Genomic DNA, 69,336 nt, shown 5'->3' with positions numbered 1-69,336 from the left:
ATCCAGAGGGACCTGGACCAGCTCCAGAAGGGCCCCGTGGGAATCTGCTGAGGTTCAACAAGGCCAGGGACTGCACTTGGCTTGGGACAACCCCTGGGATCAATCCAGGCTGGGATGAGCAGATGGAGCAGCCCTGGGAGAGATGGACCTGGACCTGCCCCAGCCCAGAGCCCCCCGTGCCCTGGGCTGAGCCCCAGCTGGGGATCAGGAGAGGGATTGGGATTGTGTCCCTGTGCCCCCAGAGGTGAGAGCCCACCTGCAGAGCTGCCCCAGCCCTGTCCCAGCCCAGGGAGGAGCTGGAGCTGCTGCAGAGAGCCCAGAGGAGGCTCCAGGATGAGCAGAGGGATGGAGCAGCTCTGCTGGCAGGAAAGGCTGGCACAGCTGGCATTGTTCACCTGCACAGGAGAAGCTTTGGGCTGAGCTCAGTGTGGCCTTGCAGGGCCTTGGATGGAGCCCCAGGAAACCTGGAGAGAGACAATTTCCAGGGGATGCAGGGACAGGAGCCAGGGAATGGCTCCCACTGCCAGAGGGCAGGGCTGGATGGGAGATTGGGAATTGGGAATTGTTCCCTGGCAGGGTGGGCAGGGGCTGGGATGGAATTCCCAGAGCAGCTGGGGCTGCCCCTGGATCCCTGGCAGTGCCCAAGGCCAGGCTGGACACTGGGGCTGGAGCAGCCTGGGACAGTGAGAGGTGTCCCTGCCATGGTTTATGCTGGAATGGGATGATCTTTAAGGTCCCTTCCAACCCAAGCCAGCCTGGGATTCTGTGACTTAACACTGGGGATCACAGGTTGAGCCCAAGTTTTTCTCCAGGGAATTCTCCTTTGGCAGCCCACCAGCTCTGTCTCTTCTGTCTCCCACCACTTCTATGGAATCCTCTGAATCCTTCCCCCTCAGGGAATTCCCCAGGGCATTGCCCTGGAAGAATTTACCATAGAGTTTTCCCCACTTGGGTGGACAGAAAGGACTTCCCCAAGGAGTCTTGCACAACACCATGATCCATCCCAGTTCCTTTTCCTGTATGTTCCAACTTCCCCTGGTTTCTCCTTTCCCTGTTCCCTCACTGGTTGTGGTATCCCTGGTGGCCAGCCCCATCTTCCCTGCAGGGCAGTGCCCTTTGCCCGGCCCCTCGTGCCATCCCCTGCTTAACCCTTGTGCACAGCACATGGTCTCACCTTTCATCCCTGGTTTCCCTTCAGCCTGTTGAAATAAACCTCTCCGGAACTGACCCTGCGAAAGGCCCTTCTGCCTCTCTTGGCTGAGCTAGCTGTGGTGAGCGTGGTGTGTGGGTGTTACAGATGCATATTATAATGTTGGCTTTTCACAGATATTCAAGTGCATTCTGTATGTGTGGTGTTAAAGTAACTTTGTTATAAAGAGATGGTTTTTTATTTCTGTTGGTGATTAAGCTCAGTGCAATAGCTGGTATCGGTGTGCTTGTGTTAAAATGCCTGCTGGGATGGGATAACACCCAATGGACACGGGATGAGGGCACCTGTACAGATGTGCCAGCCATCAGCACTCCCTGTCTGAAGGCAGTGTGAGCCAGGGCCCAGAACTGGAGGTGACGATAAAAAAGGACTAAAAGCACACCCAAGGAATACACATGCTCTAAAAAAGTGGACCCAAGAAGAAGATAAGCTAAACAATTCTTGGAACATGTAAACTAGTCTGGGGAGCAGTTCACTGTGCATAAGGGTCTATGGATGTGCAAAGGGCTGATGTCGTGGAAAGGTATTTAAGGGGTGTCCCCGAAGGTAACGGGGTGCTCTTGGCTGAGTAATAACCTTTGCTCTGTGGTCCTTGTCTCCCACTGTCCTTTACTGAACTTTTTGCATTTTCACAGGAGGGTGGTTTTCACAGGTGGCTCGACTGCCTTGCCTGAATGCCTCCCCAAGCAGCTTTTCCACAGGAGATAGCTAATAGATGCTATTGGGGATTATAGGTAGCAGCACTCACCATCCAAACCCCACTCTGCCACACACTTCCATGCTCATCCTTCTCCGGGTTTCCCTGCAAACACCAGCCCTGGCTGCAGCCCCAGGAGCTGCCCCCTCTCCTATCAGGAGGATCTCTCCCATTGTTCCCAACAATGGATCCTAAGCTCCATTTCCTTTTCCCCTGTGACCTGCAGCTCCAGCGGCAGCAGGGATTTGTCAGGGCAGCATGGATTCAGCAGCTGTTGTGCACGTGAACCTCCAGCCTCTGCTCTTTATCCAGGCAGGTTCAGGGACTTCCAGGACTTTTTGTCCTGGCAGGGTTTTCTCAAGGCCTTATTTTCTGCTTCCCACCCAACAGTGCCAAAGGGAGCTGGGAAAAGGGTGCAAACAGGAATCTCACACCGACCCTGCAGGCAGATCCTTCCCATTCCACCTCTGGGACTCCACCCAGCAGCCCCATCCCCAGGGACTTGGGGCTGGGTCGGACCCTGAGGGGTAAACCATCAAATCCTCCCCGTATTTTCATTTTTCGCCTTAATATGCAAATGTTGTGGTGCAGGAATAGGAAAACAGCGCGGACATCACTCAGGGACCCTCTGGGGTGTACCCAGGGTGGGGTTGACACCCAAAATCCACCCTCTGTTCTCCTTCCATTTCTGGCTTTCCCCAAAAAAAGGGAGATCTCTCTCTTTACCACCAGCCCAGCTGTTTTTCCATCCAAGTCCTGACCTGGAGAAAGGGATTGTGACAGAATAAAAGGCATTTTGAATAAAAGTAAGAAGCTGAGAAACACCCTGGTTCATGCCAGAGCTCCAGGAGCCTTTGGACACGGCTCACAGGGATGCCCAGGATGGGATTGTTGGGGGTCTGCGCAGGGCCAGGGTTTGGCTTCAATCCCTGTGGGTCCCTTCCAGCACAGGATAGTCCATGATTTGATCCTGATCCCAATCCCAGAGTTGCTGCACAGCTGAGTGCACAACACAGGCAAGAGAAACAGAGTCTTTATTTAATTAAAAATTAATTAATCTAACCTCTGCACATTAAACAGCCTCTCCTGGACATTTCCATGTGCGTTTTGCTCCTCATTTCCACTCTCTGAAGTCACTGAAATGAAGAAATCACCAGGGAGCTCTGAAGGATTCTTATTTTCTCCAGCTCTGGGCAGGTTTCCTCTGCCCTCCTGAATTTCCTTCAGTGGGAATTAACACAGGCAGAGCATTCCCTGCTCCAGCCTCTCCTCTTTATTTATACACTGGCATTATTTAGGGGTTTGCAGAGAATTGATTTGCCTGTGGGATTTTCAAAAGGGAGAAAAGAGCTGTCCCAGCCTGCTGTGTTTATCAGATGGCTTTGTGGGTTTATTCCATACATTTAATGGGTTTTTTTCCATTAAATTTCCAATTCCAGGAGGAGGATAAGGCTGAACCTCCTGCAGGGACCACACCAGTGTATCCCAGTTGGTCACCAGTTGCATCTGGGGAAACCCAGTAAATCCCAGGGCAGGTGGCTCAGATAAACCCATTTTACCTGGAAATCTTCAGGAGAGGGGCGAGAAGAACCCAGGAATTCCAGTGCCAGGGACAACAGGGGACAGCCCAGCCCCGGCCTGGCCCAGTGATACCCAGATCTCTTCCCAGATCCCAAATACCCCTGCTCTGCTGGGGCCTCCTGGTTCCATTTCTAGCACCTTCTGGGCAGGTCCCATCCAGCTGTTCCCAGTCCCCGTGGATTCAGAAATGCCCAACCGCCCATGGATGGGGTGGGACGAGATGGTCCTGGAGGTCCCTTCCAGCTCACACCTTTGGGATTCTGTGGTGGTTTTTGGGAGCTCCAGGTGGATTTGGAGGAGCTCATCACAGCAGAAGGGCCACCACAGCTGTGGTGACAGGGCAGAGCTTTTCCCACCCTGTGCCCTCCTCTTCCACCTCCTCTGATCCCTGGTGCTTCCCAGCAGTGAAACACAAGAGGTACAGAGCTCTTAGAGAAGTTCCACGGGTATTTTCAGCTTTTATCAGCACTTTTGCCAGTCCTTAATGGCAAAGTTTGTTCAGTTTCCCTGCTCAGCTCTCGTCCTCCTGCGGGGACAGCAGGGTGCAGCCACCTCTCGTCCCCTGGTGTCCCCAGCAGCCACCACTGCTGGCTTGGCTGTCCCAACGTGATGTTGTCCTGGCCATGGGCTCCTTAATGTGCAGCCTGTGGTGGAAACAGGATGTGAAGCACAGGATGGGAGTGGCAGCTGCCTCCATTCTGGCCTGAGGTGACACGGCTGCGCTCGTGCGCCTGGAGCCCAGCCCAAAACGTGAGCACGAGGCCACAGAAATGGGGATTTGATGATTTGATTTTTTTTTTTTTTTCTGTTTGCTCTCCAGGCATAATTCAAGGGTGATATGCAGAGTTCTGCTGCCAGGGCTGAGTCAGGAGCGGCAGAAACTGGATGTGGCTCTGAGCCAGGCCCTGACGTGGATCCCACACGTGACAGGGAGCAGGGATGGGGCTGGGATGGAGCTGGGATTGGACTGGGATGGGGCTGAGATTGGACTGGGATAGGGCTGGGATGGGGCAGGGTTGGGGCTGGGATGGGGCTGGGATGGGACTGGAATGGACTGGGATAGGGCTGGGATGGGGCTGGGATGGACTGGGATAGGGCTGGGATGGGGCTGTGATGGGGCACGGGCTGGAGCTCGTTCTGTGGGACAGGACAGGTCCTGACATCCTCCCGGTGATGTGGGATTTTTTTGGGATTTGCAGAGAATTGATTTGCCTGTGGGATTTTCAAAAGGGAGAAAAGAGCTGTCCCAGCCTGCTGTGTTTATCAGATGGGTTTGTGGGTTTATTCCATACATTTAATGGGGTTTTTTTTCCATTAAATTCCCAATTTCAGGAGGAGGATGAGGCTGCACGTCCTGCAGAGACCACACCAGTGTATCCCAGTTGGTCACCAGTTGCATCTGGGGAAACCCAGTAAATCCCAGGGCAGGTGGCTCAGATGAACCCATTTTACCTGGAAATCTTCAGGAGAGGGGCGAGAGGAACCCAGGAATTCCAGTGCCAGGGACAACAGGGGACAGTCCAGCCCCGGCCTGGCCCAGTGATACCCAGATCTCTTCCCAGATTCCAAATATCCCTGCTCTGCTGGGGCCTCCTGATTCCATTTCTAGCACCTTCTGGGCAGGTCCCATCCAGCTGTTCCCAGTCCCCGTGGATTCAGAAATGCCCAACCGCCCATGGGGTCACAGCAGCATCAGAAAATGGAATTTTGTGGCAAAGGGAGAGTCTGAGAATGGCAGGAAAGCAGCAAAATCTGTGGAGGTCTGCCCTGGGGAGTCCTGTCCCAGTGGAGTGGTGAGAAAGCTGAATGCATTCACAGCCAATCATGATGGAAAAAAAAGCTGGAAAAGCTTGGGGGAAAAAGGAACAAAGAAAGAAAGAAACCGAACTGCCTGTGACTTTTATCATCAGAATCCCTCACTGTACATGTCCAATAACATCTCTTTTACCCTCTGGCTCACACAAACTCTTTTCTTTCATGGGATGTGTTCCTGTGCAAGGAGTTTTCCAAAGTTCTCTTCTTGCTGAGGAGGAATATTGGGAATATCTAGAGCTCCTGTAGGAAAAAGCAGCTCAGGAGTGCAGACAGCCCTGAGCTGTGCCAGCACCCAGCTGTTCCCTGGAGCCGGATTAGGCTGAGGGAGTGTTTTCTACAAATCCTGGAGGATTCAGAGGAGCTTCTCCTCACACCTACACTGAGTGGGGGGAGAGACACACAGCTCACAGAGAGACAGGCTGGGGACCAGAAAGCTGGGAATGGGATCCATGAGGGGTCTGACCTGCACTGGGACCACCCACGGAATCCTGGAACGCTTTGGGTTGGAAGGGACATTAAAGATAATTTATTTCCAACCCTGCTGCCGCAGGCAGGGACATCCCAGGGTGCTCCAAGCCCTGGCCAAGCTGGAATCTCCTGGGAAGCCAAGAGGGCTCAGCCATCACTGAGACCACGGAGGAGGACAGGACGGATCCTCCCCCTGCCCAAGCAGGGTCCTGGGAAGGGATTTTCCATGCAAAAACATCTCTGGGCTTCAACAAATCTCCCCCAGCTCTTGCATAACTCTCTACAGCCCCAAAATATCCCCCTGGAAGTGTCCAAGGCCAGCTTGGACAGGGCTTGGAGCAGACTGGGATAGGGAATGGTGTCCCTGCCCATGGGATTGGGCTGATGCTTACAGCTTCTGCCTCCAGGACATTTTGGAGGAGGAGGAGGAATGTTGGGGAAGGGTCACCCCTCAGCATCCCAGCCTTGGGAACGGCTCATTCCTGCAGCAAACACCTGCCACGGCATGACCCAGATTCTCTGGGAGGAGTCGCAGGGCTAACGTGCAGGGATCCACCTGTGGCCGAGCCCTCAGGCCGCTGGCCCCGGTGACCGGTGACCGCTGCGGGCTCCTCACGTGAGCGGTGTCACATCCACGGTGTCACATCCAGACATTCCTGCATCCCATTTCCTCCGGCCCAGCGGCCCTGGCTCAACAGGAAATGTCAGACACGATCCAGCTTGTGTGTCCCGGGGCTGGGAGCGTGGAAAACAAGTTGGGAGGAAAGTGGGGCTGGGAAATGCTCCAGGCTGGAGCTCATCCGGGCGCCTCCTCCGTGGCTCCGTGGATCCTCCACTCCTGCCTCATTCCGGCCTTTTGGGATTTCAAAGGGCTTTGGTCATGTCCTGCCCGTGCTTCCAGGTGTCCTTGCTCCTGGAAGAGGGGACACAGAGATCAGGTCAATTCCCACCAACCCCAGCCAGGGTTTCGATGCTCTAAAATCCAATATTTGGGCAAAAATAGTCCTAAGTTTTTTTCTAATTTAGACATGGGGGAACTGAGAGCTGTTTTAAAAGCTTTTATTCTATTTTTACTTTTATGAGAAGGGTGAGATAATATCGATGTTGTAATTTATGCTATTACAATCAGAAGTTAACTATTTTTTTAATTACAACACACTATAAGTGGTTTTTTGTTTATTAGCTTTTGTTATATTATGCTGTAAATGTTTTAAAGCTAATTATTTAAAATTACTCTTTTTGAGTCTTACTACAATGTATCTTTCATAGTTTTATTTCTTTAAAGTATTTAGTTTTGTTTGTAAGGCTATCTTTTGAAAATAGTTTTTAGTTTAATTTTTCTTTCAACAATGTTTTTCTTATTTATGGTATTTCTTTGTTAGCATTTTTTACCTTAACGTTTGTATATAGATGTATATTATGTGAGTTTTTTGTTAGGCTTTCAGCACAAAATAGGACTAAAACAGCCTTGCTTGATTCTTTCCTTGCCTGGTGTGTTTAAAAAAAAAAAAGGAATTTCAGGAATAAGGGAACCAAATCCTCAGCTGTGCCCTGCCCTGCGTCCCATAAAACTGATGGGAACTTCCCAGCTGATTTGCCACCACTGGGAGACTGCCAGGTTTATTTCTTGTTATTCCTGCTTCAAACCCATTCCCTCATTCCTCTGCAGAAGCCCAGGGCTGTGGCTGGAGGAGGGATGGGGACATCCTTGAGCAGGGGTCACTCGGGATGGCTCGGGAGACACGCCTGTGTCCCCAGTTTTTGCCTCCAGGTTTGTTCCTCACCAAAGCCCCATTTCCTGAGCCACAGCTTCTGAAAGAGCCATTAAATCCTCAGGGCGTTTTGTGAGGGATAAAACAAAGAGAAGGCAGCTTTCTTACAGCTTCACTGAAATCCAAGGAAATCTGGGGGAACTTCCACACCCCTCCGGATCATCAGCAGAGGGGCTGAGGAAGATGAAGGAAAACTGAAATGGAAGGAAATCTGTGAACCCCCCCACCCCCACCCCAAGGATCCCCTGATGGGGAGACTCCTAAAAATTCTGTGCCAGAATTGAGAGATGGATGGGACTTTGGGTTTTTTGGTCTTCAGGGTTGATGTTTAGTTTTTCTCTTATCAATAGTTCAGCACGCTGTCTGCATCTCAGTGTACGAAGAGAAAGGCACCAAAAGTCACCAGACACACAGGTTCAAGGTCTTTTAAAGCTATTTTGTCCCATTAACTCTTAGAAGGTATTTTATTTCCATCTTTCTACCAATAACTAATTATTCGTCTGCTCATGTAACACCTGCATTTTGGTTCTTGCTAACCAATCACTCTGTGCCACCAACACTGCAGAAAATGGAGCAGATGAAGAACAAGAAGGAGATCAGACAATGCCCCAAATCCTCCATCTTGTCTCCTATCCACCTCCATCCTGAAACCCCACAACTGGAAGTTTTTCACCCTGTGATAAACTATCCTGTATCTATTTCACACATTTGCAGATTCCAATCCATCCCAAAGTCTTGGAAGCTTTCTCCATGGACAAAGATTAAAAGCAGCATTCTCCCGGGGGTCAGGACTCCTCAGGACAGACAGAGAAATATCCCTTTGCCCTGGGTTCCAACAGAAATGTTCCTCATTCCACACTTCCCAGAATTCCCACCCTCCCCCTGTAAATCCTCCACCACCCCAGCTCCCTCACTCTCAGCCCTGGCAATGGCAGCTGGATGCTCCTCTCTGTTGGAACCCTGGCTGCTGAGAATTCCAGACTTTCTGTGCTGCCAGGCCCTGACCCCCAGGAGAACACTGCACTGACCTGAGGCCCTGGAGAAGCTTCCAAAATGGAATGACAGAACTGGGATTGTGGGGTGGAGTTTGAACAGCAGTGTGTGATATCACAGGGTGGGAAACTCAGAGTTTAAGGGTTTAGGATGCAGCAATAGATATAAAGCAGGATGGAGGTTTTAGGGTGGAGGCTGCTCCTTCTCCTCCACCTCCTTCTCCATGGGTTTGGGTGGTTTTGTGGAATTGGATAAAAAAGTCCCCATTGCGGGCACGGGTGGTTGGGTATTGGGTTAAAAGTGAAAATAATTGAGGTGTCATTTCTTAATTGGACAGCTGATCCATAAACGGCCTTGGAGAGAGAGAGATGGGCTCCATTTTTAGTTTGTTGGAGTGAAGTGCTGCAGAGCTCAGGGTTTGTGAGACTGTGACAGAGACAAGAGCTGATAAACATCTGAGTCCCAACCAGAAATACCCTCTCACACATTTCATCCCGACCTTAGCAGAAAAAAACCCAAAAACTCCACACCTCTGGTGGATGTGGGATCCCCGCTGTGCTGCCCTGCTGAGGACAAGGAGGAATCCTACACCTTTTTCCTAGGAATGCCTGGGGAGGAGTCCATCCTCCTGCCCTTTTCAGGTCACCAGTTAGAGGCTGACACTAATCACAGTTGTTAATTAGCAATCAAGCTCCTCTCCAGGGCAGGTTGGACTCATGGATTCTGTGTCTCTCCCAGAGAATTGGGAAAATTCCCAATGAAACAACCCCCCCAAACCTCTCATCCCCACCATGTTGTGCAGGTGATGGAGGGCCAGCACTCCCAAGGGAGTGTTATCCACGTTTATCCTTCTGCATTTCCATTGGAGTTGGTTTCCAAGGCAAAAGAACCATCAAATACAGGGAAGAGTTCAAAACTCTCATTTCAGAGAGGACCTGGAGGGGCTGGAGCGTGGCCAGGGCAGGGAACAGAGCTGGGAAGGGGCTGGAGAATTCCTGAGGGAGCTGGGAAGGGGCTGAGCCTGGAGAAAAGGAGGCTCAGGGGAGACCCTGTGGCTCTGCACAGCTCCTGCCAGGAGGGGCAGGGAAAGGAGGAGAGGAAATGGCCTCGGATTGCACCAGGAGAAGTTCACATCAGAAATTAGAAATAATTTTTGTCCCCGGCAGAGTGGTCAAGCCTTGGGCTGAGCTGCCCAGGGAGGTTTGGAGTCACTGGAATTGTCCCAGAGGAGTCTGGATGTGGCCCTGGGGACAGGGTTTGGGTGATGCTGGTGGGGCTGGGGTGGCACTGGGTGATCCTGAAGGTCCCTTCCCACCCTGGTGATTTTAGGATCCTGTGGAACCAGGTGGATTTTCTATGTCCACGCTCCAGCTCTGAGAACCAGAGCTGTGGGTTTGGCTCTTGGGAATGGTTTAAACCCCTCACCACCACTTTTTGCCCCAAAATCTGGGATTTAGCTGTACACAGCTCCCTCAGCCTGGCAGCACCGGGGTTATCCAGGAATGAGGAGGTTTCCCAGGCCTCTCCTTTCCCCTGGAGCCCTCAGGTCTCCTCTCCTCCAAACAGCAGCTCCTGCTTCTGATTTTCTCCCCATTTCTGCATTTGTTAGCCAAAGGTGGAGCTCACTCAGGAGCTGCTGAGACTTTTAAAGCTCTGTGTGTTCTCCAGAGGAGATTGGACGTGTGGAAAAAAAGGAGCTGAGTCCCACAGGCAGATTTAGGAACACGTCTGAGCACAAATTTAATGTCTGCTGCCGCATCCAGGCTGCCGTGGGACCCGGCTCTCCCTCCTGCTTCCCAGGAAAAACCAGCTGAGCTCTCATCCTCCCTCAGCTGTGCTGCTGGCACCGAGGAACCTCGGGCCAGGAGCTGTCTGTGCTCCAAATCCCAGCCAAAGCCGGGATGTTGCAAGGGCTGCCCGGTGTTTTGCGTTGCTCCTGGAGGGGATTTGGCTGGCAGGGGGTGGAACTGGGGCTGGTAAAACGCCCCTGCCCCTGCCCGGCTGGCAGAACAGGCTGGAAGGGCTTGGGGCAGGAGATGGGAGCTCAGATAGCGAGGTTGCCTCATCCAGCATCCTCTTTCCTATTCCTGGCTACTTTCTTTGCCCATCCTTTCTCTAGAAGTGAAGCAGGGCTGGAGGTGTGCCCTGGGCTGGGACAGCTCTTCCAGGGACAGGGGCAGCTCCTGGGGGTCTGGCCAGGGAAGGGAGGGGGATTCAGTGATCCTGGTGGCTCCTTCCCGGCTCCGGGAATTCCTGGGAGGGGATTCAGTGATCCTGGTGGCTCCTTCCCGGCTCCGGGAATTCCTGGGAGGGGATTCAGTGATCCTGGTGGCTCCTTCCCGGCTCTGAGAATTCCTGGGAGTTGGATTCAGTGATCCTGATGGCTCCTTCCCGGCTCTGGGAATTCCTGGGAGTTGGATTCAGTGATCCTGATGGCTCCTTCCCGGCTCTGGGAATTCCTGGGAGTTGGATTCAGTGATCCTGGTGGCTCCTTCCCGGCTCTGGGAATTCCTGGGAGTTGGATTCAGTGATCCTGATGGCTCCTTCCCGGCTCAGGCTATTCCAGAATTCTGTGATTCCTCTGGCGCATCCCAACACAGCGAGGGAACACCAGGACACTTCTGACAGCCCCTGGGATTAAAACCGCCCACAATTTCCGAGGACTTATGACCAGTAACCAAAAATCCCCCCAGACCCACCATCCCCTCTCTTTCCAACAACAAACACCCTCCCCGAGCAGCTTTCCTGCATCATTTTCCCCACTGCTGACACCCCTGAGTCCTCCCCGGTGCCACCCTCCCGCTGTGCTTGAACAAGGGAAACCTTTTGTCCCTTTTTGTCCCTTTTTGTCCCTTTTTGTCCCTTTTTGTCCCTTTTTGTCCCTTTTTGTCCCTTTTTCCCGGAGCAGGAGCCTCCCAGGTTGGGTATCCTGTCCCCGCCTGCCCGGCCACTCCCTGCTGTGATTAACCCCAGCAGCAGCCGGGCCACTCCTCCCCTCCGCTCCCCAAATAGTTAAATCCCGCAGCAGCCGCGGCCAGAGGGACACGGGGACACGGGGACACGGGGACAGAGGGACAGAGGCAGCGCCGCAGGTGAGGGAGCACCGGGCAGGTAAAACAGCTGCGGCACAGCATCTGCAGGCTCCTTTGTTAATGATATGTGAGCGCCGCTTTAATTATTCACTGCAGCTTTTCGTTTGTTTCGGTGCGTTTATTTGGATTTATTCTATTTTTTCCCCCTGAAAATCAGCTGTGTTTAACTTTCTTGCTATTGGGAGTGTTTTTTAAAAATTGGTAAAATATAGCATTCGGTATACATAGGCATTAGATGTGTGTGTATATATATATACATATATATATTTATATATATAATTTATATCTATATATAATATATATTTATATTTATATTTATATTTATATTTATATTTATATTTATATTTATATTTATATTTATATTTATATTTATATATGCGTGTATATATATGTTTATATATATTATATAATATATATATTATATGCATATACATATAAATGTGTTTATATATATATACATCCTATATATATATAATATATATTAAATTATGTATATACATATATATAATATGTATATACATATATGTGTTTATATAAAAATATATAATATGTATATACATATATATGTGTGTATATATATCCCATATCTATATCTATATATACATATATATAAAAAAAAAAATATATATATATATAACAGAGACTTGTAGCTCTGTTTTTGTATTTTAATGTGTTTGTCTGTGTAGGGGGAGGAGAAATTTTAATGTATTTTAAAGGATTTTTAATGCTTTTTAATGTGTTTGTGTAGGGGGAGGAGAAATTTTAATGAATTTTAATATTCAAAAATTTTAAAGCATTTTTAATCTATTTTAATGCGTTTGTGTAGGGGGAGGAGAAATGTATGCACGCCTGCATGCGTGCGTGGATTTTATTTTTTTTATCTATTTCTGAGGCAGGAGGTGGTGGTCACAGAGTGGGCTGGCTTGGAAGGGACATTAAATCTCCTCCAGGGACACCTGCCACTATCCCAGGCTGCTGCCGGGACACTGCCAGGGATCGCAGCTCCGGTGGGAATTCCACGGCCGGGCAGGATTTCTCCCTCCTGGCTAATCCAGCCCTGCAGTGTGAGCTGTGTTTGTGGGGCCACACCTCTGCACACACACACACACACACAGAAAGGTCCCAGCAATCCTCAGGCTGTGGAAAAGCAGGGGAGAGGGGAGGGGGAAAGGGGCTGAGTCCAACCTGGGAAAGGAAAAGGAAAAAAAGGAAAAGAGGAAAAGAAGAGGAAAAGAGGAAAAGAAGAGGAAAAGAGGAAAAGAGGAAAAGGGGAAAAGGGGAAAAGGGGAAAAGGGGAAAAGGGGGAAAAGGGGAAAGGGAGAAGGAAGGAAGGAAGGAAGGAAGGAAGGAAGGAAGGAAGGAAGGAAGGAAGGAAGGAAGGAAGGAAGGAAGGAAAGGAAGGAAAGGAAGGAAAGGAAGGAAAGGAAGGAAAGGAAGGAAAGGAAGGAAAGGAAGGAAAGGAAGGAAAGGAAGGAAAGGAAGGAAGGAAGGAAGGAAGAAAGGAAGAGAGAGAAAGAAAGAGAGAGAGAGAGAGAAAGAAAGAAAGAAAGAAAGAAAGAAAGAAAGAAAGAAAGAAAGAAAGAAAGAAAGAAAGAAAGAAAGAAAGAAAGAAAGAAAGAAAGAAAGAAAGAAAGAAAGAAAGAAAGAAAGAAGGAAAGAAAGAAAGAAAGAAGGAAAGAAAGAAAGAAAGAAAGAAAGAAAGAAAGAAAGAAAGAAAGAAAGAAAGAAAGAAAGAAAGAAAGAAAGAGAAAGAAAGCTGATTTCTCATCTGTTTAATTAATACAGCAATGGGGAAATAAGACCCTGGGATGTCCCAGTGTCTTCATGGTGACCTAAAAATCACCCCAGGCCCTTCCACTGGCACACGGGGCTCAGGGGTTGGAGCTGCTGGCCCTGGAGCCTTTTCCCAAGCTGATTTCTGTGATTCCAAGTTCTCCCAGCACTGCCTGTGAGTTGCACATGGACAAATAACTCAATTTGTTTATACAAGACCTGTTTACACCTTCCTGGACACCTGGAGTTGCCCAAGAGCAGCCACAAATCCTTCCTTGGTTGTCACTAAAGGCAGATTCTACCCTAATTTAAAAAATATATATATTTATTTTCTTATATTATTTATATATTATTAATTTCTTTTTAAAATATGCTTATTGTTTATATTATTTATTTTTAATGTATATTGAGATTTTTTTAATATATTGAGGTTTTTTTATATATTGAGGATTTTTTTGAACATATTGAGATTTTAAAAATATATTGACTTTTTTATACTGGGATTTTTTTTATACTGGGATTTTTTAGATATTGATTTTTTATATACTGATTTTTAAAATATGGATTTAAAAATATTTTTAATATATTGATTTTTTTTTAATATTGACTTTTTTTTCCATATTGAGATTTGAAGTGCCTGTCCAACATCTCACTGAGCAGAAGACACTGTGGCCCTTAGAAAGCAGAGTCTGAGCACCTGAAAAGTCAGAACTCTGAGCTTTATATTCACTTTTAAATCCCCCTGCCCCAGGTCCCAGGCAGTGGTGGGCAGTGTCCATAAAAACCACAGACAGCAGCACCCAAAGCTCAGTCTCGGCTTTATATGGCAGCAAATAAATAGAATTTTGGGGATGGGATGGTTTGGGGGTGGGCAGAGCGAGGGGCTGTTGGTGGTTTTTTGAGGTAGGATTGCAGGGAGTTTGGAATTCCATCAGGAGGAGGAAGGACTGGGGATTCACCCCTGGATTTTGGTCTCTGTGCCCCTCATGGCACTGCCCACAAATCCCGTGGAGCAGAACAGCCAGGAGGGGCAGGGCAAGGAGAGCTGGGCTTGGGGCAACAACTGAGAAAATCTTACCAGGAAAACAATGGATTTTCAGGCAGTTTTTTCCAGCCTAAAACCTTCACCTGGGGTTGAGCCAAGGGATAAATCCCGTTTATTCTGCTGTGCCCTCTGAGAGGGGGACAGCCGGGGAAGTTTCACCCCTGAGCAGAGCCGGGATCTCGGACTGAGTCCCTGGGGAGAGAAGACAGCCAGGAGCACGTGGGGACAGGACAGGGCCATGGCTCCCACTGGGCTGGATGGGATTTTGGGAATTAGGAATTGTTCCCTGGCAGGGCGGGGAAGGGCTGGGATGGAATTCCCAAAAAGCTGTGGCTGCCCCTGGATCCCTGGCAGTGCCCAGAGCCAGGCTGGAGCAGCCTGGGACAGTGGAAGGTGTTCCTGCCATGGCAGGGGATAGAACAAAATTATCTTTAAAGTCCCTTTTTGAAAATTATTCATGAATTTTGAGAAGCGAGATTGGGCTAGGGCCGAGGGAAGTGTTTTATAATCCATGAATTTTATAATCCATTGTAATGCTTTTTCTCTTCAAGCCAGGTCTCCTAAGCTCTCAGAGATAAGCATTACACCCTTGATAGCTCAGCTACCTCAGGTGGCATAAAAGAAGCAGGATGGCTCTATTGACAGTGTTGGAAACAAAAAGTTTTAATAAAAGGCAAAATAAAAAGCTCTTTACAGAGAAAAGCCTAGCCAGGGCAAGAGGTTCTTGCTCCTGCTAAAACACTTCAAAAAAGTGATTAACTTTTTTTTGTTCTCTTATTTTTCTAGTGAATTGCTTAGGTGGGACTTTTTGGCTTCTGTGCAATCGGCTAGCTTTAAGTTTGAAGTGAAGTCCCCAAGGTCCTGTGAGGTGTCTTTTAACCAAATTGAGGAGAGAACCTTCTGGGCTTTTTCCCTTTTTAAAGAGACAAAGAGTAACTTGTTTACTCCGTCAACAGGGGGCATGTTCCTACACCACTGGAATCTGGAAGGGATTTTGCCTTTCTGTTTTCCCGTAGAGACAAAAAACTCCCCTTCAGCTCCAAGCCACACCTGAGCCGCGTGATCCCCCACGCCCGGAGCTGCTGGAATTCCTTGGATTCCCCTGGACCATCTCCGCTCCCGCGTGCTGGGGCTGTGAATCTCCTCAATGCCGGGTGGCACGGACCCAGCACGGGGAGATTCCGGGCGGAGCAGTCAGAGCCCGGCAGGATAAACACAGCCATTAGCAGGGAACGGCTGCGGGGAGAGGAGCCCTCCCCGGGAACGGCCATCCTTAACCAGCCAGGATGGCCCGGGGGCACTGCAGGGGGCTGGGACGGCTTCGTGGGGAGGAAATGCCGCGATCCCCTGAGTCAGGAGTGCTGGACATCCTCGGAGGATCAAACAATTTCTAAGGGAAGGAAGGTGCCAGGCAGGGATGCCAGCTGGCCTGACCTGGGGTCAGGAGCTCTCTCTTCCAAGGATTATCCAAATACCTCAGGGGACACTGGCAGGAAGATCGACTCTTTAGTCTCCTTATTTTTTCACTTTTTTTTTTTTTTTTAATTTTAATTCTCTTATTCACATTAACTTAAAGTTTTAAATGTGAACGCACTGTTTTAAACTCGCTTTAAAAACTTTTAAAGTCACTTTTAAAACTTTTAAACTCACTTTTTAAATAGGTTCTTGTAGGAAATTTCAAGCAGGGTCAACCACTCAGGTGATATAAAGCACCTGAGCTCGGGCTGAGAGAGGTGAGGTCATTCCCTCATTTTTAAAGACCCTTGATGAGCAAAACAGGATGAAAACCAGGGAAAACTTCATCCCAGGATGAAAACCAGGGATATATTTAAGGACATTATTCAGCATTTCCTCCATCCAAGAGACCTTCCGGAGGTGCTGTCCTCAATCCCAATGGATTCCATGAAATGCTGTGCTTTAAGGACATTATTCAGGATATATTTAAGGACATTATGCAGCATTTCCCTTGTCCAAGAGCCCTTCTGGACATGCTCCTCAATCCCACTGGTTTCCATGGGAATGCTGTGCTTTAAGGACATTATTAAGGATATATTTAATGACATGATTCAGCATTTCCTGTGTCCCAGAGCCCTTCTGGAGGTGCTGTCCTCAATCCCAATGGATTCCATGGGAATGCTGTGCTTTAAGGACATTATTCAGGATATATTTAAGGACATTATTCATCATTTCTTCCACCCAAGAGCCCTTCTGGAGGTGCTGTGGAATGGTGGAATTGTTCTGTTGGGAGAGACCTCAAAGCCCACCCAGTGCCACCCTGCCATGGCAGGGACACCTCCCACTGTCCCAGGCTGCTCCAGCCCCAGTGTCCAGCCTGGCCTTGGGCACTGCCAGGGATCCAGGGACAGCCACGGCTGCTCTGGGCACCCTGTGCCAGGGCCTCAGCACCAGGAGAGGGAATGAGCTGAAATTAGCAAAAATTGCGTGTTTGGGATGAAACTCTTGCATTTGATTTACAGCCCTCATGGGCAGATTGGCACAAAGCTTTTCTGAGATTGTCACATTCTTCTCAAAGAAGGCATTTCAGAGAGCTAAAAATGATCCATGGATTTCTGTCAAAATTGGGAAGTTGTTGCTGCCAAAAGCTTATTTTTGGGTGTGGGATTGGGAGATGGAGCAAAAATCTTTTTTCATCTTTAGATTTTTCAGAATGGCAGGATTTTGTGGTTTGCTGAGAGGCAATGGTTTGCCCAGAGCAGCCGTGGCTGTCCCTGGATCCCTGGCAGTGCCCAAGGCCAGGTTGGACACTGGAGTTGGGAGCAGCCTGGGACAGTGGGAGGTGTCCCTGCCATGGCAGGGGTGGCACTGGATGATTTTAAGGTCCCTCCCAACCCAAATCATTCCATGATTCTGTGACAATCCCAGTATTGATTTCCTCTCCTCTTGGTTAGGTTACTTTTTTTTTGAGATCATCCCTGGAATTGGCAGGGTTATTCCCAAGTTCTGACTCTGGTGCTGCATCACCAGCAGAACAGAACCAGCCTGGGGGAACTGTGTGTGCCCGTGCCCGTTTGCCATGCAGTCAGCACGTCTTTGCATTCCCTGAATTCCTGCCCTGACTTGCCACTGCCTTCCACCGTGGAGCTCTGCCTGTCAGATGTGCAGCTGGGTGATGGAATGATGGGATGTCCTGAGTGGGAATAAACCCCCAGGGATCCCCCAGTGCCAGCCCTGCCCTGTCCAGACCCCCACCAACCCCAGCCTGGGCATCCCTGGCAGTGCTGTCCAAAGGCTCCTGGAGCTCTGGCAGCCTCGGGGCCGTGCCCATTCCCTGGGGAGCCTGGGCAGTGCCAGCCCCCTCTGAGGGAAGAACCTTTCCCTAAAACCCAACCTAAATGCCCTGGGCCAGCTCCAGCCAGGATCCTGTCCCTGTCCCAGGAGCAGAGACTGGAGCTGCAGCTCAGGTGAGCTCAGGCTCCTCCAGCTGAACTTTCCAAATGCAGGAATTCCAGAGCAGAGGACAGGGAATGGTGTGAAGGCCCTGGGCTCAGCTAATCCGCTCTTTTTCCCTTTGTTTTGTTTAGATTTGGTCTCTGGAGTGGAAGCTGCGATGGCTTTGAGCAACCACACCAACAGCAGCTCGGTGCTGCCCAATCTGCTCCACATGGAACAAAAGAAGGCCCTTCGGTTCAACAACTACAGCAACCCCGCCCTGGAGCTGCAGGAGGAGATCATGGCCTCCTTCTACATCCTCATCATCGTCGGCTTCTTCGGCTTCCTCCTCTTTGTCATGATGCTCAGCAACATCGTTTCCAGCAAGCCTGAGAACTACATGGACTACCTGTACTCTGGGAAGCTGAGCCCGCCCCGGGGCCAGCTGGAGCTGCCCCAGAGCCACAGCAAGGACACCAAGGACACCTTTGTCATCATCAACAGCGCTGCCTTCCTGGATCTGCAGCAGCAGAACGGCACAAACCACCCCGGGACTGAGGGGCTGAGCACAAACTCGGTCCTCAGGGATGTGTGAAAATGTTTTTTTTTTTCATTTTCCTTCTGCTCAGCCTACCCAGGGATCATTCTCCTCCTTGCGGAGGCTTCCCACGTGCAGCTGTGAAGGCACTAGAGGGAAACTTGTGTTATTCCAGCTCCAGGTCTTTGGATGAGGGGCTGGAGATGAATTCCCTCTCGGCTGCTCTTCCATGGCTGTTCCTGTCGTGTTTTCCTGGCTTGGCTCTCAGGAGAAGAGATCACCCTTCCTTTGCTGTTGCCTCCAGCAGGGCCAGGACAATGTGGGACAATGTGTCTGTGCCTGCTTCCTGCTATTCTTTATTCCCTAATTTATTTGGGGGCTCAGAGCTGCCAGTGAGCCCTGGCTGTGACTGTGCCAGCAGGAGCAGCCTCCATGTCCAGCCTCAAACGATGGGAAAGGGTCAGTGATCTGTGTCCAGCCATTCCACAAGGAATGAAGGTTATTCAAGGCTCTGGAGGCACGTGCTGGACTTGGACTTGTTTGGCCTGCAGCAGATTTTGGACAGTGGTCGTGCATTTCTCAGCAGTTCTTCCACACTTGGCTGCCCTAAACCAGGAAAATGAGGAGGGCCAGAACATCCCATTCCCAAGGGCTTGGAGACAGGACCCAAGGAATGGCCTGAAGCTGCCAGAGGGCAGGGCTGGGTGGGAGATTGGGAATTGGGAATTGTTCCCTGGCAGGGTGGGCAGGGGCTGGGATGGAATTCCCAGAGCAGCTGGGGCTGCCCCTGGATCCCTGGCAGTGCCCAAGGCCAGGCTGGACACTGTGGCTGGAGCAGCCTGGGACAGTGGGAGGTGTCCCTGCCATGGCAGGGGTGGGATGGGATGAGCTTTAGTTTCCTTCCAATCCAACCCATTCCATGCTCCTGATGTCCCTCCCAGAGCCCCCCTGGGCAGCCTCAGGGCTGACAATTCTCAGCTGGAGCCCTTGGGGATGTGACACCGCTGTGCCAACAATCCCAAACAATTCCATCAGGGTTCAGTGCCACCCCTCTCCTCAGGGAATCCCACAGAGCTGCTGCTGGACCCCCAGGGTGGACACAGGAACCAAGGGGGGTGTTGCAGTTTTGGGGTGTCTTCTGCAGGTCCCCATGGGGCTCAGGCGTGCTCAGTCTGTGCCCTGCAGAGTCCTGGAATCCAGGATGGGAGATGGGGAGAGGCAAATGCCGGCAGAGGGTTCCAGCTTGCTACACTTGGTCCAAGAATTGATTGGCAAAAGCTCTGGAGTCTGCAAATCCAAATGGTTGGAGGCTGGTGGGGCAGATACTGTGAGAACCTTAAGGCATTTGGTTATAGGAGTAAAAATCCTGTGAAATCCTATAAAATTGTGAGTCTGAATGCTGGGAGAACCTTAAGGCATTTGGTTATAGGAGTAAAAATCCTGTGAAATCCTATAAAATTGTGAGTCTGAATGCTGGGGGTTCCTCTCAGCCTCCTTTATGTTCCTTTGTGTGTTTGCTCGTTGGTACTGACATGAAAAAAATTCCCAACAATTTTATAGGGAGCATTATTTCCTAATTCTCCTCCCACAGGTTTTTACTGTCTGGAACTTCACATTTTGCTACTGTGATGTTTTTCTCTCCCTGTTTTTCATGTATCCTTTTCTGCCATGATAAAGTGTTGCTATTATGGGATTTTGCCACTGTTTGGGCCAATCCAACTGCCTGGAATTGATTTATTCCATGCAGGCCACGTCCTTAAAGGGAGTTTTCAGGGCCTGATCTCCTCAGAACAGTTCCAAGGCTGCTACTTCCAGCTGATATCCAAGCTGAAATCCAAACCACTTTCTTGGCTTTCCACACTTGTCCTTGGAATTCCAGAGGTTCAGCTTTCCAGCAGAGACCTCTCCTTTTTTGGACAGGTGCATATTCCCAGCCACTGGCTCCAGCAGGGGCCAATTAGGGATTGGAGTTGGTTTTGGATCCTGTTCCTTTGGCTTCCATGAGGTGTCCACAACTCCAGCTCCCAGTAGCCACGTTCCCATTACTGCTGCTCAGCTGGAAAATGGGAGATGTTTAAAGGTAGAAACAACATTTGCAGCTACCAGGTTTGTTCCTTCTCCCCCGTGGGGCTGTTTTCCAGAAGGGGACAGGTGGCACCATCCAAAATTGGATCCAATTTCTGCCGTGCCAGCACCGAGAGGAGATTCCAACCTGACTTCCAGCAGCACTGAGAATTCCGGCTTTGCACACTCAGCTACTCCATTCTTCCATGCAACAGCATCAGGAAGCAGAGGTGGTGGTGCCTCATTCCATGGTAAGATCCTGGTTTTGGAGGTGCCTCATTCCATACTGAGATCCAGGTTTTGGGTTTTGCCTAATTCCATGGTGACATCCAAGTTTCAGTGGTGCCTCATTCCATGGTGACATCCAGGTTTTGGAGGTGCCTCATTCCATGGTGAGATCCTGGTTTTGGAGGTGCCTCATTCCATGGTGAGATCCAGGTTTTGGAGGTGCCTCATTCCATGGTGAGATCCTGGTTTTGGAGGTGCCTCATTCCATGGTGACATCCAGGTTTTGGAGGTGCCTCATTCCATGCTGAGATCCTGGTTTTGGAGGTGCCTCATTCCATGGTGAGATCCTGGTTTTGGAGGTGCCTCATTCCATGCCGAGATCCAGGTTTTGGAGCTGCCTCATTCCATGCCAAGATCCAAGTTTCAGAGATGCCTCATTCCATGCTGATACACAGGTTTTGGAGGTGCCTCATTCCATGGTGAGATCCTGGTTTTGGAGGTGCCTCATTCCATGGTGAGATCCTGGTTTTGGAGGTGCCTCATTCCATACTGAGATCCAGGTTTTGGGTTTTGCCTAATTCCATGGTGACATCCAAGTTTCAGTGGTGCCTCATTCCATGGTGACATCCAGGTTTTGGAGGTGCCTCATTCCATGGTGAGATCCTGGTTTTGGAGGTGCCTCATTCCATGGTGAGATCCAGGTTTTGGAGGTGCCTCATTCCATGGTGAGATCCTGGTTTTGGAGGTGCCTCATTCCATGGTGACATCCAGGTTTTGGAGGTGCCTCATTCCATGCTGAGATCCAGGTTTTGGAGGTCCCTCATTCCATGCCAAGACCCAGGTTTTGGAGGTGCCTCATTCCATGCCAAGATCCAGGTTTTGGAGCTGCCTCATTCCATGCCAAGATCCAAGTTTCAGAGATGCCTCATTCCATGCTGAGACACAGGTTTTGGAGGTGCCTCATTCCATGGTGAGACCCAGGTTTCAGCTTCCATCACCGCCTCCAGATTTTGGGCAGGGATTTCACCTGCACCAGTGGCTGCTGCAAGGAAGTGCCAGGCTGGAAGTTGAATTCCACAGGGAAGGGCAAACTGAGCTTCCAAAAGTAGATTCCCTGCTGAGGGATGACAGAGCTCTGATATTCCCCTGGGAATGAGCCCATTCCTGCTCACACCTTCACCAGCTCCTGCAGGTGGCTGAGGTGGGTCCTTCCCTCTGCACTGGGGGCTCCACATCCCAAAAAGAGAGGGGAAAATCAAATTCTGACCACTCAGGATCTGGTTGGTGGCTCTGTCCCCTCCCCAACCACTCTGCCCCAGCCCCTTGGAGTTTTCCCTCCTGGCTTTTCCCTCCCCACCCCAGGGAGATGCAGCTGTGCCTGCACCATTTCAACCACGCTGATAAAAGCTCCAACTCCTAAAGAAATCCCAATCCTACAGAGTCCAGGCAAGGAATGTTCCTATTTCCACCTGGAATGGTGGCTGGGATGAGGCAGAAGCCATGAGGGGAGTGGGATAACCTCAGCCTTGGCTGAGAATTCCTAATGCTCAACCCCAAACTCCATCAGTTTTCACAAAGTCTCTCCCTGGTTGAGCAGGAAGCCACCAGCTCTTGTACTGATTCTGTTCTGAGGAGTAGAAGGCTCTTAATTTAATTTCTGTCTTACTTTATTTTCTAAATTTCCCTCCTTTTTCTGTTTCCATCCTGAGGCCATCTTTGATTTGGGCAAGTTTTTCTCTCTTGGTTCTAGCAGAGCTAAAATTACCCGCTTTTGGAAAGTATTTTTGACACCATAAATACAACTTTGGTGTGGGACTTCAGCTCATGCTCAGGAATTCATCAGTCAGCAGGAAGGAAAAGAGATTATTTAAATTTGGGATGGTGTTGGTTAGAAAAAGAATCCTAATCTTTGTCACTTTGTGTAAGACTGGGAGAGAACCAAATTCCCTGTGGAGAGTTGGTTTTGGAAAAAAAAAAAAAAGAAACCTACAAAACATTTAATTTAGATAAAAACAAAATATTAAATTTCAAATTTAATTTTAGCTGTAATATAATACAGCAATAAAAAAAACCCTACTGTCACTGTGTATTTCATTATGTTCTGAATTTCATGATGTTTTTAGTTGGCATTTTAAAATAAATGTGAATATGTGTGTAAAATAAATGTTTTTGAGGTTATTTTTAGCTCGAATCTCAAACGTGGTGACTGGGAAGGTAATGACATAATGACCCCTGAAGTGGGTAATTGGGATGTAAGTGATAATTGCCACCCTAATTGCTCCATTAACAGGGACTTTGTCCAGGGGTAGGTGGTAAATGTGGTGGTTGGGTTGGTTTGTGTCACTGCTGTAGGGCTGGCACAGAGGAGAATCCCCTGCTCAGAGACACTGGGATTTCCAGATCACAGAATCAGGAATATCCCGAGTGGGAATAAACCCACAGGGATCCCCCAGTGCCAGACCCCCACCAACCCCACCCTGGGCATCCCTGGCAGCGCTGTCCAAAGGCTCCTGGAGCTCTGGCAGCCTCGGGGCCGTGCCCATTCCCTGGGGAGCCTGGGCAGTGCCAGCCCCCTCTGGGGAAGAACCTTTCCCTAAAACCCAACCTAAATCCCTCCTGGGCCAGCTCCAGCCAGGATCCTGTCCCTGTCCCAGCGGTGGTCATTGCCTGCCCCTCACCAGGACGGTTTGGTTTGGGGGTGAAGGAGCCAGGGACAGCCAGAGCTGAGGTGATGCCACCTGGCAGCCTCAGAGCAGCACCCTGGGACAATGGCGTGTCCCCAAGGCTGCAGGAACACCATCTCAGCCTGGAGCACCTCAGGGAGAGAGGAGGGAACAGGGAAGGAGAAGAGAAGTCCTGCTTCATTCCTGGATGCTCCCCCAGCCCTTCCCTCCCTGCTTTCCTCCCGGTGTCCACTCACCATCAGGAGGGGCTAAAAGCAAGAGTGACAAGAGTGACAGGGCCTATTGTAAATGCAGGCGAACCCAATGGGAAGAAATGCTGATGTGTGACTCCAGGTCAGAAAGCTGAATGATTTCTTTATTATAACTGTGCTATAACACATTAATATACTATTTAAAGGAGATACTAAAACTACAAACCTACTTGTTCTAACTACCAAATCTAACCCACAACTGGTGACCCTCTCTGAGAGTCCAGCCACAGGTGGGTTGGTTTGGCCATCAGCTCAAACAATCCTCACCAGAATCCAACCAAGCAATCACCCCAGGTGAGCAATTCTCCAAACACATTCCACATGGGAAAAACAAGGAGCAGAAATAGAAATTGTTTTCTCTTTCTTCTCTCTGTGCACCTCTATGAAAAAATCCTGAGAGAGAGAGAAATGTGCTGCCACAAGGGCCTTTCCGTGCCTGTCTCGAGAAGGGCACGTTCTGACTGGTGCAGGATGAAATAAATAAATTTAAAGAAGGAAACAACCAGATCAGGGGTGACCCTGCCCCTGTGCCCAGCCCTGGGGGCACCTCTGCGTGCTGTGTCCAGCTCTGGCTCCTCAGCACAGCAGGGACAGGAGCTCCTGGAGCTGAGCAAGGACCTGGAGCATCTCCGTGCCCAGGAGAGGCTGAGGGAGCTGGGGCTGCTCAGCCTGGAGAGGAGCCCCAGTGAGAGGGGCCTCAGCCCTGGCTGTCCCTGGCTGTCCCTGGCTGTCCCTGGGTGTCCCTGTGTGTCCCTGTGTGTAGGAGCTCAGAGCAGGCCCAGGCTCTGCTCCAAGCCCAGCAGTGGCCACAGAGCCATGGGCAGGGGCTGAGCCCAGTGTAATATATGATTTTGAATAAATTTGTGCTCAGGACTAAAAAAAAAAAAAAAAAAAAAAAAAAAAAAATACAGTATCCTTTTAAATGGAACCAATTGATGGGAAAGAGCAATACACACAGGATGAATTCCCGTCCCAAAAGATGGTTATTCTGAAGGATTTTTCTGTCGAGAACATTGAACATTGATGAATATTCGTCGCCAGAAGAAGATATCTGAGGGGATTACAATCTAACAGGATTTCAGCAATCAGAGTATTCCATTATGAAGCACCACAGGAAAAGAACATGCATGAATATGTGAAAAAGGACAAAAGGAAACAGGAGGACCCCCCCCAGAATCCCGCTAAGTCTGGAAACAGCATAAAAAAGACCCTGTGAAATCAGTACCCCGTGAACTGCCAGGGTACAGAGCTGCATAATCCAGACCCAGTTCACCCAGCACCGATCGCCTGGCTCGGCGCTGATTTGCTTGTGGCTTTTCCAATTTTACTTTGATTTGTTTTAATAAATTCCTTTAATTAATAAATTGACGGATTCATTTATAACACCAGCAATGCCCCTGCACAGGAGGCACAACTTCTGCCCTGGGTGTGATGCCTGAAGTTTTAGCTTTGATATTTTTCAGATTCTGCGCTGCTTTAGTGTGTAGCTCTGAGCTTCATGTTGGCTGTTAGCAAGTTCTCTTCACAGGGCAGGGAGACAGAGCAATCCTTTCCCAGCTTGTCCAGGGACAACTGGTACAAGCTCCAGCCCCAAAAAGCATAAACAAGGGAGAATTGAAGAGAGAAAAACAAGGAGGATGGGACTGCATAACCTAAAGCTAAAATTGGACAACTAACTCTGTTGGAACCCTGGGTGCTGAGAATTTTAAACTTTCTGTGCTGAGAGGCACAGACTCACACGAGAGCACTGCATTTGACCTGAGGCCGTGGAGAAGGCTTCCAAAATTGGTTAATAGCACTGGGATTACGGGTGTGGAGTTGGTTAGAAGTGTGTGATATCACAGGGTGGAAAACTCAGAGTTTGGGGATTTAGAATACAGAAATAAATATGAAGCAAGATGGAGGTTTTAGGGTGGAGAAAGGTTGTTCTTCTTCACCTTCTTCTTTCTTCTTCATGGGTTTGTGTTGCACTACGACACGAAATATCTCACACATGCGCACTAAGATCAAAAGAGCAAAAGGAAGCAAGTTTTATTTCTGACCTCACAATATATGGAATTCTAAAAGTGGCAGTGGATTGGAGGATGGAATTGCCACCTCTCCAACCACACTGGTCAAACCAACAGTCCACCAATTCTCTCCTCTCACAGAGAAGAATGCAAAACAATCATTATTTACATGGCAGTGCGTGAGAACTCCAGTGGAAATATGTAAACATCAGAAGGCATAGAAGACTCTTAAAAGAATTTTAAAACTTTTAAAAGAACAGGGCGACAGGTTTGGATAGTTGAGCCTTAAAAGACCTTGTAACAAGAGACAGTTGGCCATTTAGTGCCTTGCTAATGAAAGACTGCAGGACTCACTGCCGTGAGGCTGTAGCACTGATAAGGGACAATAAACACCTGAGTCTGAACGTGAGCTGTCATCTCGAGTGCCTTCAACCCTGACCCCGACAGAGGCAGAAAAAGCAAGCAGAGAGCCCACAAACTCCAATGTGCCAATGGAGCAGAGCTGATCCCAGTGAGAGCCCCCGGGAGCGCTCGTGCATTTTGGGACCATTTGGGTTCATCTTGGGTGCAGCCCTGGCTGGGCTCTGGTGCTGCCCAAGGTGGATCCATGGAGGAGATCCTTTCCATAAATCCCTGTTTTGTTCTTTAGCTCTGTCCCTCTGCTCTAGGGCAGCCTTCACAAGGCATCATGCAGGGACTGAGCTGGAGCAGAGCCCAGAGAGGGGCTGGAGTCTCCTCCCTGGAATATTCCAGAATATTCACAATCCATGCCCTGGGCTCTGGGATGATGCTGGAGCTGGGAGGTGGCACCAGATGTCCCAAGCCTGTGGTTCTGTGAAACACCACCTTCAAATTAGGGAACTGAGAAGAGGATTTGCACTTCCAGTGGGTGCCAAAGGCCCCAAAAGAATTAGGGGATGATTCCCTCCAGGCTTTTCTTCCCACACTTTACATCCAGTTCTCTAACAGTGAGGTCCATGAATGACTTTTTTGGGGACCTCAGGCCATCAGCAGGTCTTTAAATGTGTTCTTTGCAAAATCAGTAATTCCAGCAGGATTTTCAGGCTCTGCTCCTGGTATCCTTTATTAAGGATAAAAGCACATATTGAAAGAACACTAATAAAAGAGAGAATTTGAAACCCAAATGTTTCATTTCAGATGTACCCCAGCCCAGGTGCATCTGTGCTCTGCTTGGATCAGGGACAGGTAACTTACACAAAAATGGGCCAAAAATCCAATTTCCCCACCCTTGTGACAAATTCCTGGTATGGGAGCCATGAGACCAGGCCTTGGGTGTAAATTCCCCAAATTTCAGCAAAGAGAGGGCTGGAAAATGAACTCCATTGATGAAGGCTGTCCTTGACTCCAAGGGACGATCTGCTCCTGAGCAGGGAATTGAATAAGGCTGAAGAATTCCAAGTGACTTTCCAACTGCAGACACATTTAAATCTGGTGAAAATGGGAAATTCCAATTTTTCCCCTAAAACCTGTCGCCAGCTCAGTGGTTCCCAACACCAAGCATGTAGTAAGTACATTTCTTTCTCTCTTAAGATTTTTTATAGAAGTGTACAGAGAAAGAGAAAATAATTTCTATTTCTACTCTTTGTTTTTCTTATGTAGAATGTGTTTAGAAAATTGTTTACTTAAATTAATTACTTAAATTCTAGTAAAAATTACTTGAACCTAATAACCAATCAGATCCACCTGTGTCTAGACTCTCAAAAACAAGATCACAAGTTATTAGTTAAATACAGTAGTTAGAAAAGGTAAGTAGATAGTTTTAATATCTTCCTTTATATAGTATATTAATATATTATAACATAGTTATAATAAAGAAATCATTCAACCTTCTAAGCTAAGTTAAACATCATCATTTCTTCCCATTAAGTTCACCTACATTTTACAATACAAGCATTTCACTTCCAGCAGTCTGCAAGGAACTTCTCCGGGGCAGGTGGGAGAAATCTCCCTGAAAGGGAAGTTCCCAGCAATTACTGGTTGGTTCAGGCTTTAAGGCATGAATTCAGTCTCTCGGGATAAATTCTGGCACCTCATCATGGCAGATTTTCCTTCCCCCTGCCATTCATTAGTGAAATTCAGTGATTTCCCACGCTGAGCGATGCAAAGTGGTATTTTTAACAGCTTTTCCAAGTTCATTGAACATTTTCTTCTTTTTTTTTTTTTTTTTGGAAGTGGCTCCCAAAATTGACATTGTGGTGTTCATTACTGTGTTTCTTGACTTCTGAGAGAATCAAGACTATAAAAACAAAAAAGACAGAAGATGTGATTCACTAAAGATTCCAACCTGTGCTGTGATTCCCCTGTGTGTGGAAATCATTGAAATGGGAATTTTTGTGGCAGAGAGAGATCTAAACCAAGGGAGTCTCATCTACCTTCAGAAGAATCCAGAGCTTTAATTCTCCAGAGCTGATATGTGAATAGGAAAAGGAAAATAACCAGCTTTTCTCAGCTTGAGATTCCTCAGCAAAAACATCTGTATGTTTTTGACCATCAGGGAAGTAGCAGGGAATGGGAAATGGAGGAAAGAGGAGAGAAGGGAAAGGGAGAGACTGGAAAGGGGCAGGAATGATTTTATTGTTCTGTATCTTAACCCTGCACATAATTCCACATTGTCTTGAAGTAGCAATTGCTCCACTAAATATCCCAGAAGGATCAAGGTGGGAAGAGCCCTTCAGGATTACCCAGTGCCACCCCAGCAGCACCAGCATCACCCCAAAGCCTGTCCCCAAGGCCACATCCAGACTGCCTCTGAACCCTTGGGATCTGGGTGCACAGACCAGCTGATCTGCTGCAGTGCTGGCTGTGTCCAGAGGGATCCTGACAGGCTGCCCCAAAATATCCATATCTGCCCAAAACCTGTCTAAATATTCCAATAACTCCACGGCTGAAGGTCAGAGAGCACATCAGGATGCACTGTCCTGAATTCCTGCTGGAGAGGGACACCTGGGATGGTCCTTTGTGGCTGAAGCAAAATCCCAGAGTCACAGAATCCCAGAATCACCAAGAGACTTCCATGGTCATCCAGCATCACCCCAAACCCTGTCCCCAGGGCCACATCAGACTCCTCCTGAACCTTCCCAGGGACTCCAAACTTCCCTGGGCAGCTCATCCCAAAGAAGGGAATTTTTCTTTCCCAATCTCCAACCTGAGCCTCCCCTGGTGCCATTTGAGGCCATTTCCTCTCATTTTTCCCTGCCCCTCCTGTCAGGGAGTTGTGGGGAGCAATGAGATTCCCCCTGAGCTTCCTTTTCTCCAGGCTGAGCCCCCCCAGCTCCCTCAGCTGCTCCTCCCAGGCCGTGCTGATGGATTGGGAGTGGTGTGAAATCAGAATGAGGAAAGGAATCGTTGTGGTGCCTCTGTGCCCTGGGGAAGGGCAGGGATTGCACAGCCCTGGGCTTCTCTTGAGCCACAGCTCTGTTCACCCCATGGCCCAGTGACTGCTGCCCTGCCCTGCTGACCCCTCTGGGGACAAGGAACAGCTCCAGCCAGAGCAGCACAAATCCCAGCGCCCCACTGGCGTGTCTGGGTTCACAGGAAGGAGAACAAGCCCAGACCTGAAGGGCTCAGCGTCCTGGCCCTGCTGCCTCCCTGGGGTTTGGTTCCAGGGCTCAGCAGTGGGTGGGTTCCGGGCAGTGTTCCCACCCTTGTTCCATGGAAAGGTGTGTCCTGCCCTCCCTGGCACAGCAGAGCCCATGGGACCAGGAATGGGACCAGAGGGTCACAGAACCATGGGATGCTTTAAGGATCTTAAAACTCATCTTGTTCCATCCCCCTCCCACTGCCCCAGACTGCTCCCAGCCCCAGTGTCCAACCTGGGCACTGCCAGGGATCCAGGGGCAGTCACAGCTTTTTGGGAATTTCATTCCAGGACCTCCCCATCCTCCCAGGGAACAATTCCTAATTCCCAATCTCCCATCCAGCCCTGCCCTCTGGCAGTGGGAGCCATTCCCTGGGTCCTGTCCCTCCATCCCTTGTCCCCAGTCCCTCCCCAGCTCTCCTGGAGCCCCTTTAGGCTCTGGGAAAGCTCTAAAATCTCCCCAGAACCTTCTTTCCTCCAGGCTGGACAACTCCAATCCCCTGCTTTCTGTCCATTTAGCACCAGGAAGTATCCCAAGGAAGCAATTTGTGCCACAGGAATTGTCCTTCCTGGTTTGGATTCCTTGGGAGACAAGGGGGAAACTCCCATGAAGGATTTCGTGGAAACAAGCACTAGGAAAGAGGAAGTGTTTGCTGCCAGATTCCCAAAACATAAAGGGAAAAATAGAACAATCTCCTTTTCTTGGGAAAGATTTGTCAAATCCCTTCCCATTCCCCTCTGGGAGGTTGAGGCCTGGCAAAACTTTTCTCCCCAGTCCCTTTTAACATCATGGAAACCTGTGGGCAGGAAAAAGAGCTGAGTCTGAAATCCAAGGAACTTTGGGATTTTACAGAAACCCTTCCAAGAGGAGTCCTTGCCTTTCCTCCAGTCCCCCTTTGCTGCTGTGTAGGATAATTACAGCCCACGTTTTCCACAAAACCCCGTAACCCTTCGTGGGGAAGAAAAATATTGTGGCTCATGCAGTTGTGACTCAACTGGTAATTTGGGATGACAAGCAATTCCTTGAACATCTGACTCAAGTTAATGGGAGGATGTTACCCAACAGCAGCACCTTAGTCAAGAGCCCTTGAAATAACATCCCAGCTCCTCAGCAGGGTTTGAAATGCCCATTGTTTTATTGGGTTTGCCAGCAGGAGCTCTTGGAGGGAGGCTCAGGACACTTGAACATTGCACAAGGGCAAAGCCAAGCCCTGGTCCCACTCAGGAATCTCTGTGTGTGGGGGGATTTTCTCTAAAATGTGGGAAAAACTAATTAAAGGATCTTTGCATAAGGACCAGAGGCAGATGTTGGGGGAGAAGCTGTCACAGATGTGCCTCTGCTGGAGCTGGAATGCAAATCACTTGAATTTCCATCATGTCTCACTGACTAATGACTCCTGAGGTTTTTCTAAGCCTCATCTTCATGGGAAAAAGCCCCACAAACATTTATCTTTCCTCCAGCTCTTGGAGCAGGTCTGTAATGGGTGACCCAACACATTTTTAGATGGGAACATTTTCCCCATTTTCAAGTCCTCAGTCCTGACAGCTTTCTGCAACCCAGGGCCAAAAGCACTTGGGGACATAATTTAGGGGTGATTATGGTGGGACTGGATGATCCTGGAGGTCTCTCCCAAGCTGGATGATTTGGGATTTTGGGATAAATCTTTTCTGAGTGAGCAGGCAAGCTGGAGCCCACTGAGAAGTGGGAGAAGGGTGGCCAGGAATGGAGAGCCAGGAGACATCACTCAAAGCTCATGCTCTGTCCCTGCGAAGTTATTCCTTGGAATTTCTTCCTGTAGGGCCCAGGTGGGAGAGGAGGAGGCATGGGAGGAAGAGGGAACACACTAATGATCATCTGTGTGAGGAAAGCTGAACAACAGAGCTGGTTCAGAGCCCAAAAACAAGGCCCAGACTCATTCCTTTGACTCCAGCTCCACTGTCAGAAGCTGCCATTTGTTGGTGCTTGGCTCTGAGCCTCCCCACATCAACGAGGAGCACCAGGCTGGGAAATGAGCCCGAGTTTAGGCCAGAGAAATGAGTCAGGGCAGATAAAAAGAGCTGGAGGACTGCAAAAGGGCCACACCGTTGGAAGCTGAGGCACAGGGGAGCAAAGCCAAGCAGCAGGAGGAAGTCCAGGGAAAAAAAAAAGGATAATCCCAAAGGAGAGTCACCCATCTGTGCTCCATGGCATCAACAGGAAGCAGCCACATCCATCCTCCTTCATGTGACAGCCACATCCCAGCCTTGGGACAGACTGGAACAGCCTTGCAGGGATGCTGGCACACGTGGACATTTCCAGGAGCTCCACAGTGGAAATCCACATGGATAAAAGCCTAATCACTCATTTGTGCCCAAACAAACCTTCCCTCTGCAGGAGCACACAAGGAGCTCATTGCCATGGGAAAACCTGGGGCAGCTGCCAGGAATTCCTGTTATCAGCTGGGATTAGCCCAAAGTGCTCCACACGTGAGCCAGGCAAGGTCCAGCTGAGCCCAGACACGCTGGAATCCCTCCAGCAGCCAAGACAAACCAGCTTCAAAGCCAAAACCAAGCTGGGGAGTGACTGGGGTTGTGCCACCTCCCAGTCCCTGGTCACTCACAGCCAAAAAAGGCCCTTGGATCAAAGCCAGGGGGAAAACATCAGCTCAGGTTGTGGAAGTTTTACCTGAGCTGTGCCCACACACTCACGGGTTGGACACTGGGCTGTTTTCCACGTGGAGCTGCAATGTAAGAGCCAAAGCTCTTAGAGAGTGTCCAGAGGATGGGGAAAGGTCACACAAGGAGCAGCTGAGGGCACTTGGAGTGTGCAGCTGGAGGAGCCTGAGCGAGACCCCTCAGGGGCTGCAGCTCCAACCTCTGCTCCTGGCACAGGGACAGCACCCAGGGAGCAGCTGGGGCTGGGCCAGGGCAGCTCCAGCAGGAATTCAGGACAGTGCATCCTGATGTGCTCTCTGACCTTCAGCTGTGGAGTCATTGGAATATTTAGACAGGTTTTGGGCAGATATGGATATTTTGGGGCAGCCTGTCAGGATCCCTCTGGACACAGCCAGCACTGCAGCAGATCAGCTGGTCTGTGATCCTGTGGGAAAAGATGGGGTCAGACAAACCCAAATGGTCACAACAGGTGATCAAACTCTAAATGAAGCCTCAGGGTCTCTCAGGAAACCAAAGTACCCCAAGGGCTGACCCACTCAGCAGTCAGAGACCCCAGAAGATGGAAGAACTGTTCCACAAGAAAGAAGCGATTCCAAAGGGTTTCCTCAGTTAAAAAGAAAACCCAGCCTGGACAGGGCAAGGCATCCAAAGTGCAAAGTTTGTTTCTTGCAGATGATGCAGGGAAACAATGGAATATTTGGGTGGAAAAGGGATCAAGTGCACTGAGAGCTCCTCTGAAGGGAAATGTCTGGGGGAGATCGTCATTAATAACAATCCTGTGCTATTCAGAAGAATCACAGGATCAGTTAGGTGGGAAAAGGCCTCCAAATCATGGGACAGGGACAGCACCAGGGAACAGCTGGAGCTGGCCCAGGAGGGTTTAGGTTGGATTTAAGGTAAAGGTTCTTCCCCAGAGGGGGCTGGCACTGCCCAGGCTCCCCAGGGAATGGGCACGGCCCCGAGGCTGCCAGAGCTCCAGGAGCCTTTGGACAGCGCTGCCAGGGATGCCCAGGGTGGGGTTTTGGGGGTCTGGGCAGGGCAGGGCTGGCACTGGGGGATCCCTGTGGGTTTATTCCCACTCAGGATATTCCATGGTTCAGTCCCACCAAAGTCAGCAGTGCTGGATGCTCAGCAAGCCCCATCAGAGTGAAGATTTAAGCCATGTTCACATCTCAGACGTGATTTGGGATAAATCCACCTCTTTTTGCTTTTTTTTTTTTTTTTAATATTTATTTTTCACATTCCCATTCACCTCCGAGGCAGAGCTTTGCAGGAAGGAATCTCTGTGTGTGTGGATGAGCTTGAGATCGTTCCCACTGGCATCTGTTCCCAAAAAACCCATCAGGAATTCCAGGAAGGAGCTGCTCCTGCCATCCTGCCTTGTCGTAAAAACTGTCAGGATGTGGGGATGGATGGAAGAGAAAAAGCAAAGTCCTCAATCTCCTTGGGTCAGCAGTGCTGGACAGAGCTCCAGGAGTGTTGGGCCAACATTCCCAGGGAAAAACTGGGATTGTTGGGGGTCTGGGCAGGGCCAGGGGTGGGACTGGGTGATCCCTGTGGGTCCTTCTCACTCAGGATATTCCAACTCCCTCATGTGTGGTCCATCATCTCCCCATTAGCCTTGAAGGCTGAGGTTAATAATAGTTAATAAATACTAACTAATTAACTATGTCATATGTGCTGTAATTAGAGGATGCAACAAGTTGCTGCATCCGTGGAAGCAATCCTGCCACGACTGGAGCTGGGATCCCAGGGAATTGTGAAGGATTCACACAGAACCTTGCAGAGCAGGGAAAAGCAGGTGGAACTGCCGATTCCCAAGAGGAAGAGCAGGGAAGGGAATGTTGGGATCCCTGTTTGGATGTTGCATCCCTTGGGATGCTGCTCACAGAACTCTGCCTCCCTCCAGCCCCAGCCTGGGCTGATTCTGGCAGAAGTCTCAGACTAAAAGCTTTCAGTGGTACTAAAATTAAGCCGAGCTTATCTCAGCTAAAGTCTAATGACAAATCTGTCCTGTTGAAGGTTCATTTTTTCATTTTAAGGACCTCAGAAAGCCCAGAGCCCTGAGCTCCCTATTCCAGCAGCCACTTGAGTCACCTCAGAACCTGGGAGAGTTTTGTTTTTTTCCCCTAAAATCCCTTAACAGCTCCTTTCCTGATCACTCAAGGACTGCAGCATTTGCTTAAACCCACAGAGCCTTCATGTGAATAAAAGGAACCCTAAAGGTGCAAACCCTGGAAGTTTAGAAGCCAGTTTTTAATTTTAAGCCTTTTATTTTTCATCTTCAACACTTGGCACTGGTGACAATGACAATATCAGAAACACAGACCTGTGCAAGGGAGGTACAGCCTGAACCCTGCTTTGGAAAAGAGGAGTTTTATGGAACTGGGGAGAAGGAGAGACCCTGTGTTCTGTAGGCACCACAGTGACCTGGCTCATTTTTTGGAATGGGAATATTTCCAAGAGGTTCCTGAGTAGATCCTCTGGTGTTGAAGTGGCACTTGGGGACAGGCTTTGGGGTGATGCTGGGGTAATGGTGGCACTGGATGATCCTGAAGGGCTTTTCCCACCTTCATGATTCTAGGATACACCAGGCACTCCAAGGCTCTCTATCCATGCTGCCTCCTCTTCCTCAGAAATGGAACTGAAGTGAATTCTCTTTTCCTCTTTTAAACATGTTTTTAATCATAAAACCTTTCTGTGACCACGGAAGGCCTGGAGGTGGCACTCAGAGCTCTGGGCTGGGGACAAGGTGGGCATGGGGCACAGCTGGGACTGCATGGGCTGGGAGGGCTTTTCCAGCTCCAGGGATCCTGGGATTCTAGGATTCTTTCAGAATTCCAGGCCCCCAGCTGGTTTCTGAAGGAGAAACTGCAGCAAAGCTGAGCTGCTGTCTCCCCCCAGTGTCAGCAGATTTCTCCTGTTCGAGTTGTGGCACGAGGGATTCCCAAAGGTGAAATCACCTGGAAGCTGTGAGAGCACAGCTCCAACTCCCCATGGAATGGCAGGGAACAGCCATGGCTCTGTTTGGGAAGGGACAGGGCTGGACAAGACCTTCTCTTATCCTGGAAATATTGGATATCCCCCATCCCAAGCTCTGGGGATTTCTGAGCTCTGATGCTACGCTGAAATTTAGCCTCCTCAAGCAGGAGGAAGGCAGGGATGGATGGGATATTGGGAGAAAATTCCTGGCTGGGAGGGTGGGCAGGGGCTGGGATGGAATTCCCAGAGCAGCTGGGGCTGCCCCTGGATCCCTGGCAGTGCCCAAGGCCAGGTTGGACACTGGGGCTTGGGGCAGCCTGGCACAGTGGAAGGTGTCCCTGCCATGGCAGGGGTGGTTCTGGGTGATCCTTAAAATCCTTTCCACCCCAAACCACTCTGGGATTCTAAAAATCAGGCTGGAGCAGATTTGAAGTCTTTTACCTGCATAGATTTTTCTGATTTGGCTGCAGAGGCAGGAAGGTGGTAATTTGCAGGATTTCTGAGGAGACTCCTCACAGCTCCTTCCCCCATATTCAGGGGCAAAAAACCGAGCATTAATTCCCTTCTTGCACATCTTTGGCAGGGATGACTTTAAGCCAGACTTGATTGCTTTGGGTGCTAAATGGTGCCCAGTGGCTTTGGTGGTAAATGGAATTGTAAAGGGAGATTGTGTCCCTTTGGTTCTGCTCACAAAACAGTAGTTGAAAAGCTAAAAAAATTTCCTCATCGTTGTTATTATTTTTTTTTCCTAGAAAAATCTACTGTGGAGAGCCTAAAAACTCCAGATTTGGGCTAATATCCAAAAATAACCAGTGAGTGCACAGAGCCAAGCCACTGGTGTTCCTGGGATTCCCTCAGGGAGGGTGGGCACCAGGCTGTTCTCACTGGCACCACAGGAATGGAATTCAATTCCCCCCAGTTCACCTTGGCATGCCCAGGTGAGTGCTGGGAACAGAGGGGAACTGCTGGATTCCCTGGGGTTCCGGGAATTCCTGGGCCTGGCAGGCCCGAGGCTGCTGGAGCAGGATATTTCTCCAGGATCCAGCAGGCTATTGCAGAGCAGGACATTTCTCTGTGCTGGGAATGGCTTTCTGCACTGCTTCTGTTCTCCAGTCTCCAAGGAGACAGCAGGAAAGGGAGATTTCAACATCCCTGCAGCTCCAGGGAGCTCCCTGAGCATCCCCTGTGCTCCCTGCTCAGGTGAGGGCTGGGCTCAGGGCTTCCCCAACTCCCCAGCCTTCTCTTCCCTCCTCTCCCCACTCCACTGGAAAAAACCTGCTTCTCCTTAACTCCCAGAAGGGTCTAGGAAGTGCTTTGGAATGGAAATGGGGATGTGAAGGTCCCTGAGGCACTGCCACACCTGAGCCTGCTGTGTTTCTGTATTTCTCTGCTGATGAACCTAAATCTGCTCTGGAGCCAGGCTGGGAGAGCTGGGAATATCCACAAGGAGAAGCTCCAGGGAGAGCTCAGAGACCCTGCCAGGGCCTGAAGGGGCTCCAGGAGAGCTGGAGAGGGGCTGGGGACAAGGCCTGGAGGGACAGGACACAGGGAATGGCTCCCAGTGCCAGAGGGCAGGGCTGGATGGGAGATTGGGAACTGGGAATTGTTCCCTGGCAGGGCGGGCAGGGGCTGGGATGGAATTCCCAGAGCAGCTGGGGCTGCCCCTGGATCCCTGGCAGTGCCCAAGGCCAGGCTGGACACTGGGGCTGGAGCAGCCTGGGACAGTGGGAGGTGTCCCTGCCATGGCAGGGTGGAACAAGGTGATTTTAGGTCTCTTCCATCCCAAACCGTTCCAGGATTCCATGCCCAAGTTCTCCAGGATTTGGTGCCACTGCAGAGGCAGGAACAGCTGCCCTGGTGCTGCTGAGCAGAGAACAGGGAACCAAAGAGATTTCTCAGGATAAACCTCCTGCCATGAAACTCCTTCTGTGATTTCCATGGACCCAAGGAAGTCCTGGATGCACCAAGTGCCTGGAAAAGTTGCTCTTCTGGGACTGTCCACCTGATTCCATGCAGGCCCCACAGCCTGACCTTGCAGGAAGAAGCTGCAAAAGCTGCACTGAGCCCTCTCCACGTCCTTCTGCCTCTCCATGAGCTTTGGAGCCTCTCAGGATGGATCCAGAGCATTTTTCTCCTCAATTTTTCCCTCCAGAGTGTTTTCCTCTTCCATCCCAGCCCCCTCCTCGCAGCTGGTCTTTCCCAAGTGCCTCCCCTGCAGCTCCAGTCCTTTGAGGAAGCAGCACCCAAGTTTATTTTTTAAACAAAGACATTTTTTTTATTACATAAATAGAGGCTCAGCTGCTTTGCTGTACATATAAAAACAGAAATTATTTAAGTGTCACTCTGAGGTTACCCATCCTTCTTTTCCAGGAAGGCTTCATCCTCCTGGGAAGGGAATCCAAGTGTCAGGAACCTGCAGGGAGGGGACAGAGGAGTGAGAACAGCAGGCACAGGAGGGAGAGCACAGGGGCACGTTTGGAGCTGTTCCCAGCTCCATGGAGGAATTCCTCCCTCTTAATCCCAGATTTTTGGAAGGACAGGGCCTCTGCTGGGCAGCTCTGGGGACTGGGAAGGGGATTTCTGTGAAATCAGAGAGGTTTTATTTCCAAGGGTGGTGTCGCCTGCTGGGCACTGAGGTTTTGTGTGATGATCCTGGTGCAGAAATCCCTGGAGCTGTGGGGTTTGCCAAACAGAATTCCCTGGGATAACACTGCACAGAATCCCAGAATCCCAGACTGCTTTGTGTTAGAGGGATCTCAAAGATCATCCCATCCACCCCTGCCATGGGCAGGGATACCTCCCACTATCCCAGGGTGCTCCAAGCCCTGTCCAACCTTTCCTTTTCCAGGGAAGTGGCCAAAATCTGCCCCAAAGCCAAGTCCTGAATCTGCTGGAATCAGGAGACTGAAAAACCCCTTTGGTTTTGTCGGTTTTGTTTTTTGTTTGGTGTTTTGGGTTTTTTTGTTTGTTTGTTTGTTTGTTTGGGGTTTTTTTGTGTATAAAAAGAAAAAACTTAATTCCCATGGTTATTCCCAGGGCCTCATTTCTTGGCACAATTCCCAATCCTTGGGAATAAAGGGAATAAAACAGTGACAGGGTGGAAATAAAATCTAGGAAAGATTTTAAGAACTGAGAAGTGTCTTTAGATGGAAGGGGATGACCTCAGAAAGGGAAATAAGATTTTATTTCAATAAAGAGCAACATGACATCAAACTCCAACTGAGCTTCCAAAGGGCAGGCAGGAATAGAATTCCCATTTTGCTGCAGAACAGGGAGAAGTGAAGGAAACTGCTCCAAAAATGACAAGCAAGGCAAGGAATAGAATCCAAGCACCAGGCAGGACTCATTCTGCTCATGGATTTGCTCCAAGAATGCAGGGATTGCTTCAACTTTGGAAACAGAGGGGAGGAGCTGGGGAATTTCAGAATGAAAATCCCAAATTTAGGGAATTTTGTGATGTTCATTTTGCTCTTTCAAGCAGAAAAATGTGCAGTTTCTCAGGGAGTTCTACATGGTGGATATTCCATGGCAGAACCTGTCCCTTTGGGAATTCCAGGAGTGGAATTTACCCTTTCCAGTAAACCACCCCCAATCTGTCAATAATTTCACTCATCTAGAAAGGCTGATTATTTTCTCTCTTTATTTTGTGACTTCAGGCCCAGAGCTCTGATTGCAGCACCTCGCCTGGCTGCTCCCCCGCAGTTATTCCCAATTTATGCCCCTCTTGGTGCATCAGGCACAAAATCCCAGGGAGATAAAAACAGAGAGGGAATACTGTGCTAAAACATCCTCAAACAGGACAGTGGTTCATGCAAGTCCCACAAAGAACTAGAGCAAATCCCCTGAAACATCCCAAATATTCCAAGAGCTCAGCTCTAATTGCACATTCCAAATCAACCCCACTGGGATTAACAAGGCCACTGTCCAAGCCCAGGAATTGGGATCAATTCCATACCTGAGGCACTCTTCACTCATCCTTCTTCTCTGCTTCTGCTTTCAGTTTCTCTTCACGTTCCCTCTTCAGTTTCTCCTCAATTTTCTTGCTCTGGTACATTTTGACTCCAGCAAAGGCCAAGCAAAGGATCAATGTTTTAGCTGCCAAAATGTACATCAGCAGTGGGAAGTTCTCCAGAGCCTGGAATGCCAAAGAATATGTTTAGGCACTTCTGGAACACTTGGGCAATTAAAGATGAATTTATTTGGATGTTCTGCATCTTCCATTCCAACAGAAACGCTCCTCTCTCTCTCCATGGTTTTTATTTCTGTGGGACTTAAATCAGGCAGAGCAACAAAGCCAAAGAAAAAATCCCCCTCCCTCAAGTCCTGAACTCCTTTTGCTCATTTTCCAGCATCTGGAGCTGAAAAAAGGGAAGAGCTGAGTATTTTAGGGAAATTGTGAAAGTGCAAATGCTGCTGAACAATCCTCACAAGTGATGGATCCCTGGGGATCAGCTTTCAGGTGGGATCCCCAAAAACACTCCAGGAAACCTTAATTTGTAGCAATTTTGTAATGAACCTGCTCAGATATGGAAGGTGTAGATAAATGCCTTTAAACTGGGAGAAAAGTAAAAAATCCAAGGATTGCTGTACCAGTTTTGAATGCCTGGAATTGCACAGAGTGTTTCAATGCTATAAAAACATGAACTTGGAGAGGAAAATCCAGTGGAAATGGGTGGTGGGCACTGAGCAGGCTCCCCAGGGATGGGGTGGGGTTGTTGGGGGGTCTTGGGCCAGGCCTTGGACTGGGTGATCCCTGCGGGTCCCTTCCCACCAGGACACTCCATGGTTCTGTGGTAACTGTGAACTTGGAATTCCCCCTGTTCCCTCAGGATCTCCCAAAGCTGTCAGGACAAATCAAAGCTCTGAATTTAGGCCAAGCCTTGTGTCCCTGCACCAGCAGGAGTCTGGAAAAACAACACCAGGCTCTGTCAATCTCCCCACAGTCAGAGAGGCAACACCTCTGAACCCACAGCTCTGCAACACCAGGGCAGGGGAGGCAGGGCTGGGGAAAAGTTTGATTTAATGTGCTCAAATTGTTAATTATAGAGTCATGGAATGGTCTGGATTGGAAGGGACTTCAAAGCTCATCCAGCTCCACAGGCAGGGACACCTCCCACTGCCCCAGGCTGCTCCCAGCCCCAGTGTCCAACCTGGCCTTGGGCACTGCCAGGGATCCAGGGGCAGCCACAGCTGCTCTGGGAATTCCATCCCAGCCCCTGCCCACCCTGCCAGGGAACAATTCCCAGTTCCCAATCTCCCATCCAGCCCTGCCCTCTGGCAGTGGGAGCCATTCCCTGTGTGCTGTCCCTGCATTCCCTGGAAATTGTCTCTCTCCAGGTTTCCTGGGGCTCCTCCAGGCCCTGCAAGGCCACACTGAGCTCAGCCCAAAGCTTCTCCTGTGCAGGTGAACAATCCCAGCTGTGCCAGCCTTTCCTGCCAGCAGAGCTGCTCCATCCCTCTGCTCATCCTGGAGCCTCCTCTGGGCTCTCTGCAGCAGCTCCATGCAGGAGGTACCTGCTCCAACACTGTGGTGCCTGACACAAGACCCTGCAGAGCTTTCATGGCCCCAAACCCCAAAAACACAGTGGAGAAATTCCCCTCCACTAACAAAAGCAGCTGAGGGAAGAGCAGCCAGAGAAAAACCTGGAAAGAGGAAAGGCAGGAGGAGCAGGGATGAGCAGAGCTCTGGTGAGCTCAGGTCTAACATGGGAGGACCCAACAGCAAATCCTGGGGCCAGCACATCTGCCAAGGAAGGACAGCAAGAAATCCCCTGTCCCTGAGAGTGTGGGGTTAAACAACCCTCCCCTGGGGAAGGAACCGTCAGTACCCACCCAACACAGCCCATGGAAAGACCAGCAGTCCCTGCTTTGGGAATGTGCCCCAGCCTCACCTTCCAGTTAAAGGCCACCATCTCAGCTGTGGGGTGCCCCAGCACTGGGGGGGTCACACTCCTGGAGGCACAGGGCAGGGCAGGAGCATCTTGGGGACAAGGAAAACAAAGCAGAATGAACTCTTGGAGAAATGGAAAACAAAGCAGAATGAACTCTTGGAGAAACAGATATTCAAAGAGAATTAGGCAAGCTGCTAATTAGCCCACCCTGCCCCTGGGAGGGCTCATCCCCAGTGACCTCCAGGGCCTTTCTGGGGCTGAGTGACAGGAGCAGGACCAGGCTTTGAGAGCCCAGAGCAGGTGCTGGGGCTGGAATTCCACACCCTGACAGCTGCCCCATGGAAACCACGGCTGCCTTTGGAAGCTGGAGCTGTGTGTGCTCCCCCTGCCTGGCTCTGCTGGGACCTGAGGGACACACAGGAGCTGCCCTGGGGGTTCTTTGAGGGTTTCCAAGCTCACCTGCTCTGTTTGGAGCTGAACATCTAATTAATCCTCTAATTTCTCAGTTCTGTGATTGATTAATTTAATTCTCCACACTAACAGTTTATAAATATAGAGGTTAGCAAAGCAAGCACTCCCTGGAGCCCTGAGTGGTCACCAACCATTCCAGAGCTGAATTCCTGGGATGAAAAGCCTGCAGCACACTCAGCACTGCCCTGGGCTCTCTGCTCAGCTGCTGGAATCCAAATTAACCCCTGGAGGCCTTTCCTGTCTCTGGAACAAGAGTGGAAAAGCAGAAGAGAACACTCCAGCACCGTGAAAAGCTGGGCTGAGTAAATCAGCACCACACCAGAGAGCAGCTGCTGAGCTCTCTGTAGAAATTAAACGTTCTTGCAGCTCCTGTCCTGCTCAGTTTCTGGGTAGATTTCCTAATTTCTCCAGCCAGAGCATCCTCTTCTCTCCTTTCCCCTCTCACCCTGCAGAGACCCCTCTGGAAACATTCCCACTCCTCCAGAGTGACCAAGACCCAGCTGTACCAAAGCCCTGGAGTGGCAGCCACCACCAAATTCCTGTTCCTCAGCCACTGTTTCTGTGCTCATCCTGACTGTGCAGCTCCTTCTCCTGCTGAGAAAATGTCAGGGAGGTTGTGAACAGAGTCAGTGTTGTTACACCTCCAAGAAAATGTATTTTTACTTCACGGAATCATGGAATGGTTTGGGCTGGAAGGACCTTGGAGATCATCCCATGCCAGGGCAGGGACACCTCCCACTGTGCCAGGCTGCTCCAGCCCCAGTGTCCAGCCTGGCCTTGGCCACTGCCAGGGATCCAGAGGCAGCCCCAGCTGCTCTGGGAATTCCATCCCAGCCCCTGCCCACCCTGCCAGGGAACAATTCCCAATTCCCAATCTCCCACCCAGCCCTGCCCTCTGGCAGTGGGAGCCATTCCCTGTGTCCTGTCCCTCCAGGCCTTGTCCAAAGTCTCTTTCCATGTTTTTTGTAATCCCGGAATGTTTCCCAGAGCTGACACCTGTGATGCTCTGTCCCCACAGTGCAGTTGGGACTGAGTGGGAATGTCACTGCTCCCTCCAGGCCGGGTTCCCACTTCCCACCAGCCTCCATGGCCAAGCACTTCTCCCCATTTCATGTCTTGGCTTTTCCAGCCTCCACCTGATCCCAGCCCTTATGAAATCCAGTGGAAACCTCAGGATTGAAAAAAGCAGGTGAAGCTGCAGCACAGGGCAGGGAGAACAGTGGGAAGAGGGTAGGACGTGGGGAAAGGGGAAGCCCAGAGCAGCTGTGGCTGCCCCTGGATCCCTGGCAGTGCCCAAGGTCAGGTTGGACACTGGGGCTTGGAGCAGCCTGGGACAGTGGGAGGTCCCTGACCTTGGAGTCTGGATGGGCTTTTAAATCCCTTCCAATCCAAACCATTCCAGGATTCTAGGATTCCCTTCACACTTAAAAAACACCACTTATGAGCACTGAGGTCATCAGTGCAAGAGCAAAAAGCTCCAACACTGCTTTTTTCAAGGCTGGGATATCTTAAATCAACAGCTGGAATTGTGTGTTTGCCTTTCCTGAGGAGATAAGGCACAGATAAGGAGCAGGGAACACATCCACAGGCAGGCATTGTTCCCTCCCCAGGAAAATGCAGGCAAACACAGGGCCTGGGCCCCACACAAGGGCACTGCTCCCTCCCCTCACCTGCCAGGAGCTCCTGCTCCTTGTGTGCAGCCACGTGAGGAGGGACAGGAGCACCAGGCTCTGCCACACATTCCCTGACAGATGCTCCAGGAGCTGGGATAAAACAGCACCAGGCTGACAGGGATCCTCAGGCACTGCCAGGTCCCCTCTGGAGTTTTATTCCTTTACAAATGGGAGGTGCTCATGAGCAGAGCCATGCCACAGTGGCTGCCCCACTCCCAGGCCAGGTTGGATGGGGCTTGGAGCACCCTGGGACAGTGGAAGGTGTCCCTGCCCATGGCACTGGATTGGCTTTAAGGTCCCTCCCAACCCAAATCATGCTGGGATTTTGGGATTCTGGGCTGTGTGTGCAGCTTTGCCCCAGGGAATTCTGTCTGGGGAAGCAGATCAGACTCCTGCAGATGGGAAAGAGGAGAGGGTCTGGCCAGATCCTCACCTCAGGGCTGTGGCAGCAATTCCCTGTGAACCCCAAATCCTCGGGGATCCTCTGCAGGCACACTCCAGAGGGTTGCGTCCCTCAGGGAGAGCTGCACCACATCCCAGAGCTTGGGATTAGCCCTGATTCCAGCCCCAGGATCTCTGCCCAGCTCTGCCTTGTGCGACACAGCCCCACAGCTGGGCCCAGGCACGTGGGAGGCCTGTGGTGGAGCAGGGAGCTGAATGCCAGCCCTGGATTGCAGCTCCAGCCCTCCCCAGGAACCACAGCCCAGCCCAGGCTCTCAGGGCATTGTCTGCAGAGCACGGACAGCCCGAGGCACCACAGAACATCTAAAGATCTCCATCATTCCCACAAAACGGGGCTGGAGATATTCCTTTGGGGGTTGCTGAACAACTGCAGCCACGAGGCCTTGGAAAGCACCAGCTACTGAGTTATCTGAGTGCACTTAAATGTGACATTTCTGAGCTAGAAAAGGGGTGTCACTCGCCAAGGCCAGCCTGGACGGGGCTCTGAGCAGCCTGGAAGGTGTCCCTGCTCATGGCAGGGCTTGGAATGAGATGATCTTTAAGGTCCTTTCCAACCCAAACCTGATTCTGATTTTGGATCAACTCAAGCGACATCAAAACAATTTATAAAAACATCAAGATCTTCGTACCTGATGAAGCAGAAATTAAAATATGCGTGATTCCTCTGGCAGCTCCTCACGTGCTCCAAACTCTGGAAAACAGGAACACAGCAGATGGGATGTTTCATTCACATTGGTTGGATTAAAATCAAACCAAACCCAGAAATGCCAAGGGCACATCAGACTGTTCCACCATGGCATCACCAGGGATCACAAAGATGATCCCAAAACTTAAGGCGCTCTGCTCTGGAAACAGGCTGGGAGAACTGGGATTGTCCAGCCTGGAGAAAGGACAATTCCAGGGAGACCTTAGAACCCCTTCCAGTGCTAAACAGCAGGGAGAGGGATTTTTTCTATGGGCAGAGAGTGCCAAGTCAAGGAGCAATGGTTTTAGACTGCCAGAGGGCAGGGCTGGATGGGATATTGGGAATTAGGAACTGTCCCCCGGCAGGGTGGGCAGGCCCTGGCACAGGGTGCCCAGAGCAGCTGGGGCTGCCCCTGGATCCCAGCCCAGCTCTGTCCTGGGCTGGAGCAGGAGGAAGGGACTGGGGAACAAGGAGGGAGGGTGGAAAGCAAGAAAAGCAGGGGGTGGAGAGCAAGGAAAGGGGATGCAGAGCAAGGAAGGGGGGCTGAAGAGAAAGGAGGGGGTACTGGAGAACAAGGAATGGGGGCTGGAGAACAAGAAATGGGGGCTGGATAGTGAGGAGAGAATAAGGAAGGGGGGCTGAAAGGAAAGGAGGGGAGTGGAGAACAAGAATGGAGGGCCTGGAGAGGAAGGAAGGCAATGGAGAACTAGGAAAGGGGGCTGGTGAACAAGGAAGGAAAGGTGGATATCAAGTAAGGGAGCTGGAGAGCAAGGAAGAGACTGGAGAACAGCGGGTGGGGGGACTGCAGAGCAAGGGCGGCTGGAGAGCAGAGAGGGGGCTGGAGATGGAGGAAAGCGGGGTGAGCAACGCGGAAGCGACTGGCGAGAGGGAAGGGGGGTGGAGAGAAAGGACGAGGCCTGGAGAGCAAGGAGAGGGGGTAGAGAAGGGGCAGGGCAGGCAGGGCAGGCAGCGGGCCCGGCCCGGGAGAGCGGCCGAGGCTGCGGGGAGCGGAGCGCTCGGGGCCGGCGGCGATGCGGGCCGGGGGCCGCCGGAGCCCCGCGGGGCCCTGAGGGGAAGGAAGCAAGCGAGCAAGGAAGGAAGGAAGGAAGGAAGGAAAGGGCCCGGGCCGGTCCTACCTCCGGGCGGCCATGGCGGGCGGGGGCGGCGCTCCCTCACGGAGCTCCCGGCAGCGGCAGCGCCGGGCCCGGCTGGGGCCGCTCCGCCCGCTCGGCTGCGGCGCTGGGGCTGCGAGTGCTCTGCTTTTCTCCCCCGGAATTACCCGTTCTGCCCTAAAGCAGCTCCCGCAAGGACCGCGGCGAGGTCCCAGAGACCCCCGTGCCCAGCTGGGGATCAGGAGAGGGATTGGGATTGTGTCCCTGTGCCCCCAGAGGTGAGAGCCCACCTGCAGAGCTGCCCCAGCCCTGTCCCAGCCCAGGGAGGAGCTGGAGCTGCTGCAGAGAGCCCAGAGGAGGCTCCAGGATGAGCAGAGGGATGGAGCAGCTCTGCTGGCAGGAAAGGCTGGCACAGCTGGCATTGTTCACCTGCACAGGAGAAGCTTTGGGCTGAGCTCAGTGTGGCCTTGCAGGGCCTGGAGGAGCCCCAGGAAACCTGGAGAGAGACAATTTCCAGGGAATGCAGGGACAGGACACAGGGAAGGGCCTCAAAACTGAAAAATTACAGGTTCAGATCATGTATTAGGAAGAATTTCCTCCCTGGGAGGGTGCTGAGGCCCTGGCACAGGGTGGGCAGAGCAGCTGGGGCTGCCCCTGGATCCCTGGCAGTGCCCAAGGCCAGGCTGGACACTGGGGCTGGAGCAGCCTGGGACAGTGGGAGGTGTCCAGGTCGCTCCAAACCCTGTCCAGCCTGGCATTAAACATTTCCAGAAATGGGGATTCCACATCCTCTCTGGACAGCCTGCATCAGGGCCTCACCACCCTCATACTAATTAATTTCTTCCTAATATCTGACATAAACCTGCCCTCCTTCAACTTAAGGCCATTTCCCTTTGTCCTATCAATACATTACTATGTGAGAAGTCCCTCTCCAGCTCTCCTGGAGCCCCTTCAGGCCCTGGCAGGGGCTCTGAGCTCTCCCTGGAACCTTCTCCTCTCCAGGTGAGCACCCCCAGCTCTCCCAGCCTGGCTCAGAGCAGAGGTGCTCTGTGAAATAGCTCCGTGGCCTCCTCTGGACTCTCCAGCAGCTCCACCTTTTTCTGGTGTTGATCTGGAGGCAGCTCTGCAGGTGGGCTCTCACACGAGCAGAGTGGAAGACAGTCCCTTCCTTCAGCCTGCTGGTTGTGCTTCTTTTGCACCTCCAGCACTTCTGGAGCATGATGGGATCAGCTCAAATCTCAAGACCTGTGTCCAGGACAAGCCAAAGGCTCCCAAAGAAAAGAAGCCCTTTGTTATTTATTATTTAACACAAGCAAAAATAGGAATCAGATCACTAAAAAGGAGTTGGGAGTGAGTGTGTGCAGGTATCAGGTCCCTCCTGTGATTCATTCCCTAATTGCTTCTTCAATCAATCCATGGAAATTTCACTGGCCATTTTGGATTTAAGTCACACAGTTTGGATGTAAGTGGGCACTTTTGACCACTAATTCACAGTTATTCAGAGGTGGGAACATCCAGATCTGCTTGTGGATTTAAAAAATGGTCAAATAATCAAGTTATCCTTGTCTTGGCTTTATTTTCCCAAAGGACAGACTATCAAAGGGAAGCACAATCACAGATTTCTCTTGGACTTTCCCGAGATCCTCACGGGGACGATCACACTGATTTCCTCAGGACTCCATTATCCATCGACCTGTGTGTAAATTTTATCAACACTTCCACAGCTCTTTGGACTTCCAGCCAGTTCCCTCTGTGTGACTCCCTGAATCCCTCACTGCTGGCGTTCCCAGCAAGTCAAGGTGACTCCGGGCTTGTTTTATCCCTTGCCCCCAGGTTTTCATGGATCACACACTTGAGATCTTCTGGGTTCAGAACCTGGTTTTTGTACTTCTCCCCCCAGTCCTCCACGATGTACTGGTGATAGGGATCGTTGGAGTGCTCCCTCCTCTTGGATTTCACAGTGCTCACCAGGATGGCCACGATGATGAAGGAGAACATCCCAATCATCACCATCAGGTACAGGATGACGTAGTCAAAGTTTTCAGCAGCCACCTCAGCCTGCAGTTTATTTGCTGCTTCTGTCATGTTCCTCCTCCAGCTGTTCATGTAATTGAGGAAGGTTTCCTTGAAAATATCTTCCACTGCCCAAGTGAAGTTTTGCAGCTTGGCCATCCTTGCTAATTATGCTGCTAAAGACAAGAAAATATTATTTTTAATCAGATGTCTGTATTAAAAGAGTTGGTTTGGAGTATTTCGTCAGTGTTATGTCAATTATCTAGTAGCAGTCACCTTCTGACACTTGAAGGTGCAGCTTTAGCTCAGCTGAGAATCCACATCTCTGGGTGGTTCAGTATGTTCAGAGACCCAAGAAGGTTCTACTCAAGAATCCTGGAACGGTTTGGGCTGGAAGGGACCTTAAAATCACCCAGTGCCAGCCCTGCCATGGCAGGGACACCTCCCACTGTCCCAGGCTGCTCCAGCCCCAGTGTCCAACCTGGCCTTGGGCACTGCCAGGGATCCAGGGGCAGCCCCAGCTGCTCTGGGAATTCCATCCCAGCCCCTGCCCACCCTGCCAGGGAACAATTCCCAATTCCCAATCTCCCATCCAGCCCTGCCCTCTGGCAGTGGCAGCCATTCCCTGGGTCCTGTCCCTGCATCCCCTGGAAATTGTCTCTCTCCAGGTTTCCTGGGGCTCCTCCAGGCCCTGCAAGGCCACACTGAGCTCAGCCCAAAGCTTCTCCTGTGCAGGTGAACAATGCCAGCTGTGCCAGCCTTTCCTGCCAGCAGAGCTGCTCCGTCCCTCTGCTCATCCTGGAGCCTCCTCAGGTCCCTTTGCTCTGTGGGACACTTTGGTGAAGGCCCCCATGGCCCTGTCACAGGGTCTGTGGCACTTTCCCTTCCCTACAGAGGTGAATCTCCAAGGGGAGAAGGATTGCTCCTGAGGAGAAGACAAAGACATGGGAGGGATATGGAGGCTGAGACTCCATCCCTGGAGTGGCCTCAGGGACCGTTTGGGACAGTCCCCAAAGGGGAATAGACACTGCCTGGTACTGCAAAGCCGTGTTTGATCCCATTTATCCCAAAATTCAGACCCCAGTGCTGCTCGGACCCCATGAACCAGGTGTGTGTCCCAAAGGAGGAAAATCCCCCTCTGGCATTCCTTCCCACACAGATCCCATTCCCACCCAATCCCATTCCCACCAGATCCCATTCACACCCAAAACTTATTCCCACCAGCGCCTGTTCCCACCCAATCCCGTTCCCACCCAATCCCCTTCCCACCCGATCCCAATCTCACCAGATCCTATTCTCACCAGCTCCCATTCTCACACAGATCCCATTCCCATCCGATCCCATTCCCATTCCCACATAGATCCCATTCCCACCTGATCCCATTCCCACCAGATCCCATTCCCACACAGATCCCAACAGATCCCATTCCCACTCAGGCTGTCCCACTTTAATGTGGGCAATTCCTCCAGCTCTCCAAGCCAACCAAGCCCTAAAACCTGTGGGAATCTTCCCCCAAAAGCCCTTTGTTCCCAGTCCAATCCTCAAGAATGAGGAGCTGGCTGCGTGCAAGGGGAAGAGGCAGTGAATTTTCATTGCTAATAAAAAATTTGGCATGTCTTTCAATTCAGGAATTCAGGAATTCAGCCTTGTGTGCACACAAGGATTCAGGTACATGTGCAGTTGGATCCCTCTGCAGTTAGTTCCTCACACATGCTCAAATATAGGTGATAAAGGAAATTAATGAAACCAAATGAGAAAATATAAATACAAACGACCTTTACTGTCTGTAAAACCTGCTTTTTCCTTGATTTGCTATCATTTTTCGAGAGGAAATAGATTTGTAAAAGCATCTTACCTTTGCTGTGTCCTTCCCTGAGGAGATTCAGAACACTCAGGATTTTCCAACTCCACTGGATAATGGGATGAAACTCCCCAAAAGAGCAGGGATGTTTTAAGGAGCCTGCACAAGGCTGGGAGCAGTTGCCTGTGAAATAAGTGCCTTGCACTGCACGCCTTATGTTTATATTAAATTAAAAGCTGAATCTAATCTCACCTGGAAAGTCAAATATTGGCTGACAGCTTGCATCAGTCATTCTGTCGGATCTGGGATTGAGCCTTTGTGCTGATTGCTGCAAGTTTAGATATTGGAAAAGAGCTTTCCAGGGGATAAACAGGGGTGCAGCTCCACTTCTGGTGAGCCAGAAGAGTAAAGATGAGCTCTGTAAAATAATAATAATAATAATAATAATAATAATAATAATAATAATTAGAGAATTCTTGGCTGTGAGGGCGGGCAGGCCCTGGCACAGGTGACCAGAGCAGCTGTGGCTGCCCCTGGATTCCTGGCAGTGCCCAAGGCTAGGATGGGGCTTGGAACAACCTGGGACAGTGGAATGGGATGATCTTTAAGGTCCCTTCCAACCTGAATCATTCCATGCTTCTGTGAATAAACCAGTAGCACCAGCAGTGATAAGAACAATCATTTCCTTTGCTGACCTGGGCACAAGAGGTGAGTGCTGAGCAGTCAGGCTGCTCAACACCCAAAGTTTGACCTTTCCTTTCCTTTCCTTTCCTTTCCTTTCCTTTCCTTTCCTTTCCTTTCCTTTCCTTTCCTTTCCTTTCCTTTCCTTTCCTTTCCTTTCCTTTCCTTTCCTTTCCTTTCCTTTCCTTTCCTTTCCTTTCCTTCCCTTCCCTTCCCTTCCCTTCCCTTCCCTTCCCTTCCCTTCCCTTCCCTTCCCTTCCCTTCCCTTCCCTTCCCTTCCCTTCCCTTCCCTTCCCTTCCCTTCCCTTCCCTTCCCTTCCCTTCCCTTCCCTTCCTTCCCTTCCCTTCCCTTCCCTTCCCTTCCCTTCCCTTCCCTTCCCTTCCCTTCCCTTCCCTTCCCTTCCCTTCCCTTCCCTTCCCTTCCCTTCCCTTCCCTTCCCTTCCCTTCCCTTCCCTTCCCTTCCCTTCCCTTCCCTTCCCTTCCCTTCCCTTCCCTTCCCTTCCCTTCCCTTCCCCCTTTCCCTTCCCCCTTTTCCTTTTCCCATTTTCTCTCCTTTTCTCCCCTCAGGATCAGGTGAGCACCACTTCCATGCCCTTGCTGCAGAAGTAGATCCTCGGAGCTCTGCTCTGTGGCCACCTCACTCATGACCTGGAGCAGGAAAAGACAAAAACTTCCTTAGAAACCCCCAGAAAACCAGACCAAAAGAGGAAAAAAAAAAAAAAAAAAAAAAAAAAAAGAAAAGGAGAATGAGTGAGTGTTGGCTTTCTTTCTGGCAACCAGCAAATGCTGACTCCTCTGAGAGGCTCTGAGACACCTGAGGAGTTTGCTCAGGGAAATGAGACCATGTTAGCAGCATCAGCAGTGGCTCCTGCTCTGGTGGAGACATCCAAGGAGGGGGATCATGGTGGGATTGAGGTGCAAAATGCCCCCCCCCAAGCACTTGGGCTGGGACTAAAAAAAACACATTTTCATTTTACAGCCAGTCCTGCCTAAGAAATGTCACCTTTGAGGGACAGGAAGGCAGCGTGGGGCGATCCCAAATCCACAGCACACCCCAGAGAGGGAGATTTGCTCCTGGTGTGGAAAAGTGCCGATCCCTGAGGAAACCCTGCTGCTCCCACCATTGTCATGGTTACTGCTCTCCTTGCTCCTGGAGATGTTCTGAGCAGGAAACCTCCCAGCACAGGGATGAGCTGCTGGCAGCTGTTCCTCCTGATCCCACACTTTTCCTGGCAGGTTCCCGTGGCTTTGCCCCCAGAGAGCTTCTGTGTGCTCTGAGGAACCCCAGAGGCACCTCCCTGTGCTGTGCACAGACATTCCCTGGCTGCTCCCAGCTGGATGAAGTCACTTGGAACTCTTTTGTCTGGCTATGGAGACGAGAAAGGAGCCTGGAAGTTCCCAAGTTCAGGAATAACTGCTAACAATGTGCAATTTATCCCTTCCTCAACCCCTCTCTTCTACCAGCTGTTTCTGAAACCAGAGTCCCTGAATAATCCCAGTCCCAGTGTCCCCCTGAAGGTCACTTAGCTCAGGGTTTGCTGAGTCTGGAGAGCAGTGAGGTGGTCAACGACAGACAGGGTGGGAATGATTAAACAGGAGGAGGAGCAGACAAATGTCTTGGGCAGGAAAAGTGGAAACCTTAATATTAGACTGGAATGGAGACTAATGCCAAGCAAAATGCTCCTGATCTCAGGGAATAATAATAATGGAATATCCTGAGTGAGAAGGGATCCCCCAGTGCCAGCCCTGCCCTGCCCAGACCCCCCCAACAACCCCACCCTGGGCATCCCTGGCAGCGCTGTCCAAAGGCTGCTGGAGCTCTGGCAGCCTCGGGGCAGTGCCCATTCCCTGGGGAGCCTGGGACCTAAATCCCTCCTGGGCCAGCTCCAGCTGTTTCCTGGAAAAAATACAAAAGTACTCCAGCCCATGTGTTGCAGGGCTGATTGAGAGGGATTTAAACTAAGTTTGAAGGGGGAAGGGGGTGAAACCAGGCTCTCCAGAGATGAGTTGAAAACCAAGTCTTATTTGGCCATTATCGTGTGATTAACGTATTTCTCAAAAGTCTGTATGTGGTCTAAATTGGTATCACACTAGGCAAGTCCATCAAAATTGATTTAAGGACAACTAATTTTGCTTCTAGTGCAATCACCAGCCTTTTATTTTCTTTTAACTTGTTTTGGGACACTGTATTTACAAAATATGACAGAACTGAATACATACAGGCTAAAATAAATAAAAGAAAGCTGTCCCTGTCCCATGATTTGGAGGCCTTTTCCCACCTAACTGATCCTGTGATTCTTCTGAATAGCACAGGATTGTTATTAATGACGATCTCCCCCAGACATTTCCCTTCAGAGGAGCTCTCAGTGCACTTGATCCCTTTTCCACCCAAATATTCCATTGTTTCCCTGCATCATCTGCAAGAAACAAACTTTGCACTTTGGATGCCTTGCCCTGTCCAGGCTGGGTTTTCTTTTTAACTGAGGAAACCCTTTGGAATCGCTTCTTTCTTGTGGAACAGTTCTTCCATCTTTTGGGGTCTCTGACTGCTGAGTGGGTCAGCCCTTGGGGTACTTTGGTTTCCTGAGAGACCCTGAGGCTTCATTTAGTGTTTGATCACCTGTTGTGACCCTTTGGGTTTGTCTGACCCCATCTTTTCCCACAGGACCACAGACCAGCTGATCTGCTGCAGTGCTGGCTGTGTCCAGAGGGATCCTGACAGGCTGCCCCAAAATATCCATATCTGCCCAAAACCTGTCTAAATATTCCAATAACTCCACGGCTGAAGGTCAGAGAGCACATCAGGATGCACTGTCCTGAATTCCTGCTGGAGAGGGACACCTGGAATGGTCCTTTGTGGCTGAAGCAAAACCCCAGAGTCACAGAAACCCAGAATCACCAAGAGACTTCCATGGTCATCCAGCATCACCCCAAACCCTGTCCCCAGGGCCACATCAGACTCCTCCTGAACCCTCCCAGGGACTCCAAACTTCCCTGGGCAGCTCATCCCGAGGCCTGACCACTCTGTGAGGGGAAAATTGTTTGTAATCCCTAATCTGATCCTCCCCTGGTGCAATTTGAGGCCATTTCCTCTCATCCTTTCCCTTAGTGTGGGAATCTGAAATGCAAGGAACTTTCAGAACGAAATTAAAGTAAAAGTGTTTATAAAAGTAAACAGATTAAAATACAATACTATAAGTTTATGTGTCATAACATAATTAACTAAAAAAGCTTACACTGTAATATGTCTAGAAGACAAAACATTTAAAGATTAAGTAAAAAAATATAAATGTCCTTATGAACAGTGTTTTATTAATCAATAACTCCTTAAAAAGTCTTATAACTAAAAGTCTTATAACCTTCTAAACCATATTATAACAATGTAAGCCATATTAGAACAATGTCACCCTTCCTACCTATGTAAAAATAAAAAAAAAAATAAACCACCTCATCAGAACCAACTCAAAAATCCCATCTCTAACTTATTCAAAACTCCCCAAAAATAAATTATCACACTCAGGACATAGCAGAAAAGAACTGGCTGCACCCTCCTGTCCGGGAGGGGTGGAGAGCAAGGAGGTCCTGCCAAGGAAAGCTGTGCTGCCTCAGCCCAGCTGCAGGGATGGAGAAATCCGAGGCAGGAGGAGGCTGCAGTGCCCAGCCTTGTTGCTATGGTTTTGTGTGGTGCGGTTGCAAAAGCTTCAGGGGATTAAATGAGGGAGTTGGCTGCACAGAGCCTTGAACTGGAAAAGCAAACACGGATATTTCTGGCTGGGAAGAGCAGATGTGACACCTGAAATGCTCTTCAGGTGCATTTCATTCAGGTGTGTGTGTCCCTCAGAGGGGAAGAGAAACTTGAGGTGCCCACACTGATCCCTCTGAAATACTGGGGGGTTCCCCATTCTTTCAGCTGTAATGAAAATATTGGTGCTGTAATGAAAATATTGGTGCTGCAGCTGAACTGCACCAAACAGTGGGGACCCATGGGCAACATCTGCTCAAAACATCATGGAAGGCAAAGTAAATGACTGACAGCAGCAATGGCTTGAGGTTTTTGGGGGTTTTGGTTTGTTGAATTGCTTGGTTGGTTGGTTTGGAGTTTTTTTTCCAATGGTTTGGGTTGGAAGGGATCTTGAAGATCATCCAGTGCCACCCTGCCATGGCAGGGACACCTCCCACTGTCCCAGGCTGCTCCAGCCCCAGTGTCCAGCCTGGCCTTGGGCACTGCCAGGGATCCAGGGGCAGCCCCAGCTGCTCTGGGAATTCCATCCCAGCCCCTGCCCACCCTGCCAGGGAACAATTCCCAATTCCCAATCTCCCACCCAGCCCTGCCCTCTGGCAGTGGGAGCCATTCCCTGTGTCCTGTCCCTCCAGGCATTGTCCCCAGTCCCTCTCCAGCTCTCCTGGAGCCCCTTCAGGCCCTGGCAGGGGCTCTGAGCTAGATGAGAAGTACAAATGTCACCGAGGACAGTCACACTGCGAGGTGCTGTCTGTCCCCACCTCCCCGCTGCTTCCATGGAGTAGAAAACCTGAATCCAGAGCTCCTCTGCCATCAGTGGCTGGAACCAGCAGCGCTGGTGCTGTGGCAGCCCCACTGTCCCTCATGTCCCTCATGTCCCTCGTCCAGGCTGCGAGCTGGGCCCTCTGCTCTGATCTTTACACACCTGAAAGCCACTGAGTCCTGGAAATAAAAGTGGGTCTTAATCCATCACATTCAAATGTTGGTGTTTTTTTTTGTTTTGTTTTGTTTTTGGTGGTTTTTGGTTTTTTTTTTTGTTTTTTTTTTTTTTTTTTTTTGTGTCCTGGCATTTGCTCGGATAAACACAACCTGTGGAGCTGAAGCCTCACTGAAGAATCACGTTGGGCCCTCACAGGAGAGACCTGGAGGAGCTGGAGCATATCCAGGGCAGGGAACGGAGCTGGGAAGGGGCTGGAGAATTCCTGAGGGAGCTGGGAAGGGGCTGGAGAATTCCTGAGGGAGCTGGGAAGGGGCTGAGCCTGGAGCAAAGGAGGCTCAGGGGGGACCTTGTGGCTCTGCACAGCTCCTGCCAGGAGGGGACAGCCGGGGGGTCGGGCTGTGCTGCCAGGGAACAGGGACAGGAGGAGAGGGAACGGCCTCAGGCTGGGCCAGGGCAGGCTCAGCTTGGCCAGCAGCAGGAATTTCCCCATGGAAAGGCTGCTCAGGCCTTGCCAGGGGCTGCCCAGAAGAGGGATCCCTGGAGGGATTTCAAAGCCATGTAGGTGTGGCTCTTTGGAACATGGGTTTGGGATGGATGTCGTGCTGCTGTTACAGGCTGGACTCCATGATCTTACGGGTCTTTTCCAACCTAAACCATTCTGTGATTCCAGGTTCTCTTCACTTCCACACAAGACTCCAGAGACAGGCGAGTGAGGCTGCAGATGGTACCAGAGGGCCAAAGTTCGTGGTTTGGCCTCAAGGATAGCTGAGGTTTTATTTGGGATTGCAGTAGGAAACAGTTCCCAGAAGCTGCAGCCCAGGTGTGCAGTGGTCACAGTCATCCCGTCCCACCTGCCACTTGTCACAACAACCCCTCCAGAGCCTGGGGTTTCCAGGGAATGGAAACTGGGAGAGGCAACCCTGCTGAATCCCCATTTTCCTGCCAAGTCCTGTCCTCCTGAAGCAGAGGGAGGCAGAGCAGCAGTTGCAGCACCAATCCCTGGGTTTGGCAGGAGAGCAGGGCCCTGCCAGAGGCCACTGATTGCCACAGCTCCCGTGGGCAGGGACAGTGTCTGACAGGGCTGAACTCCCACAGCAGCACTCCTGCTTTCCAGTCTCATTCCTTCTCCTTTCATCTCCTCATCACAGTGGCCTGGAAGCCAGATCCAAGTCCTGAATCTCCTGATTCACCTTATCCCCTTCTCCCTTCACACTGCTAAGCTGTGGGACCTTCGTGCCATGGGACACTGGAGGTGCAAACATTCCAAAAGGAGTTGATTCACAGAGGGGAAATGCATCCAGAGGGTTTGGGTAAAAGGACATAGTGTCCAGTCCCAGCAGAGGATTAGTCTGGGGAGGTGTGACCACATGCCTGCCCCACTTGTGTGTCCTTCCTTAATCCCTCAGGTTTCTCCATCCCCTCGATGGATTTCTTCACCTAAAACCTCCCCACCCTGTCTGGGAAAGAGAGGGAGAGGCAGCAAAGAGGAGGGTGGGAAAAGGGAAAAAATGCAGGCGGGGGACAAGCTGTCCATGGGAAGCAGAGGAGACCAAGGAATGATGCAAAGGTCACCTGGATGCTCCTCTCAGGCCTTCCCTTCTGGGGCAAAGGTGCTGGGATTTCATGGAGCTTCGGATGGGACAAGGGGAATAAAAAGGGGAGGTCAGGAGAGCAGCCAGAGCCTTTCTAGAAGGTTCTTCAGGGCTCAGAAGAGAAACCACAACCAGGAGGGACATCCTCATGTTGGTGTATTCCATGGATGTTGGTGCATTCCATGGACATTGGTGTATTCCATGGATGCTGTTCCATGGATGCCGGTGTATTCCATGGATACTGGGTGTATTCCATAGATGTTGGTGCATTCCATGGATGTTGGTGCATTCCATGGACATTGGTGCATTCCATAGATGTTGGTGCATTCCATGGACACTGGTGTATTCCATGGATGTTGGTGTATTCCTCGGACATTGGTGCATTCCATGCATGTTGGTGTATTCCATAGATGTTGGTGTATTCCATGGACATTGGTGTATTCCATGGACATTGGTGCATTCTATGGATGTTGGTGTATTCCATGGACATTGATTAATTCCATGGACATTGGTGTATTCCATGGACAGATGTTGATGTATTCCATGGACGTTGGTGTATTCCGTGGATGCTGGTGTACTCCATGGACATTGGTGTATTCCATGGACATTGGTGCATTCCATGGACATTGGTGCATTCCATGGATGCTGGTTTATTCCATGGACATTGGTGTATTCCGTGGATGTTCAGAGTGGGTTTGATGGCAGCTGCGAGGCGGATCAGGATGGAGGTGCAGGGATAATTGGGCTGGCTTTGGTTCCAGCCCCACCAGCACAGATCAAAACCAAACTGGTTCTGCTCTCCCGGCTCAAGTGAAGCCCATGGAATTCCATGGGGAAGTGGGATGGAACAGCCCCTGGAGAGCCTGAACTGGAGCCACATTCCCATCAAGACCTACTTTCATGGAGTATGGTGTTGGTAACCCACATGTTCATGGAATTACAGTTATTCCTGAGAAGTGGATGGAGGAGTGAAGGATCTGTTTCCATAATTCCTCAGGAAAACAAGTGGCCTGATCCCCATAGGCAGGAGAATTCCACCACTTCCCTGACTCCTTAGCAACACCCCTGTGCTTCCAGGCACATTTTAAAACAAGGCTGTTTAGAAGACAGAGGGATGAAGTCAAGGATTAAATCCCAGCCCTCCTGAGCTCTGAAAAAATCCAGGACACTCCTGAGCCTTGCCCTGTTGGAAGCTTTTCCTAGAATTGTCATCTTGTTCCCCCTGCCATGGGAAGGGAACATCCCCTAGACCAGGCTGCAAACCAGACATAGGAACTCACAAGTTTATATATCTTAATCCCTTCTATTTTTAACTATTATTTTATTCTTATTACTAAAGAGTCAGGGAGGAGAAATGTGTTGGAGTTCCACCTCAACCTGAGGAAAGATGTTTTCCCATGGAGCCCTGGAGCAGCTGCCCATCCCCAGAGGGATGGATTCTCCCTCTCTGGAGCCATCCCAGACCCACCTGGATGTGTCCCTGTGTCACCTGCTCAGGGTGACCCTGCCTGGGCAGGGGGGTGGACTGGATGATCTCCAGAGGTCCCTTCCAACCACAACAATTCTGGGATCCTGGGATGGTGTTGCTGATGAGGTCCAGGCTGTGTTTGTGCCACAGGCAGGAACAGTAGGAACAAATTCTGCCAGAATTCTGGGTTGAGCACCTGCCCACTGGGTACAACCTGTGCTGAGCTCAGAGTTTGGCAGAAATATCAAGTCAAGTCTAGAACTGCTGCATATTTTGGGTTTGCTGCACCCTGTAATTGACTATTAAAGAAGTGCTGGTTATTTTTTACTTGATACAGCCCAGAGAAGCTCATTCCCATTCCTGGGACTGCAATGGAGCCCTGTGGTCCCAGTGGGTGCTGCACAGTCAGAGGGGAAGCAAAAGCCAGGTCAGGAGGTTTGAATGACCCCGAAAACCAGAGCAGCCACCCCACACGACCTCCGTCAGTGTCATCTTCTGAGCCTGACTGTCGGAGAAAATTCCACTTCCACTGCTGTTTATTTTGGCAGGAAAAATCTCAGTTTGACACACAACCATCCCGGGAGGTCACGGAGGCCAAAACTCATCCTGAGGCCGCACAAAACCCAGAGGCTCGGGGTTATGTGGGGCTTCCCACATGATTAAAAGCAAGGAGAGCCGATCATTCCCAACCCAAGGAAGGCAAACAAGGGTGTCAGCACAGGAGTTAAGAAATCCCTGCCCATGAAACCTGGGATGTGTTGCATGAGCACAGGAACATTTTTCGTTTCTTGTTTCCTCCCCCTGCCTTGACCTCAGGCCCATTTGCGATCCCGTTGCGCAAACGGGTCTTGCAACCCAGCTCCTGCTTCCAGCAGAAAATCCTTGCCTCTGGAGGGGCAGGCAGAGGCCAGCCGTGCCCTGGCACCCAGCCTGGGCTCCAGGGTGAGGGTCTGGTGGCACCCAGGAGACCTGGCACACTGGGGATGCTCTGGATCCTGCACTGAGCCTGCTCTGAGCTGGGCTGGCTTCCCAGTATCTGCTATCCAGCACCAGCTCCCTCAGGAAGGTTCTGGAAGCCAGGGAAAGTCCTCATGGTGGTTGGCTGGGTCACATGGGGTCATCTCTCTCACTGGGAGGGCTCCCAAGGTGAGAGGATATGGGATCTGGGAGATAACCTGCACTCCAGACCTCTGGGTATTCCCATGGTCAAGGAGGGTATGGAGTGATAGCACTGGGGGGATGGTTGGAGGCTGAAGGAGGGCAGGGATGGATGGGATTTTGGGAATTAGTAATTGTTCCCTGGAAGGGTGGACAGGGGATGGAATTCCCAGAGCAGCTGGGGCTGCCCCTGGATCCCTGGCAGTGCCCAAGGCCAGGTTGGACACTGGGGCTTGGAGCAGCCTGGGACAGTGGAAGGTGTCCCTGCCACGGTAGGGGGTGGGAATGGGATCATCTTCAAGATCCCTCCTAACCCAATTCATTCCATGATTCTACGAAGCACAGCAAATCCACAGAGATTTTCAGCAGCCTCCTCCCAGCTCTCTGAAATCCACTGGACCCTTCCTGCCGCCGTTCATCTGCATTTAGGGAGGCAGGGCCGGCACAATTCCGTGCATCCTGCTGGGAAGTGCCTCTCACTTGGAGCTGGAGCTGCTCTGCACCGAGATGATTTCCTGAGCCGGAGCCTCCCCTGGGAGCTGGAGTGGATCCAGGAGAAGGTTATTCCAGGTAAGCTGCCTGAGGGATTCCAACAGATAATTCTGTGCATCTCTAGAACACTCCTGGCTGGAGAACAGTAAGCTTTTAATTGGATTCCCTCCGGATAATTGCCCTGCTGGAGCTGCTCATGTCCAGCTCTCTAGAAACACATCCTGGCATCTCCATGGAAGGTTCCAGAAACAGCTCCCGGAGAAAGCCAGGAAGTGTTGATTCACCTTGGAATTTCTACAATACTCTGAGTGTGATGGCCAGAAAAACCTGGTTTATCCATTTATCCCACCAACATCATGGAAGTGCCTTTTAATCCTGCTTTTTTTTTGTTCCAGTGCCACATTTAAGAACCATGAGTTGAGTCTCTCTGGCGCTGCCTTTCGCTGACCTGAGGATGGAACAAAGATAAGGAATTACCATTTTCATCAAAATTCATGTTCATTTTGAAAATAAATCAGATTTTCCATGCTGTGTCTGCAGACCTTGGTGTGTGTCTGAATCTGGGGTTGTGTGCAGTCCTTGGTGGGGGCAGTCCTGAAGCTTGATTTTCGTGAATTTGCTGCTGTTCTAGTGGCAGGAAAAGCCAGCACAAGGTTCCTAATGCAAATTGGTGATAATAGACACCAGATTCCAGCTAAAAGTCAGGATTTGGTCCCATAAACATCCAAGAGTCTGGAGTCAAGTGGGTGTTTATTTGTTTTCTCCTCGTCTGCTCCAGTGACCTTCAGCTTGTCGTTCCTGTGGAGCTGGGAATCAGTAGATTTCACGGGACAGACTCCTGGTTTTTCATGTGTGTCTCCACTGAGGTTATCCCAAAAGATATTCCAAGGGAAAAGCCAGCACTCACCTCTTCAGGGTGGTAATTCAGGAATTTTGTGTGCTGAGGAGACAGAGCTGACCTTCCTGACTGCAATTCCCTCAGATACGAACCCAGACCTGGATCCAAACGCTGCATCCCACTCACTCATCTGTGGAAAGAGCTGAGCTTCAGCTCTGGATGTTCCTCATGTTGATCCATTCCCATCTGAGCTGGGATTTCAGTGCTGTGCCGTGAGTGCTGATCCCAAATGGAAAGGTTCCTCCAGGCAAACTGATCCTCCTACAGAACAACTCCAAACATTCAAATTCCAAATCGTGGAATGGTTTGGATGGTTTGGCTGAAGACAAAGAGCCTTGAACAGGAGGGATCCCCATCTCTGGGGGTTGATTTTTCCAACCCACACCCAGAATGATCAAATCCTGCATCACTAAAATACAAACACAGATCCCACAGCTCAGGGCTCATCTGGAGTAATTAAATCCCAGAAGAGAGGTCTCAACCTCTCATCAAACCCACAATTTCTCTTAAAACTGATCCCTGAAACTTCATCTTTTGTGCTTTATCCGGGTTTGAATTTTGATAAATATTCCACATATTGCTGAGAATATCAGAATTAAAACCACAAGTGGTCAAGGGTGGGTTGGGGAGTGAAGTGTTACTTGTGTCCCCACTTATCAGGAGCCCAAACATGTGGGGAGGAGATTTGTTCCCATTCCTTACTCCAAAGGCTCCGTCTCAGCCTGTGCCTGGCCGAGCATGGAGCCGTTTGTTTGACCTCCAGCTCTGCCTAAACATCCTGATAAACCAGAGGGAGCCTGATTAGATAGAAAAATATCTGGGACACTTTTGCCAGGGAAACAGGAGAGGATTTCATCTCATCCAGAGACACATTTTTCCATAAATCAGGACAGCAGGACGTCCCTTGGCTTTTCTCTTGTAGCACCCCGGAGAATGCAAGTACCAGCTCCAGTTGGAATCACTGCTCTCAATCCCATTTCCTATTGGGAGGGACAATTAAAGGAGTAAAATGTTTATCTTCCCCTTTGGATAGCATTCCAGTAAAAAAAGTCCAGGTCAACAAAAAGTCCATTGTCAACACTCCAAATGGGATCCTCCTGCTGTTTACATATGTAGATTAAAAAAATTACAAACCAAAAAATGATAAAAACAAACCTATAAAAATAAACTATAAACCAAACAGGCCATGAAGAAATGGCCAAGTAGGAAGACCCCACGAATTACAGGCAGTTTGATTATTTGGCTGGAATGATGAATATATTCCTGTCTAGAATTCTCTAAGGTGTAACCAGGTGCTTTAACCTGTCCTATGACAAGGGACAATGATTTTAAATTGGCAGAGAATGGAATTGGATGGGATATTGGGAGGAAATTCCTCCCTGTGAGGGTGGTGATGCCCTGGCACAGGGTGCCCAGAGAAGCTGTGGCTGCCCCTGGATCCCTGGCAGTGCCCAAGGCCAGGTTTCCCGGTGACAGGACCACCACAGACTCCATAAGTTCAAAGGAAAACATGGATTTGCCGAGTCTCTTTCAGGAAAGCAAAAGAAAGTGTAAGTCTTCATGGTGTGTCATCCATATTTAAATCGGTGGGACTGAGGAACCAAAACGTCTTTGAGAATTTGGGTGGTTTGTCCCATGGGACTGAAACTCCCATAATGGGCAATGGAGCTGGGAAGGGGCTGGAGAGGGAGTCAGAGGAGAATCCCCAAATCCCTGGGGCTGGAAAAGCCCTCCCAGCCCATGCAGTCCCACCTTGTCCCCAGCCCAGAGCTCTGAGTGCCACCTCCAGGGGACACCTGCAGGGATGGGCACTCCAAAGCTCCCTGGGCAGCCCCTGCCCAGGCCTGAGCAGCCTTTCCATGGGGAAATTCCTGCTGCTGGCCAAGCTGAGCCTGCCCTGGCCCAGCCTGAGGCCGTTCCCTCTCCTCCTGTCCCTGTTCCCTGGCAGCACAGCCCGACCCCCCGGCTGTCCCCTCCTGGCAGGAGCTGTGCAGAGCCACAAGGTCCCCCTGATCCTGCTTCTGAAGGAGTCAGAGGATTTCCCCTGGAAGGCTGAAGCTGGAGAAGCCTGCTGGGAACGCTGCAGGCTCGGAGGGAGCCCCTGGCACGGGAAGGACTCCCCCAGTTCAGTCAGTGCTCCCCAAGGGATCCTTGCACACCCCTGGGGTTACTCCAGAGGCAATCCCAGCTCCTGACTTACACCAGCTGGAATGCCCTTGGCCTTTCCTCTGAATCCACCTGAGTGCAGAACTGGAATCAACATTTTCCTCCTTTCACACTGCTCAGCGCTGGAATTTGGCCACCAAAGCCTGGCCCCTGCTGCCACTCGGAGTTGGCGCCTTGTGTTCCTCACCTGCTCCTGCTCCCTGCCTGCCCCCAGCCAAGGAAAAGCAGGATTGTGCTGCTCCAGCCCGGCTGGCGTTTTCGGGAGCCACCACAGCGTGTCCCCAAAGAGCTGTGCTTCCATCCCTCCAGCCCTGCTCCTTCCAGCAGGAACGCGTCCAGCTGCGAGCTCATCTGCATGGCCATAAATACCCCCCACCTCCAGCGCTGCTCCAGCCACTTCCACGGGCAGAGCTGCCAGGAAAATGCTCCTGACCTTCAGTTGTGCCCATTCCACCCGGCTCGGGTCTGGTGAGGCGAGGACGGAGTCGTAAAAAAAAAAAAAAAAAAAAAAAAAGAAAAAAGAAAAAAAGTATAAATTAAAAACCAAAAACCCAACAAACCGAGCATCAATCAGAGAAAACCCAACGGCGGGGAAAGGTCAGGATTCAAGGTCTGCTGCTCATTATTGAGGAACAACACCAGGAGCCGGCCTCATTTGCATAATGAGTTTCATGCTGGGCTCTGACATGTCCCAAAAGCAGGGGCTGACATGGAGTAGGGTTAGGTTAGGAATTAAGGAGAAATTGTTCCCTGTGAGGGTGGGGAGGCGCTGGCACAGGGTGCCCAGAGAAGCTGTGGCTGCCCCTGGATCCCTGGGAGTGCTGCCTGCAGGGATATTTCATGGAGTGGAGCTGCAGGAGCTGTGGGATACAGGGAGGTCTCTGGCCAAACTGGAGGAAAAGAAAATTGGAGGGCAAAAGCGAAAAAATGAAAGGATTCCTCCGAGACCAGGAGGAAGAGAAACCATTTGAGATGGAGACAGAGACTTCTGCCTCAACTGGGAAGGGTTTCGGGAAGCCCAGGGACAGGAAAACCCTTCTGGAAGGAGCTGGGAAGGGGCTGAGCCTGGAGCAAAGGAGGCTCAGGGGGGACCTTGTGGCTCTGCACAGCTCCTGCCAGGAGGGGACAGCCGGGGGGTCGGGCTCTGCTGCCAGGGAACAGGGACAGGAGGAGAGGGAACGGCCTCAGGCTGGGCCAGGGCAGGCTCAGCTTGGCCAGCAGCAGGAATTTCCCCATGGAAAGGCTGCTCAGGCCTGGGCAGGGGCTGCCCAGGGAGCTTTGGAGTGCCCATCCCTGCAGGTGTCCCCTGGAGGTGGCACTCAGAGCTCTGGGCTGGGGACAAGGTGGGACTGCATGGGCTGGGAGGGCTTTTCCAGCCCCCGGGATTTGGGGATTCTGTGAACTTTGTGAGGGAGGCCATGGAGTAAATGAGGTGTAGCCTCTACTGCTGAGGCCACAGGTACCTCCAGCAGTGACAGCGAGCAGAGCTGGGGCACAGATGTCACACAGATGTCACTGCTGGGTGCTGAGCAGCAGCACTGAGATCCCTCCTGGTAGAAAGCCAGGAGTGGGCTCCAGCTACCAAATCCAGTGGGATTGTTTCTTTCAGGTCATGCCAGTGCCCTACAGATCTGCCTGCTCCTGCTTTGATAATTTCCCCCCAACAACCCCTCCCTGGGCATCCCTGGCCGTGCTGTCCCAAGGCTCCTGGAGCTCTGGCAGCCTCGGGGCCGTGCCCATTCCCTGGGGAGCCTGGGCAGTGCCAGCCCCCTCTGGGGAAGAACCTTTCCCTAAAATCCAACCTAAACCTTCCTGGGCCAGCTCCAGCTGCTCCCTGGGTGCTGTCAGGTCACAGGGAGCAGAGATTGCAGCTGTCCCTCCTTCTCCCTTCCCATGTAACTTGTAGCTGCAGTGAGTCTCCTCTCAGTGTCCTCCATCTGAACACCCCAAGTGGGTCATGTCCTCACCACCCTGCCCGGGGGCAGCAGCTGCTCTGCAGGGATGGGACAGGCTGGGAATGTCCTTGGGCTGACACAGCAGGGCCAGAGGTGAGGACTGTGCTGCAGGTCAGCGAGTGCAGAGCGAGGCACGCGTGGCCAAAACCCTTTGTGGCTGACAAGTGCAACGCTGTGGTCAAGGCCCAGCAATCAGCACTGGCCTCACACAGAGGAGCTTCTGGCAAGGAGTCATTCCTGAAAGTCAGCTCCCATTTCATTGCACATCTGGAACCACTGGCAGCAGGCACTCCCAGGGGTCACTCACATTCCTGTGCCCAGGGAGAAGGGTCACGGCACTGGGAGGAAGCTGGGGGGGTCATCACATGCTGGCCTGACCTTTCCTTCTGCTGGCTGCAAGGCACAGCTCAGATCCCTCTGCCAGCTGCTCATGGTGGTGGTTCCAGGATAAGGGGGATTGGCATTTCTGCTTCCCCAGCTCTGTGGTAACAGAGGCTGGAATAAAGGGGCTCCATGGCACCTCTCCCCAAAAACTACAAAAATCAAGAGGATCAAAAAATAATGGAGTTGAAACAGCCCCAGGGTCCTCAGTTCTCTGCTGGCCCCATATCAAGAAGCTCTGTGATCCTGAAGGTCCCACTGCAGCTCCTCAGAGGGACCGCTCTGATCTCTGCTGGGACAAGGACAGCACCCAGGGAGCAGCTGGAGCTGGCCCAGGAGGGATTCAGGTTGGATTTTAGGGAAAGGTTCTTCCCCAGAGGGGGCTGGCACTGCCCAGGCTCCCCAGGGCATGGGCATGGCCCCGAGGCTGCCAGAGCTCCAGGAGCCTTGGGACAGCGCTGCCAGGGATGCCCAGGCTGGGGTTGTGGGGGTCTGGGCAGGGCAGGGCTGGCACTGGGGGATCCCTGGGGTCCCTTCAGCTCAGGATATTCCACCATCCTGTGATCTCTCCCAGGCACTCCAGACACATTTTGGCAGGGGCTCAGGATGGGGCTGAATTCCCCATGGTCATTTGGGGGTCACAGAGCTGGTGCCAACAGCAGGACAGCAAACGCCTGGCAGGGGTGGCAGCTGGGGACTTCCAGGAGAGACAGGGATTGTGGTGATCTGAGGGGCCCAGGTACAGCCAAAGCTTCTGTGAGGGACAAATCTGGGGAGCACCGTGGGGTAAAACTCATCCAGAGAGGGGGAGATGCTCTCCCAGTTCCTGGGCAGCGGGAAGAGGGAACAATCCATGCAGTGCTTGGTTCTGCCAAGCTCCCTGGTGACACTGCCACAGGGGACACATGGCAAAACCAGCCCTGGAATGTGGTGTGGGGTCATGGGAAGGTCAGGCTGGAGGTGGTCTCAGGAGCTGCCTGGTCTGGCCTCGTGCTCCAGAGAAGCCCAGATTGAGGGCAAGGCTTGAGCTGGACTGAAATGCTGCTGGGATTTGGGGGAGAGCTGCCACACCTCTGGAGTTTCCTCCAGGGACAGGGATGGGGTGCTCTGCTCCTTCCCCAGGGCAGCTCCAGGTGCAGCACAGACAAACAGACAGACAGGGATCCCTGGCTTTGTTCATCCACTGCTCTGGAATTGCTGCTGGAATGACCCACCCCACTGTGGGACTTCTCCCTGTCCGATGTCACCCATGGAATGACAACTTCCTGGGGAGCTACAGCTTCTCACCATTCCCACTGCTGTTCACTCCTGGCGAGTTGCTAATAATAATTAATTATACCATTAATAAAGGTGACCTGAAAGTGTCTTCTCAGCAGTGCAAGCATGGAGGTGTCCCAGGCTGGGCTGGATGGGGCTTGGAGCAACCTGGGACAGTGGAAGGTGTCCCTGCCCATGGAATGGGATGATCTTTAAGGTCCCTCCCAAACCAAACCAGTCTGGGATTCCACGATTCCATGGCAGGACAATTATCCCTCCAAAGCAGGCTCCATGTAGGATTCTTCAGCTGCTATTCCAGCTCCAGGCCCTGCAGACCTCAGGGAGATGTTTTAAGCAGGAAGAAAAGCAACGGCACAAGGAAGATTCCTACACTGTTAATCCCACTCAGTTCTCCTGATTTATCTGGGCAAAAACTCCCTGACACCCAAGCTCATGAAGCACATTCCAGTAAATTATTAGAAATTGAACTTTAGCTTTTCCAGCCTCTTGGGGATAACCCAGCTCTTGGGTTTGTGCTTACACAGGGAAAAAGGGCCAGGAATGAGTTGGGGTGACTGCTTGCTTGGGCTGTTGGACACAAATTGTCACCTGCAGACACGGGGATGAGTCCAGCAGCTCTGTGCTGTCAAATCCCAGCCCTCAGCAGATCTGCCCTTCTTAGAAATGTGGTTACACAGTTTCCCCCTCAATCTGGAACAAAAAAAGTGGGGTTTTTCCACTCTCCCATAAAGTAAAAGCAACATCCTTGCTCCAGCTTTCACTCACCCAAGCAAATTTCACCTCCAGGCAAACACCACCCGTGGAAAACTCCATGTCCAAAGGTGAGTGTTTTGGAAAGTCAGGAGAGTGTGAAAAATAGGGGCCAGAATGGAAACTATTCCTGCAGCAAAAGGCAAAGGATTGGATTCCCATCTTGGATTCCTTCTCCACAGCGTCCCCAGCCAAGGCTGTCACACACCAAGGGCAAACAAAGCCAACAATGAACTGACCAAAATTCAATGTTATTCCACAGAGCATAGTTGAGGTGAGGGGAGTTATGTGGCATGGAAGCCGAGGTTAAGTGAACACAAAGGAGAAGGAATTTGGCCACTTTGAGGGATGTGCAGGGAATGTTTTTCCTTCGCATCTGGTGCAAATTGGAGATTGCCGGGCACAAAATCCATACCCTGGGCCAAGCCAGTGGTTGGGCTTAAAAACAAGGCAATTGTCTTCGAAAACTTAAATATTGTTTCTCTAGGATTTGTGGTTGTGTAGCCTCGAGATATTCCACAGGGAATGCTGGGAGTGCCAGGCTGAGGTGAAGTGACCCTGCTGAGGCCAGGCTGGGAGGTTTCAGAGAAAGGCTCCAGGAGCTCGGAGCTGAGGGGCCTGAGGAGCCTCACGGAGGTGGCACTTCCAAAATAAGTTGTTGGTTGAGGAGGAGTGAGTTCTTCCTATCCCACCTTTCCTGCACTCTCTCCTTGTTCCCTGGCTGCTTGATTTTGGCTTTTTTAAGCGCTGTGATTCCTTGATCTGTCCTTCCCTGCACATTCCTTTACTGAGGGGGACAGAGAGGCTGGAGAAAGGCACAGATCTCCAGGCAGTGCCCAAAGTGCAGCTTCATCCCAGAATCCCCAAATCCCTGGGGCTGGAAAAGATTTCCAAGGTCATGGAGTCCCAGCTGTGCCCCATGCCCACCTTGTCCCCAGCCCAGAGCTCTGAGTGCCACCTCCAGGGGACACCTGCAGGGATGGGCACTCCAAAGCTCCCTGGGCAGCCCCTGCCCAGGCCTGAGCAGCCTTTCCATGGGGAAATTCCTGCTGCTGGCCAAGCTGAGCCTGCCCTGGCCCAGCCTGAGGCCGTTCCCTCTCCTCCTGTCCCTGTTCCCTGGCAGCACAGCCCGACCCCCCAGCTGTCCCCTCCTGGCAGGAGCTGTGCAGAGCCACAAGGTCCCCCCTGAGCCTCCTTTGCTCCAGGCTCAGCCCCTTCCCAGCTCCCTCAGGAATTCTCCAGCCCCTTCCCAGCTGCTCTTCTCCCAACCACACGGTTCCAGCTGTGCTGGTGATGAGCAAAGGCAGAGAAAATCCTGGGACCCATGAACACACTTTTTATTTGCCTTGTGGAAATCTCAGCTGCACTGGAGTCAAAATTCACAATTTTCCCGCTCCTTTCTCACAATTTTTTTTACACTTCCACAGCCAGTCCAATAATGGTTTAAAATAATCTCATTTCCAAGACACGGCAGTGGCTGTGGAAGTTCATTGCTGCATTTGGGATCACCTCGATTTACCCTGACGTGATTTAAAATTCTTTTTGTGCTCTATAAATGGGTTTCCATTAAATCACCCATGATATTCCTTTAACCCCCGGTCAATGTTTGGCTTCCAGTGCCTACACTTAAATATGATTAGAGGAACTCTGCCTCCTGATGAAGCAATTCCATATAAAGCAAACTTACCGTAATTTAATTTCTCTTTTGAACTGGAGGCAGAGTCTGAATCCACATTTATTTCATGGAACTGAGGGGGTGGGAATGGGATTTTATTACAAGAATAAATATAAGATCATATGATTGAAAAATTAATAGCTTCCCTTATCCGACTTTAATCTGTTTAAATAACTGTAGGAACAGCTCAAGGCCTGGAATATTTGACTATTCCATTGTAAAGCAGCCAACCAGCTCAGCAGAGTTCCTCCTGGAACATCCTTGATTGACTTTCTCCATGAAAACTGAATATTTAGGGTTTCAAACAATACCTTGAAGCAGCATTTTTTTTTACATGTTTTGACCAGCCGAGAATTCATTGGGACTTTTTTCCTATTGAAAAAAAATCTTGTGGATATTTCAGTGGAATGTTTGTTATTAACTGAGGTTAGGCTCCAGAGTTAACTCGTGTTTGATATCCTGGATAAATCCACACTGGGAATTGGACAGTGCCATGACCAAATCCCAGCAAATGGATCACAACAGGTCAATTTGATTCTGTGAGGAAAAGCTTTTCCAGGGAAGTTTGAGGGATGTAACTTCACAATGTTCAGTGAAAAAGCACATTTCCCCAAAAAAAGTAATTTGTGCAAAACCTTTGTGTTCCCTGGAAGAACCTCTGTTTGAAGGAACTCTGTAATGTTATCATTCAAACCATGGAATTGTAGAATTCCACAGTGGTTGGGATTGGAAGGAGCTTAAGGATTGTCCCAGTGCCACCCCTGCCATGGCAGGGACACCTCCCACTGTCCCAGGCTGCTCCAGCCCCAGTGTCCAACCTGGCCTTGGGCACTGCCAGGGATCCAGGGGCAGCCCCAGCTGCTCTGGGAATTCCATCCCAGCCCCTGCCCACCCTGCCAGGGAACAATTCCCAATTCCCAATCTCCCATCCAGCCCTGCCCTCTGGCAGTGGCAGCCATTCCCCTTTCTCCTGTCACTATTTGCAGGATAAAAACTCCCTCTCCCTCCTTTTTATAACCCCCTTAAGGCACTGGAAGGCCTCAAGGAGTTCTCCTGGAGCCTCCTCTTCTCCAGAACAAGGAAAACCAAATCCACAAAGCGAGGACAACTTGGGAAAAAATGCCTGCTCAAGGAGCTGGAGATGTTGATTGTGACTGGCAGCTCCTTTTTGGGATTATTCCATTTTTCTATCCACATTATTCCATCCCT

The 69,336-nt window shown here is 50.8% G+C and overlaps 3 protein-coding genes across 11 annotated transcripts; 1 reads left to right on the top strand and 2 right to left on the bottom strand.

Moving 5' to 3' along the window:
* Nucleotides 1–11,556: 11,556 nt before the first annotated feature.
* SMIM34 (small integral membrane protein 34) lies at nt 11,557–18,845 on the top strand. The gene is made up of 2 exons (XM_068179491.1): nt 11,557–11,628; nt 17,989–18,845. Exon 2 carries the CDS (start codon nt 18,015–18,017, stop codon nt 18,429–18,431), a length of 417 nt encoding a protein of 138 aa, XP_068035592.1. The 5' UTR covers nt 11,557–11,628; nt 17,989–18,014; the 3' UTR covers nt 18,432–18,845.
* An 18,248-nt stretch (nt 18,846–37,093) lies between these two features.
* SMIM11 (small integral membrane protein 11) lies at nt 37,094–44,015 on the bottom strand. Its single transcript, XM_068179502.1, has 4 exons — nt 43,972–44,015; nt 40,737–40,825; nt 38,801–38,980; nt 37,094–37,258 (listed from the first exon to the last, which is right to left on the bottom strand). The coding sequence occupies exons 2-3, from the start codon at nt 40,755–40,757 to the stop codon at nt 38,813–38,815; spliced, it is 189 nt and encodes a 62-aa protein (XP_068035603.1). The 5' UTR covers nt 40,758–40,825; nt 43,972–44,015; the 3' UTR covers nt 37,094–37,258; nt 38,801–38,812.
* KCNE2 (potassium voltage-gated channel subfamily E regulatory subunit 2) lies at nt 38,843–56,033 on the bottom strand. Of its 9 annotated transcripts, XM_068179500.1 has the most exons (6): nt 54,464–54,588; nt 49,206–49,371; nt 47,108–47,328; nt 43,972–44,033; nt 40,737–40,825; nt 38,929–38,980 (listed from the first exon to the last, which is right to left on the bottom strand). In XM_068179500.1, exons 3-5 carry the CDS (start codon nt 47,309–47,311, stop codon nt 40,759–40,761), a joined length of 333 nt encoding a protein of 110 aa, XP_068035601.1. In that variant the 5' UTR covers nt 47,312–47,328; nt 49,206–49,371; nt 54,464–54,588; the 3' UTR covers nt 38,929–38,980; nt 40,737–40,758. The 9 variants fall into 9 exon arrangements, with proteins under 9 accessions (XP_068035602.1, XP_068035601.1, XP_068035598.1 ...); XM_068179501.1 differs by lacking the exon at nt 40,737–40,825 and having other exon boundaries at nt 38,843–38,980; nt 54,464–54,618; XM_068179497.1 differs by lacking the exons at nt 38,929–38,980; nt 40,737–40,825; nt 43,972–44,033 and adding an exon at nt 49,008–49,122 and having other exon boundaries at nt 46,691–47,328; nt 54,464–54,681.
* Nucleotides 56,034–69,336: the final 13,303 nt, after the last annotated feature.

The sequence above is a fragment of the Anomalospiza imberbis genome, chromosome 2, assembly GCF_031753505.1.
Source record: "Anomalospiza imberbis isolate Cuckoo-Finch-1a 21T00152 chromosome 2, ASM3175350v1, whole genome shotgun sequence".
Taxonomy (NCBI): domain Eukaryota; kingdom Metazoa; phylum Chordata; class Aves; order Passeriformes; family Viduidae; genus Anomalospiza; species Anomalospiza imberbis.
The sequence above is the reverse complement of the archived record's forward strand: the minus strand, read 5'-3'. Positions and strand labels throughout refer to the sequence as shown.

Excerpts from the sequence above, each read along its gene's own strand:
- SMIM11 (XM_068179502.1), bottom strand. The coding sequence starts at position 40,757 with ATGGTGGCCTTTAACTGGAAG. Across the intron at positions 38,981-40,736 it reads TGGTGGCCTTTAACTGGAAG|GCTCTGGAGAACTTCCCACT; the intron begins GTGAGGCTGGGG and ends TTGGCATTCCAG.
- SMIM34 (XM_068179491.1), top strand. The coding sequence starts at position 18,015 with ATGGCTTTGAGCAACCACACCAACAGCAGCTCGGTGCTGCCCAATCTG.
- KCNE2 (XM_068179494.1), bottom strand. The coding sequence starts at position 47,311 with ATGGCCAAGCTGCAAAACTTCACTTGGGCAGTGGAAGATATTTTCAAG.